Source organism: Mobula hypostoma, chromosome 18, assembly GCF_963921235.1.
Source record: "Mobula hypostoma chromosome 18, sMobHyp1.1, whole genome shotgun sequence".
NCBI lineage: Eukaryota > Metazoa > Chordata > Chondrichthyes > Myliobatiformes > Myliobatidae > Mobula > Mobula hypostoma.
In genome coordinates, this window is record NC_086114.1 from 49,835,014 (window position 1) to 49,907,102 (window position 72,089).

A 72,089-nucleotide genomic window follows, 5' to 3' on the forward strand; every position below is an offset into this window, starting at 1 on the left:
CTGAGGGTTACACAAGTATCGCTCGTGCTGGCAGCTCATTCCACTCTCTCATGACCCTCTGAGTGAAGAAGTTTCCTCTCATGTTCCCCTTAAACGTCTCACATTTCACCCTTAACCCATGACCTCTGGTTGTAGTCCCACCCAACCTCAGTGGAAAAAATGCAAACAACAGGAATTCTGCAGATGCTGGAAATTTAAGCAACACACATCAAAGTTGCTGGTGAACGCAGCAGGCCAAGCAGCATCTCTAGGAAGAGGTGCAGTCGACGTTTCAGGCTGAGACCCTTCGTCAGGACCACTGACTCAACCTGTGAGTTAACCTTTTGGGAATCCTAAGTGTCTTTGCACTTCTGATTTCTAATTTTTTTTCCCATTTAGAAAACAGTCTACACCTTTATTCCTTCCACCAGAGTCCATGAACATACACTTCCCTCCACTATATTCCAACTGCAAATTCTTTTCCCATTCTTCTAATCTGTCTAAGTCCTTCTGCAGACACCCCGCTTCCCCCACAATACCTGCCCTTCCACCTATATTTGTATTGTCTGCAAACTTGGTCACAAAGCCATCAATTCTGCCATCCAAATCAGAGGCAAAGCAGCAGTCCCAGCACTGACTGCTTCAAAACACCACTAGTCACTGGGCAATCAATCAGAAAAGGCCCCTTTATTCCAACTCTTTGTTTTCTGCCAGTCAGCCAATCTTTTATCTACACTAGTATCTTTCCTGCTATACTATGGGCCCTAAACTTGTTTAGCAGCCTTGCGTGCAGCATCTTGTCAAAGGCCTTCTGAAAATCCAAATAATGAACATCTACTGGCTCTCCTTTGTCTAAGCTGCCAGTCAACTAATCTTCTGTCCATGCTAACATCTTTCCTACAATATTCCAGGTACTTATGACTTAGCTACTGTTTTGGACCCAATCAAGAAGCTTAAATAAACTGACACAGGAGCAGGGGTTGGTAACACTGGTGTTCATAATCAGAGGATTTGACAGTGATTTAGGTGTGCAGATAACGTCACGTGTCTTGCCTTACAACACAGCCCTAATTCAGAGAGATAATGAAGAAGGTTTGACATAAAATGTTCTCAAAAACCATCAGTAGTATTGCAAAATATAGTTAGTCAAGTATTATAGTAGGGCCAAGAGGAAAGCACATACTGTTCCTTCTTTTTATTCTGCCTTTGGGACAGAACTTTGTGAGACAGTTTTCTTTTGTTCATTTATGAGACGTGTGAGTCACTAACAAGAATCAAGTATATTGACCATTACTACATCACTCAGAAAAAATGCACCTTGAGCAGCTGACTGAAGCTAGAAAATATTGGAGACACGTAGCAATTGGATCGACTTTCATATTGGGAGATTATAGTCAGTACAGATTGGTAATAACATCTCCTCCTCGCTGACAATCAACACAGGGATCCCTCAAGGATGCATGATTTTCCCAATTCTCTACTCTCTTTACATTTATGTCTGTGGCTAGATACAACTCAAAGACCATTTATAAATCCGCTGATGGACCCACTGTTGACGGCAGAATCCAAGAAGGCAACAAGGAAGTGTACAGGAGTGAGTTACGTCAGCCTGTTAGGTGGTGTTGCAATAACAACCTCATACTCAGTGTTAACAAGTCTAAGGAATTTATTGTGGACTTCAGAAAAGGGAGGTCGGAAGTTCGTATTGAGGGGTCAGTGGTGGAAAGGGAAAGCAACTTCAAGTTCCTGAGTTTCAACATCTCAGTGGGTCTATCCTGAGCTCAGTACAGTCATGAAGAAAGCAAACCAGTGGCTCTGCTTCATTAGAAGGTTGAGGAGATTGGGCATATCACCAAAGACTCTTGCAAACTCTGTAGATGTAAGATAGAGAGGATTCATCACTGCCTGGTATGGAGGTTCCAATGTTCTGAATCTCAAGAGGCTATAGAGCACTGCAGACTCAGCCAGTTACTTCACAGGCACAAGTCTCCCTGCCAAAGAAGACATCTTCAAGAAGTGGTGCCTTAAGAAGGCAGCATCCATCATTAAGGACCCTCAGCATCCATCATTAAGGACCCTCACCATCCAGGACATGCCCTCTTCTCATTACAACCAACAGGCAGCAGGTACAGGAGCCTGACGACCCACACTCAGCATTTAAAAACAGTTTCTTCCCCTCTGCCATCAGAGCTCATGGACACTACCTCATTATCCATCTTATGCACAATTTATTTATTCATAACCTGTCTTCACACAGTGCTGCTGCCACAAGACAAACTTCATGACAAAAGTCAGTGATAATAAACCTGATTCTGATTATGAATCATGTTGGGCAACACCACTGGACAGAGAAACAGTTAATATTTCAGGTTGAAAATCACTCTACACAGGAGAGGGCACAGGGTGTCGCCTGGGATGGAATGTTTCAGTTATGAAGAGAGACCATATGGGCTAGATGTATTTGCCTTGGAGCAGAGGAAGCTGAAGATAGTACCTAACAGAGCATTACAAAATTATGAGTGTAGTTAGTAAGAAACCTTTCCCATGCGAAAGATGCCTTAGACCAGAGGTCATAGCTTTAAGGTAATGCTCAGAGGAGATCTAAGTGAGACTTTTTTCACCCAGAGGGTTGTTGAAATTCGAAATGTACTGTCTAAAACTATGATGGAGAAAGCATCTAGACAAATCACAGAAAGCTCAGGACTAAATCTGGGTAAATGGGATTAGTATAGATAAGTGTTTGATCGTCGACATAGAAAAGAAGGATTTAGGGACTTGTTTCTGTGCTACATAACTCAATTACATTTTCTGTTTTCTATTTAGATTCCGAGCCTCTGCCATTGTTTTGATTATCATTCTTGAACAGAGGCCCATTTTGTGGTGAAGCCAGTGTCAGAGGCTCCAGAACTTTGACTCAACAATCACGTTATACTTGCAAACCTGGATGATATGTGTGACTTGAAATGGGGAGAAGTCCAATAACCTGTTAAGCTTGTCATATGTGATATTAAAACCTAGGGGCTGGAAGTTGCTGTCAAACCAGATTTGGCAAGTATACCTTTTGGCTATAAGTGAGGACTTTGTAACGCCAGCATTGCTGAAATAGTCTTTGTTGAGTTTGAATATGATGCCTAGATCAGTGTCAGGTGATGTAGTTTTAAAATTTATTATACCTATTTGGCACAACTGAGATGCCTGAAAGGAACACAAAAAAAAACAATGAAGAGGTAACCATATAGATAAGGATCTGGCATTACTTATAGATGAGATCATGCCTCTTTCTCACAAAATCCACAGTATGTCTCATTGCAAATAAATTCCTGCTGAGTTTATGAACCAAACCTGAATATCTGCCACTGTTCACCTACTTTCCCTGTCCACCTTAGACAACTTTATATCTATTCCATTATAATTGTTCTTACTTGAGTTGAAGACAGTGGTTTTCAATCTGTGACGTTCATCCTCAAACTGCATCTGGAATTCCTCCACACGCTATTACTTCCAAGTGAATTCTTAACCACAAGATCCCCTACTAATTTTTTCTTATTATTCATGACTAAATCAAAAATAGTCTGTTCCCAGATAGTTCCATAACATAACTACTCTTAGAAGAAATCCATGATGCGCTCCACAAATCCTTCATCTACGATTCCCTTGTCATTTTGGTTTGATCAATTAATATGAGGATAAAATTCTCCTTTGACAATAGCAGCTCCCTTCAAATGTGCTCTCGATATCTCCTGACTATAAAGAAGTTACATATTAAAGGCCTGTGGGCTACAGCTTTATAAACTCTGGTTAGATTGCACTCGGAGTATTGTGTTCAGTTCCAGTCACCTCATTATCAGAAGGATATGGAAGCATTAGAGAGAATGCAGAGGAGATCTTCCAGGATGCTGCCTGTATTAAAGAACACTTCATACTAGGAAAAATTCAGCTAGCTAAACGAGAGGCAACTTGGTAGAGCTGTATAAGATTATAAGAGACATAAACAGAGTGTACAGCCCTTTTTCCAAGGGTGGTAATGGCTAATACCAGAGGACATCCTGTTAAATTGAGCAGAGGAAGGTTTGGGAGAGATATTGGAAGTAGGTTTTTTTACATAGAGAGTGGCAAGTGTCTGGAATACACTGTCAGGAGTGGTGGTAGCTGCTGATGCATTAGAGACATTTAAGGGGCTCTTAGGTTGGCACATACACGAAAGGAAGTTGGAGAGTTATGGGAGGAGGGAAAGGTTAGATTGGAGGAGGTTAAAAGGTTGGTACAACATCATGGGCTGAAGGGCTGACGCTGAGCTATACTCTTCTATGTTCTATGTATTCCCCGTCATGTCTTCTTTCCCTTGCTATTTATAATCACAACCCAAACTAGTTCTACGTTACTATTCACTGTCTACATATTATGACTCAACACCACTCTGACACCTTCCTTGAATAGCAATACTCCCCTGTCTTCTTTCATTTTGGCTGTTCTTGTGGAGTAGAGTATGATCTGGAATACTGGGCACCCTGTAATATCCTCTGCAATAACCTCACTTTAAGTGCTATTGGATCATATTCATCTCTACAGAGTGACTTTGATATATGCAGGAATCTTCAGGTCCAAGACCACAGCTGACTGAAAGTGACCATGAAGTACAAAGGATGGTAAAGAAGGCAAACAGTGTATAGCACCGAGTATAAGAGTCAGGAAATCATGTTGCATCTATCTCAAACTTTGGTTAGGACACGCATGGAACATTGTAAACAATTCTGGCTTCCCAATCAGTGGAAGGACAAGGAGGCTTTGGAAAGGATACAGAAGAGATTCTACAGGATACAGCCTGGATTATATAGGAGCTATAAGGAGAATCAGAATTGGGTTTAATATCACTGGTATATTAAGTCAAATCAAGTCAAGTTTATTGTCATTGAACAATGTACATGTATATAACGTATATAACCATATAAGGTATATTGAAACAGGACAAAGTTTCTCTGAACCAGTGTGTAAAACACAGTAGTACACATAATACACAATAACTTATAAAGGTAAGGATAAAATCTACAGATGAATCACACATAAATAACAAATTAAAGTGCATTAATATTAAATATTTTAAGGTATGGAACAGATTAACCAGTGAAACTTTGAACAAAATGCAGCAGGGAGTTCAGAAGCCTAATAGCCTGGGAGAAGAAATTGTTTCTCATCCTGACCATTCTTGTTTTTAAGCACTCCTGCCTGATGTCAAAGTGGATGATGGATGGATGGGGAGATCCTTGATAATACGAAGGGCCCTGTGAATCAGGTATTAAAACTGGTAAGGAGAGTTTGGACAAACTTAGACTGTTTTCTCTGAAGGGTTCGAGCTGAAGGAAGACCTGATTGAAGTTTATAAGATTATGAGAGGCAGGGATAGGGTAGGTAGCTATTATCTTTTTTTCCAAGATAGAAATATCAGGTACTAGAGGGTATGCATTTTAAGGTAGAGGGGGGAAAGTATGCAGGAAAAATTCTTTTGCAAGGAGTGGTAGGTGCCTGGAGCAGCCTGCCAAGGGGAGTGGTGGAAGCAGATATGACAGAGGCATTTAAAATGCTGTTAGGCAGACACATGAGTATGCAGGGAATGGAGGGATATGGATCACGTACAGGCAGTAGAGAACTGATTTAATTCAGCATCGTGTTCAGTACAGACATTGTGGGCCAAATCATCTGTTCATGTGCTATACTGTTTTGTGTTTTAAATGTCACTCTTGGTTCTATCAACTTCATCTATTTCATTGCATATCCTTCATGTATCAGATCAGGATGCTCACATCTTGGGACTGTACTGTGGAGAGGGAGGAGTAGACAGGCACTGAAGAATCCATGAATATATCTTCACTCATCTCAACACTGAACATAACCTACGGACTCACATTCAAGGACTCTACAACTTAACAGTATGTTTTCGTATTATTTAATTAATTATTATTATTACTTGTTTCATTTTGTATTTGTCAGTCTAGTTTTTCATTGATTCTCTTGTACTTCTTTGTTCTACTGTGAACGCTTGCAAGAAAATGAATCTTTCAGTGGTATTTGGTGACATGTGCAGCATGTACTTTGATAATAACTTTAGACTGAACTTTGAACTTTGAGGAATGCATAATTGTCTCTCCTGTTTCCATGTTATACCTTATCGCCACGCTTATATTTTTGTGAAACTTGAGCGAAGCTGTTGACAGATGGTTCTTTAAGTTCTGCCAACGTGCTCCTCACACAGCTTGGCATAGCTGCAACACGCTCATTGGATTACAGAAACTGAATCATTGAATGTCTCCGGCACAGAAGAAGGCCTTTTAGACCATTGCATCTGTCCTGACTCTGTGTGGCGGTGGATATCCGTCATGTCAGATGATGACAGGAAACCTGTAGAAAGAGTTTTTAATGTGGAAAAGCTACTGCACTCGGGTAGTTCCATTCTCTTGAGCTCAGAAGTCCAGGTTCAGTGGTATGAACACTTGTCACAAATGGGGGTCTTCCTTGGTTGCAGTAGATGACCGTGACTTGCTCTGTGCTTTGTCATGCCCTTCGCTCTCTTGGAGCGTTGCAGTCTCCTTCCTGGCCATTGGATCTCACTGTAGGTCTCAACCACCCAGTCTGCTGGATCTGACTTTGCATGCTAGGACAAGAATGTCCCTATCTCACCAGGATGTGAAGGCCCCTATCCCACCGGGGTGTGATCCCTCAACTGGATTAGCACACATGTCAAAACAAGGAAACCAGCGTCTGGCCGCTGTCACATGCAAACAGCTACCGGGAGCCATAGGTGAGAGCTGAGTGTCTGGTGGGACTAAATGTGAGTGAGCTGCCCTGGAATGGACACATCAAGCCCTTTCCAAGATACCCAATACACTCTATGTGAAACTGTCTAACAAGATTCACTCTCCCACACTTGCCCCTAGCTCTGAAATTTGTTCCTTTCATTTGTCTACCCACCTCTCTCTGAATGCTGCAAATAAATCTGCAATTTAGATCCTAATCAAGTTACGTAAACAAAAACCTTTCTTTCATGTTTGGTATTTAGACATAGTATCACAGAGTGTTACGGCACTGACTGGCCCTTTGAGACCAGCACATCCACGTTGATGGTTTGCCCATCTGTACTATGCATTAAGGCCAGAACCATCTATACCATTCCTATTCAAGCACCTGTCTAAATTGTTCTTCAATGTACAGTCTATAATTCTGTACTCTTTAGAATTATTGAATGGTGATTTTTTTTTTGTTGCAATTCGCACCAACACTCAAATTCCTAATATACAGTACGTAAATGTACATGGTGAATAACATTGATCCTTGATGTGATTGTATGTGACTTCACTACCTCCTCTGGCAGTCCCTTCAAGATATCAACCACTCTGTGTGGAAAACATGCTCCTCAAATCCTCTTTAAATCTCCCACTTTTCATCTTAAACATATACCCTCTTGTTTTTAATACCCCTAATATGGGAATAACAATTCTGTCTATATACCCTATTTATACATTTATCAGGTAACCCCTTGCTCCGAGGAAAATAACAACCGCCTTTCCAATCACCCCCCATAACTAAAGTCCTCTAAACCAGGTAACATCATAGTGGATCTCCTGGGCAATCTCTCCAATGCAACTGTATCCTTGGTGATCAATGTTCAAACTCAATTTATTATCAAAGTACATAAATGCCATCATATAGAACTTCAAAAACCATTTCCTTGTGGACTTAATCAATCAGTCCATAATAGAATAATAACCATAATGGAATCACTCAAAGACCACACCAACTTGGGTGTTCAACTAGTGTGGAAAAGACAACAAACTCTCCAAATGCAAACAGAAAAGAAATAATAATAATCAATAAATGAGCAATAAGTATCGAGAACATGAGGTGAAGGGTCCTTGGAGCTGAATCCATAGGTTGTGGGAACATTCCAGTGATGGGTCGAATGAAGCTAAGTGAACCTATCCCCTCTGGTTCAAGAGCCTGATGGTTGAGGGGTAATAACTGTTCCTGAACCTGGTAGTGCGAGACCAGAGGCTCCTGTACTTTCTTCCTGATGGCAGCAATGAAAATAGGTCATGACCTGAGTGATGGGAGTTCCTGATGATGGATGCTGTTTTCACGCAACAATGCTCTGTGTAGACGTACTCAGTGGTGGGGAGGGCTTTAACCATGATGGACTTGTCATATCCACTACTTTTTGTAGGGCTTTCAGTTCAAGGGCATTGGTGTTTCCATACCAGGCTCTGTTACAACCACTCAATATACTCTCCACCGCACATCTATAGAATTTGTCAAAGTTTTAGGTGTCATACCAAATCTTCACCAATTCCTAAGGAAGTAAAGGTGTTACTGTGCTTTCTTCATAATTGCATTTATGTGCTGGGCCAAGGACATGTCCACTGAAATGCTAACACAAAGGAATTGAAAGTTGCTGAGCCTCTCCACCTCTGATCTCTGATCCCTCGGTGAGGACCTGCTCATGGACCTCTGGTTTTCTCCTCCAGCTCCTTGGTCTTGCTGACATTGGTTAAAAGGCTGATGTTGTGGCTCCACTCTGTAAATTTCAATCTCCCTCCTACATGCTGATACATCACCTTTGATTCGGCCTATGACAGAACTGCAGGAACAGACTAATCAGTGCTTGGTAAAGCTGCAATATATTTTGAATTTAATGCCCTGATCTATAAAGGTAAATATGTCATCTATCTTCTTCTCCACCCTATCTACCTGTGCGGGCACTTTCCAAGACCTATGGATTTGAAACCAAATCTCTCTGTTCATTTACATTCCTTAGTGTCCTACAATTTACTGTACATGTTCTACCCGTTTGGTTTCCTGATGGAGATCTCTTCGCACTTTCCAGCATTACATTCCATTTGCTGATGTTCCACCCAATGTTCCATCTAAGTTACAATATATCTTCCTCAAGCTCTAGCCCTTGATAATCTTCCTTGCTATCCACAACTCCACTAATTTTCATGTCATTTGCAAACATCATCCATCCTAAATTCATATCCAAGTCCACAGAAAACCATCCCACTACTACAGGGACTACAGGGGTTCCCAGCCTGGAATCCATGGACCCCTTACTTAATGGCAGTGGTCCATGACAAACAGAAGGGTGGCAACCATGCTCTAACATTACTCTCTGCCTCTTACCTTACCACCAATTGAGTTTTAAGTTCAATTAGCCAGTTGCCATCTATCTTATGTAGCTTAACCTTCTGGCATGTAGGACCTTCTCAAGTCCCTCACCAAAGTCCACATAGGCAATATCTATTGCCTTGCCTTCATCGATTTTCTTGGTTGTTTTGACCCTCCCCTTTGTACAACGTTCCTGATTCTCACTGGAACCATTCAATTCCTCTTTCCTCACAGCATTCACAATCCCAGTCTCAAGCCTCCTTTTGGTTAGCTCCTCATCTTTTCCCATGGTAGTAAATAGACTCGCATGCACATGAAAAATAGGGTGGAACCTAATCTCTAGGTATGCCCCCATTGGTTTGGAAATCAGTCAGCAGCTTCACTGGTTTTGCAGGGAAAAGTATTTTATTTTTCATGTCCTGCCTAAAATTCTAGGATAAAAAAATGAGTTTAGAATATTTTCCTTTCTTTTTCACATTAGAGTAAATAAAGAGCCACTATCAACAATGGATAGTTTCGAGATCCCAACAATTCTTTTGCGGTTATATTACCATTGCCAAAAAGAAAACTACATATAAATAAGACTCAAGTAAACTATGTAGAAATAGATTTATGTATTGCAATCTACCTGGCCAGAAATTTAAAAAGAAACAACTTAAATATATTTTAAAATTAGACAATTCAACACTCTTATCACTTTATAACCTTCTCAAATAAACTTGTTCTGTTAACATGAAGTTACAACACTGGTTTCAGCTAGTAACTTATCAGAAATGAAATATCAAAAACAATTCTTATCTTTTTTCTGTTTAATTCTCATGATGCTTTTGATGTGAACATGTTGGAGAACAAGCTATTGTAAGCTGCCGTTGGTTGGAATGAGAGTTCACCTCTCACTGTTGTGAGTTTCATTGAAAAAATATCAAGAACGAAGTGGAGGCCTTCTAAAATGGAGCAGACCCACCACACATTGTTGCAGCTTAGTAAATTGCCAAGGGGACAAGCTCTACCAGTACTGATGAACAATTATGAGTCTGCTTCTCTCTCCACAGATGCTGTCTGATTTGCTGGGTATTTCCATAATTTTCGATTCATAATTCAACTTCCTACATTTACCAATTTTGCTTCTGTTAGGGAAGCACTTCTACAGTTTGTGTTATATTGCAAAATCTAATTTGCTTACCATTACTAAGAAATTGTTATTTCTGCCCTGCCTGTTTTTCTGCATTAATTGCAAGTCATGACAGTTTTGGGTCTATGGGTCTGTGGTTTCCTGCATTCCTGTGTTGAGTAAACAACGTCAAGCTTCCAACATGGACTGACTGCTGAACTTCTTTTCTTATATAGGTGTGTGCCTGTTCTGAAAGCCAATTTTTGGTATTGTGACGAGAATACACATAGATCAAGATGTTAGCTGTCCTGTGCTGGCACCAGTGGGATCAGCAGTTGGTCTGCCACCTGTCTTCAGGAAAGAGAGAGATAAGGAAAACAATGGAGCAGCATTTGGAGATGTTAATGAAGGGACGGGAGAGAGTAACGGAAGGAGAGCTGTCAAGATCGGTTCCCCCTTTGAATCCTGAACTGTTTGAAGTGATGGACAGGCGATACCCCAGCAGGGGGATAAAAAGGGACAGGTTCGCTAAGGCAAGACACACACGACACCCCGAGACCCTGGAAGCGGTGCGTCTCCCACAAGTCGGTGGGAAGTTTTGGACGGCTGGTCGCGGAACAAGCCATAGACGCACAGGGTGGAAAGGCACGATCGGCGGGAACCTGGTGTGTGTCCGCCCTTGCCTGGGTGCCAGGTTCACCGCAGAGAAACGATCGTATCTTGAAACGGAGGGGTCACGGTCGGTGACCTCAGATGACATCACAAAGGACTCGCCCGAAAGCTGACTGCGAAGGCCTGTGTGGAAGCCGTTTGAATATTCATTCGTTTTGCTCTCTCTCTCCTTCCCCCCACACTGTCCATCTCCCACGGCAGCGATTACTGCGAACTGAACTGAACTAAATTGAACTGAACTTTGCGTCACTTTGAAACTGGTCATTTACCCCTAGACAACGATAGAGCTTGATTGATCCTGTTATCTTAATTCTGGGTACATGTGTGTTTATCATTGCTGAACTGTTGCATTTATTATCCTTTTGATTAGAGTACTGTGTTGCTTGTTTCTTTAATAAAACTTTCTTAGTTCTAGTAATCCAGACTCCAACTGAGTGATCCATTTCTGCTGGTTTGGCAACCCAGTTACGGGGTACGTAACAGTATCTACTTATCAAAAGCATCTTGTCTTCTTCACCAATCTATTTCCTTCCGTACGTTACCATCTCCAAACCAAAGCTTAGAGGGGCAAAGGTGAATAGATGCAAAATTGGTTGTGACAAAAAACAGAGGAGGATGGTGATGATATGATATTTTAAATGGGTTCTCCTTCAAGTCTATGACTGTTCCTGATATGCAGTATATCAAATACCTTCGTAAGTACATTTATATTTACTTTGCCTTTGATATGCACTCAGTGGCCACTGAGTGAATGTTTGTGGTCTTCTGCTGTCTTAGTCCATCCATTTGAAGGTTAGAAATTTCGTGCATTCGGTGATGCTCTTTCCCACACCACTGTTGTAACACATGGTTGTTTGAGTTACAATTGCCTTTCTGTCTGTCTGAACCAGTCTGGATATTCTCTTTTGACTTTCTCATTCACAAATTATTTTCACTCACTGGATGTTTTTTTTTGCATCGCTCTCAGTCAACTTCAGAGATGTTGTGCATGACAACCCCAGGAGATCTGCAGTTTCTGAGATACTCAAATCACCCCGCCTGTCACCAACAGTCATTCCACAGTCAGTCACTTAGATCAAATTTCTTCCCCATTCCGATGTTTGGTTTGAATAACAACAATGAACTTCTTGAACATGTCTGCATTGTTTTATGCATTGAATTGCTGCCACATGATCGGCTGATTAGATATTTACATTAATGGGTAGCTGTGCAGGTGTACCTAATAAAGTCGTCACTGGGTGTATATAATTAGCTTTATTTGGGTACCTAGACTCTATTTCTAATGTTTAAAAGTTGTACAACACTTGAAAATCGTAAACATCAAGGGAAATACATTTAGAAGACATAGCCTGACTAATAAAATGGGTAGAGAAATGAATTAGTCAGCTCTCCCCAAGCAGTAGGAGCAATTTAAAACTAGTTGTAATGCACTTTAGAAATGTCCAATAGGCAAAAAGGGATGACCAAATAGAAAACTCCTACCTCCTTTACTCATTGGTACTTGCAGAAAATGGTGTTCCCTTCCACTTGCCTCACAGGCAATGCCAGACTTGTTCTGTGCCTGGCCCAACTTGTAGGAATGTCTAATTTTCTGAGGGGAAACTATGAGCTCAGGGAAATAGCGCACATTTTGTTTTGTAACTTCAAACACTAAATTAATTCAAAGGAAGACCGGGAGTCTGGGAATGTGGCTGTAACTTTGTCTTTACTTTAAGTGAGGCACATGGTGGCGTATGCATTTCACATATTTATAAATATAACCCATAATGAATTATTTAAACAATCAAGGATGCTTAATCAAACAATGTATATACAAGATTACTCAAATACTAATGAAATATCAAATACACAGCTCTCCTTCCTGCATGGATATAAACTCCAACTTAATATAGTATTCATCTCAACTGCATACGCAATATATTAAATAATGCAACTACCATATACAGATATACACAGCATAGTAAATTCAAAATTGTGGAGGATTTCTGACTCTTGTGGAATAACGTCTTTCCTGACAAAGGGGATCCCTCTGCATGGCAGGTGAGACGTGGCTGTGAAAGCACTCCCAGGCTCTGGAGCCTCCTCCATAGTGGCTGCAGGAAGTGATTCTGAGATTGCAGGAAGTGATTCTGATTGTTTTAGCCACCTTCCTTCTTCTTCTTCTAGTTTTGTGCATCGTGATCTTGGGACGGTGCATTTAGTTCACTGGTGTATTCTCTTACTAATCCTTCTATTGCTCTCTTTATGATCTCTAGGCATACCCTCATTGTTTTGAAGTTCAGTCAGTAGCTTCATTGCTTTTGCAGCGAAAATACTTCATTTTTCATGTCCTGCTTAAAATTCCAGGATGAAAAACTGAGTTAACAATATTTTCCTATCTTTCTCACATGAAAGTAAATAAAAAAAAACACTATCAACAAAGAGTAACTGCAAGATACAAGCAATTCTTTTGTGGTTATGTTACCATTGCCGACAAAAACTACATATAAATAAGACTCAAGTAAACTACTTATAAATAGATCTATGTTTTGCAATCTACCTGGCCAGAGATTTAAAAAAATAACATATAAAGGCAACAGTCGATGTTTCAGGCCGAGACCCTTCGTCAGGACTAACTGAAGGAAGAGCTAGTAAGAGATTTGAAAGTGGGAGGGGGAGGGGGAGATCCAAAATGATAAGAGTCCTGTCTTCTCCTATCATTTTGGATCTCCCCCTCCCCCTCCCACTTTCAAATCTCTTACTAGCTCTTCCTTCAGTTAGTCCTGATGAAGGGTCTAGGCCCGAAACGTCGACTGTACCTCTTCCTAGAGATGCTGCCTGGCCTGCTGCGTTCACCAGCACCTTTGAAGTGTGTTGCTTGAATTTCCAGCATCTGCAGAATTCCTCATGTTTGCGTATATAAAGGCAACAATGCTTTTAAATATGTTATTAATTAAGCCATTCTGTGGTCTTAGCACTTTAAAATCTTTTCAAATAAACTCGTTCTGTTAGCATGAATTTACAACACTGGTTTCAGCTAGAAACTTGATATATCAAAAACAATTCTTATCTTTTTCCTGTTTAATTCTCATGATGCTTTTCATGTGATCATGTTGGAGAACAAGCTATTGTAAGCTGCCATTGGTTGGAATGAGGGTTCACCTCTCACTGTTGTGAGTTTCATTGAAAATATATCAAGAATGAAGTGGAAGCCTTCTAAAAGGGAGCAGACCCACCACACATTGTTGCAGCTCAGTAAATTGCCAAGGGGACAAGCTCTACCAGTACTGATGAACAATTATGAGACTGCTTCTCTCTCCACAGATGCTGTCTGACTTGCTGGATATTTCCAACATTTTTGATTCATTTGCAATTTTTACAGCTTCCCACATTTGCAAATTTTACTTCTGTGAGGGAAGCACTTCTGCAGTTTGTGTTACATTACCATATCTAATTTGTTTACCATTACCAATAACTTGTGATTCCCGCCCTTCCTGTTTTTCTGCATAAATTTCAAGTCATGACAGTTTTGGCACTATGGTTCTGTGGTTTTCTGCATTCCTGTATTGTGGAAGCAATGTGGAGCTTCCAATATGGATTGCTGAACTTTTTTTCTTAAATAGATGTGTGCATGCTTTGAAAGCCAGTTTTCTGTATCTACCTACTAAAAGCATATTGTCTATTTCACTAATCTGCTTCCTTCCCTATGTTGCCATCTTCCCCAGTGATTACTACTTCTCCAAACCAAAGCTCCAGGGCTTAGCCTTAGAGAAACAATGGAGAGTAGATGTAACATTGGTTGTAACAAAACCACTGAAGGGTGGTGATAAATATGTTATTTAAATGGGTTCTGCGTCAAGTCTATAACTGTTCCTGATGTATATTAATTAACTTAATTAGTACCTTTATACTTGATATTTTGATATTCTCTTATTAATCCTCTATTGCTCCCTTTATGCTGTGTTCTCTCCTCTTGGTTTCCTCATCCACAACATCATCTGACAAACCCGTTGTTTTTGTACGTATCTATATTGACTCCTTTGTTTTTGGCCTTCCATTCATCCAGCTGGGCTTTGGTCTTTGCATCTACTTTTACAAGCAGCTTTTTGTCTCCCATGAAGTTCGAGCAATAATCTTAATGCACACAGAGTAGATTCTGATTCTTTATACTCATAAAATCCAAATGCTTGCAACTTTCCTGAAGCTTCTTGAACTCTTTTCCAGCTTAAAACCAAGCCAAGTAACTTTTTGCAAGTTTGCAAGTAACTGCTTGATTAAAAATATCAGCTTTCTCAGATATATTGCCTACAAAAACTGTTGCAGTCGGACCACTGATTTCGTCATTTTCATGATTTCTCTGAGCAGCATGGCCCTTCCTTGGTCCAATATGCTTTTCAACCAAGGGCACAGAGGTTGGCACCAAAACCTGATTGTCCTCTGTTGGGCAATGGTTCATGGTGTTTTGCATGGAGTCAATGTACCACAATGCTGTTCCTTCTGTTTTTACCACATACAAGCTCAATGTGGCTTGTTAGTTGTTGCATTTCACTTTTTCTCCAGTATAAGTTCTTAGTTGCATATCTGCAGGCTTCAGTTTAGTATCTTTGAAATGCTGTTCAAACTTATTTTGTGGAATGATTGAAACCGCTGAGCTAGTGTCCAATTCCATTTTAATTAATTTGCCATCCACATTTGTTGTAAGCCATATTGCTTGTCCATTGTTAATTTTCACAGTTAATTTCAAGGGTACACAGTCCTGTCCACTCTCATCATTATCAGATTTCTTTTCATCAACAGCACTCTGATTAGTTCTCTTTTTGAAACTGCAACTTGAACTTTTATCTTTTTCTCTTCTCAGTGCAGTCCATTTATTTTTGTCTGCCGGACATGGTCTTTGTATGTGTCATACTTTGAACATTTTCTGCAAGTTTCGTCTATAAATCTGCACTTATTTGGTGTTTTGTGAGCCCCTGCCACAATAGTAACACAATTTGTTTGGCCAGACCTGTTTTTGTTTAGGTGATGCAATTTTGTTCACGCTCACTTTCATTCCTCACTGCAACTCAATTGCGTTTCTGTCTGTGGTTTCCATTGAAACAGCAATTTCCACTGTTCAGTTGAACGTAAGCTGTGTTTCAGTTAGGAACCAGTCTTGAATGCTTTCTTTTAAAATTCCACAAACTAAATGATCTCTTAGTGTACCATTAAGCCAGTTCCGAACTGACAAAGCTTCTTCAATTCAGCCATGTATGCTGAAATGGACTCCCCTTGCTTTTGATTCTGCTGATGAAACCTAACACATTCTGCATTCAATAATGGCTTTGCTTCTAAGTGTTCCTGTATCACTTCTACAATAGCAGCAAAGCTCATTTTTGATTGTTTGGTTAGCGCAATCAAACTTTGTAGCAAACTGTGTGCCTTTAAACCCAATGACCTTAGCAAAATTGGCACTCCCTACTCATTGGTATTTCACTTGCTTCAAAATTCATTTCCAATAGTTCAATATACATGAGCCAATTACCCATTCCATAATCAAACTCCTCATTCATTGAGATGTAGCCAGCCATTTCTGATGGGTTTTAATGACTATTATCTCACAGTACTCACTCTTAGAACCCTAAATTCTTCTGCTTATTGCCTTTTTAAAAAAAAATTCTATCATGTCTTCCTTTCCAAAGAACACGTGCTGTGCTGTTTCGATGTTGCTCCTGCTGAACTTTATTTTATTTCGAATGTCTTGCTGCACTTTAACAGGTCAGTAGCCGTGTCAGGTTTGTTTGAAAAATACCTCATCATTGATGTTACATTCTGTAATTTCAAAATGTTAAATTAATTCAAAGGAAGAGCAGGAGTCTGGGAATGTGGGTGTAATTTCATTTTTACTTTAAGCGAGGCGGTCACATATTACATGGCAGCGCGATGATGTATGCAATTCATGTTTTTATACATATAACTCATAATGAATTATTTGAATGAACAAGAATGCTTAATCAAATATATACACAAGATTATTCAAATATTTTGAAATATCAAATGTACAACACTGCAAATAGGGTTATACAATGACACTGAACTGAAGGAGGCAGTGGTGCACACCGTCCCACTGCTGGTCCTGGTATAACCTACACAATCAGTTCCATTCCCCTGTTAATTCCCTTCTGTCCTGCATTTTGTTTTCAAATACTTATCGATATGGAGCTCGTCCCAGAACAGTGTGAAGTTATTCAGATTGCAAGGGTGAATTTCAAAGCATGATAATTCTAGGTTGTGTGGAGGAACAGAGGAATCCTAGGTTCTACACCCATAGATCCCTCAAAATTACTGCACAAATTGATCAGGTGGTTATAAAAGTGTATGGTGCATTGGCTCATTTGTTCGGGGTTTGAGCTCAAGAGCCCAGAGTTAATGTTACAGCTCTGTAAAATGCTGGTTACGCCACTCTTGGAGTATTACTTTTAGTTCTGGTAACCTCATTATTGGAAGTATAAGAAAGCTTTAGGGAGGATGCAGAGGAGATTTACCAGGATGCTTCTTGGATTAAGGAGCATGTCTTAAGAAGATAGGCTGAGCAATCTAAGGCTTTTCTCTTTGGAGCAAAGGAGGTCAAAAAGCAATTTGATTGAGATGTACAAGATGATAAGAGGCACAGATCAAGTGGATAGCCTGAAACATTTTCTCTGGGTGGAAATGTCATAGTTTTAAGGTGATTTGAGGGAAGCATAGAGGGATGCTATCAGTAAGTCTTTGGAATGCACTGCCAGGGTGGTGGTAGAGGTAGATACTCTAAGGGCAGTTAAAAAATTTTAGATAGGTACCTGGATGACAAGCAAGGTTAGACTGATCTTAGAGAGGGTTAAAAGGTTGGCACAACATTGTGGATTGAAGGGTCTGTACTGTGCTGTAGTGTTCTGCAGCTGTGCAGGGCCCTGGTGAGACCACACCTGGAGTACTGTGTGCAGTTTTGGTCTCCAGATTTGAGGAAGGACATTCTTGCTATTGAGGGAGTGCAGCGTAGGTTCACAAGGTTAATTCCCAGGATGGCGGGACTGTCATATGTGGAAAGATTGGAGCGACTGGGCTTGTGTACTCTGGAATTTAGAAGGCTGAGAGGGGATCTTATTGAAACATATAAGATTATTAAGGGATTGCACACGCTGGAGGCAGGAAGCATGTTCCCGCTGATGGGTGAGTCCAGAACCAGAGGCCACAGTTTAAGAATAAGGGGTAGGCCATTTTGAAAGGAGTTGAGGAAAAACTTTTTCACCCAGAGAGTGGTGGATGTATGAAATGCTCTGCCCCAGAAGGCTGTGGAGGCCAAGTCTCTGGATGCTTTCAAGAAAGAGATGGATAGAGCTCTTAAAGATAGCGGAATCAAAGGTTATGGGGATAAGGCAGGAACTAGATACTGATTGTGGTTGATCAGCCATGATCACAGTGAATGGCGGTGCTGGCTCGAAGGGCCGAATGGCCTACTTCTGCACCTATTGTCTATTGTCTATTGTTCTATGTTTTATTTTTAAATCTCTTTTCAAATTTGGTTCTGACACCTCAGCTTCATTTGCAAATCACCTTGTGTTTACTTTTGCCTGATGATTCCTCCACTTTCTACTCTATTACTGCATAGAAATTACTCATGACTTTGGATACTTTGCTGTCAAATCTCCCTTCTGCTCAAAGAACAACCCCAGCTTCCACTGAGTGGCCTCGTCACAAAACTTCTTGGTAGGTATGAAGTGAAGTGGGATTGGGATGCTAAGAGCAGGGAGGGTCATAGGGTGGAGTTTAGGAACCAACCTTTGTCTTCTTGCTCTGTTTGTTTTATTGCTCATAGTCAAATTAGGGTTGTGGGCAATGCATGCAAAATGCCAGAGGCATCTACGGAGGAGAATAAACATTCAAAGTTTTGGGTTGGGATCCTTCATCAAGACCTGATGCTACCTGACTTGTGAGTTCCTCCAGCATTTTGTGGATGTTGTTTGATCAAGATTTCCAGCATCTGCATCTGCAGAATCTCTTGTTTCATATGAGGGATCATAAAAATGAGAAAGTCTGCAGGTGCTGGAAATCCAAAGCCGCACACACAAAATGCTGGAGGAACTCAGCAGGTTAGGCAGCATCTATGGAAATTAATAAATAGTCAATGTTTTGGGCTGAGACATTTCTTTTGATTCATGAATTTTTGATGCTCCAATCATCATGGTGAGTACAACAAGATTACTAGGTCCGTCCTCAGCCATTATTTCCTAATGTTTGATTCAGTCAGCATTGCTGATGTGAAACTCAAAGTTCAAAGTACATTTATTATCAAAAGATGCATGCAGTATACAATCCTGAGATTCATCATATGTATCTACTGAGTTTAACTAATCATGTGAGTACTTTATCTACAAACATCTTTTGTCTGGATGATCTGTGCAGGTGACCAGAATATTTCCAAATGACGGACTGGTGAATAATGACAGAGGTCCTTTCAACATTTTTCTGCCCTTACCCATATTTCAAGATGAGAAATGTGAGGTTAGAGAAAAAGGTCATTTCACAGATCACTGGTTAATATCGAGTACATTGACATCTCCAGCAGACCATTTAATAATCGAGGCTTGGGACAGAAGGGTGTGTAGGTGATTTATGCTTGAAGTTAGTAATACATGTAGGAATCTTGTTAATGGTTAAGCAGAGGATAGAGAGGTTCCTGAGAGAAAAATATACAGAGAGATCTGGAACATGGCAAGCACTGGGGCCAAGACCACTGATAGTACACTTTAACATTGTCTGAATATCTTGGTAGATTCCTATGATATGATTTCTTCAAAATTCTACACTTTGCATTAAATAATTCTAAACACCTCCACTCACTGGGGGTTATTTGGACCATGTAATATTGTTATGAAGTTAATGGCTGTAAACAGTAACTGAATTTCATTGTGTACTGCACATTATTGGAATGTAAGAAGCTAGAGTACGAGTGGATTCAACCCAATACATCACAGGTGCATCTCTCTGCACTATTGGTAACATCTACATAAGGTATTACCTCAAGATGGCAACATCCTTTATCAAAGAACCCCACTATCGAGGGCATGCCATCTTCTCACAGCTACAGCAGACAGGAAGCTTTGGACCCTGAAGTTCCACACCACCAGGCTGGGGAACAGCTACTTCCCTTCAACCATTTGGTTCCTGAACCACCAGACATATCTCTAATCACCACCTCAGTACAGCAACACTATAACAACTTGGATCACTTTGTACTACAATGGACTATTTGTCATTCGTTCTTTTAAAATTTGTGTGTAATTTATGTTTTCCTCATGAACGTTATACCTCTAATGCGGCTGCAAGTAAGTTTTTCTTTGCAACTGTGCGCACATATACTTGTGCAAATGGCAATAAACTCGACTTTGACTATTTACAATTGCTACCAAACAGAGATGAGTGGGAGGGCTGGTGGAGATATGCCTCGAGCAAAGAAGGTGTAAGACTGCAGGTTACCTTTCGGCAAAGGGTAGCACCTGCTTAGCCCTGTAATGTTGAAGCAGGTTGATGGTTCTCGCAAGTGAGACAGAAAGCACTCTCTGTGAATAGGTATATTAATCATTTATTTACAAGCAGAAAAAATTTGACCAAATATTCATGTTCCCCAAGTTACAGAAACTATAAAGGTGAATATTCAACAAACATACTTAGCTAAAAGCATGTGCAGAGCATTCTTTCCTAATGGTCATGTGCACCATTTGCCTTAAACTAAGGGAGGGAGACAGAACCTTCTACTCATGCTCTCTACATACCCAAGATATTTGAAACTGGACACCAAGCAGTTAACCAATGGGAAAAGTAGCTGCAGTTTCTAAACTAACTAATCACAATGGAAGCGATTTTCAACAATCAGAATAAGCAATGCCCCCACAGGACACTCCACCCTTGAAAGTTGCGAACAGGATGATACAGCCCCCAGGCTAGTTTGACTCTCGCAAACTCCCTAAATTACATATAAAACAGAAGAATACATACCCAATACTGTAAACTGAATAGTCATCTCCCAGTATACTACAATAGTCCAGCAACCTCCCTGTGCCCCAAAAGGCCATCAGCCCCACCCTGGAGTATAATAGTTAATGAGCTGGTCCCCCCACTTAATCTTATACACTGACTCTGAGATGTGATCAACCAGGTGAGTGATGTTATGTGACCTGTCAGGAATGTAAGTGCAGCATTCTTGACTAATAACAGTGCAAGTGCCACCTTCCTTTGTGAACAGGTAATCAAAATCAGTTCCTGGACCAGTCTGCCCATACCATGCTGAAAAAGGCTATCATTCAAAACATCTTTCCTTTGTATTAGCCCTCTTACCGACCTGCATAGGCAAGGTGCTCATCCAGGGCACTGGGATGGTATACATATGGCACCATACATCAAATGCACCACCCTGTGGAAACCATGGGTAGGCCTAGGAACAGCATATCCATTAAGTGCCCTCCTTCGTAACACCAACAGGCATAGAAACTACCATCCCAGGATACCATTCCTGCCCACACTTGCCATCCACCTTGCAGCTTGTACCTGTACTCAACATGCCACCTACACCAACACTCTGTCAGGTAGGGAAATCACTTCAAGAGTCAAGGTCTTCCAATTTAACAAATGGTACATAGGAAAATACCAGTCTTTAAGTATTTACTCCACCAGGGGTATTAAGGCTCAAGTCCCCTCAGGCTATTACCATATTCTGGGCTGAGGTTGGCTGGAATAGACTGCTCCCTCTCAGCTCCCCCAAAACAGAATGCTAAACCTAAGAAGTCAGGTGATTACCCCCTCAGTCTTTTTCTTTCAAAGGATCAATATCAGTGACATCCATTCCATGGAATAAGAAGTCCTGTGTACAAATTCAAATGCCATCCTAAGGATATATCACAGGATCTCCCACCATAAGTCAGTATTCACCACTTTGTCATTCTGTTACACAGGGAGGTCCAAATGCACCTGTTCCTGGTTATTCAGTAGATATTTAGAAAACACAAAAAAAAATAGAATTAATAGAATTAAAAATTAATCCAAATGCTCAATCCTCTCTGAAATGTGGGCATTTTATGTCTAGAATACAGTTGCCCAAGTTGCTACCAAATTTCCTATGGCCAGTACGAAAAGTGAGTCATCCCTAAAATCAATTGCATGAAGAAACAAGTAACAATGTAACAAAGTAAGACACAAGGAACATGTAACAGATTTTTTTTAAAAACAAGAAACAAAGTAACTGACTAAACAAACGCAAGAAAGGAAATAACAGGTTAGAACATGAAGCACAAAGTCCAAGCTGTACTCTTCTTTGAAAATTTCGTACCGAACTACAAAAACTTAAAATAGACACTGAATTCCTCACAGAGAAATAACACACTTCAGAGAACAACTGAGAAGAAAGAAGCAACTGGGTGGAACCCAACACATTCAGAGTCTCTTCAAGACAAATTCCTCACACATACACACACAAAGGCAATCTGACACATGTGGCCACACCTCATATTTCTCTACATTCAAATCATTTAAGCTCAATTTACAGGGAAGAAGGATGCAGGTCAAATGACCCCTTCCCTACAACAATGAGGCACAAATGTGCTGACCCACCCAATTCCCACTGCTGGCAAATGTTAGCCAATATCCTTTGCAGGGAACCCTGAGTGGAATGTGAGTAATCTGGCAGAGAACAACAGAAACCTTTATCTGCAGAGGACTTGAAGAATGACTCATCCTCCTCAATAGTCTCCCTTTCTAACTTCCCCATACAGAACTTCTTCCACATTGCTTTGAGGGTGGGGGTGGAAAACACATTTACCTGCTCCCCTGGAACCCCAGATTTTAGAAACACTTGAAACATTTCTTTACAGAACATGCAGGATCCCCCAGTCCCCGTCTGCTTATCTAACTTCTGTACCTGGCTATGTGCACCCTCTTCTACGTACTCTAAACTTTGGAATAATTGAATTGCTGTACTCATTGAATGACCAATGACTGGTACTATTAAGGACAGCACTACCCCTTTCATTGGAAAAAATTCAGCTGTAACCATGTGTCCGACCATGCCAGAAGTTAATTCTACGTTCTCTGGTGCGATACCACTATTGCAATATAATTCTATGATAAGAGCCCATTGGCATAAAACTTTAGTACCCTCCTCCACTGTGCTTCATTCTGCCTGGGGTTTTAAATTCCATTTAGTAAGGCTATGATACTTAAGTTTAACTGATAGTATTACCTGAACCTATAGTGATTTATTGTCGCAACACAAGGAATTCTGCAGATGCTGGAAATTCAAGCAACACACATCAAATTTGTTGGTGAACGCAGCAGGCCAGGCAGCATCTCTAGGAAGAGGTACAGTCGACATTTCGGGCCGAGACCCTTCATCAGGACTAACTGAAAGAAGAGCTAGTAAGAGATTAGAAAGTGGGAGGGGGAGGGGGCGATCCAAAATGATAGGAGAAGACAAGAGGGGGAGGGATGGAGCCAAGAGCTGGATGGTTGATTGGCAAAAGAGATATGAGAGGATCATGGGACAGGAGGCCCAGGGAGAAAGAAAAGGGGGAGGGGGGAAAACCCAGAGGATGGGCAAGGGGTATAGTGAGAGGGGCACACACTCAGGTTGGAGGAACAACACCTTATATTCCGTCTGGGTAGCCTCCAACCTGATGGCATGAACATTGATTTCTCAAACTTCCACTAATGTCCCACCTCCCCCTCGTACCCCATCCGTTATTTATTTATATGCACATATACTTTCACTCTCTCTCCTTTTTCTCCCTCTGTCTCTCTCACTGTAGAGAGAGAAACAGAGATAGTGCTTTGGGTTTAAGACCTTTTGTCAAGATAGTTAATTAGGTAAGGCCAACATCTCCATGTGTTCTGTGCCATTCAGATTGAAAGGTTTTAAGACTACCTTCAGATATCATTGAGTATGCCTATCTGTCTTCCTGTCTCTGCCTGGAGGACTCAGAACAAATTCTGGACCAGACTCTGGAATCTGGAGCAAACTCAAATGACTTGAGGTTCTCAGTGGGTCAGGCAACATCTGTTGGGGGAGCAGAATTGCCAGTACTATACGTTGAGACCCAGCATTGGGACTGAGGCTGCTGGTGTTGCTGATTATAATCCTCCAGCCACTGTCTCCATCGTTATCTTCCCCCACCCTCCTGTTCCTAGATCCATCTGACTTTTCATTTTGTCTGTTTCCACCCATCACCCACGGGCCACTGTCTCTCAATCTACCCCTCCTCCATCTTCCCATCATCCCTCACCAATCATCCACGTATCGCCAGCCAGCCCTTATCTCAGCACTCTCCCTCACCGACTTATACAGGTTATCTTTTCTTTCTGTCCTCAGTCCTGAGGCAAGATTTTGACTCAAAACATCAACAATTCCTTCATCTATGTCGATACTGCACAAGTCACCGAACTTGTTTTTGTTGAAACCACTTACCTATGTAAAAAAGACCAAATCTCATTTAGTGATTGGGTGTAGATAAAGTTCTTTTGCATCACACAACAAAATGTAATCTGGCAAATGAATCTTGAGTCAATACCTATACATTATCAGAGGATATAATAAGTGCTTAATTCTCTATTGTTATGGTTTACATTGTTCAACCTCAATGCGCTCTTTAATGATTTGATCTGTATGAACAGTATCTCAGTATATGTGACAATAACCAATTCCGATTCTGATTCCATTTCCAAAAGGGAAGAAGAACTTGCAATTAGTTGTTACCCTTCACACTCAGAGTATGTCAAAGCCTCTGTCAGTGATAATCCATATCCACAGAATGGTGCTAGGAAAAGGCCAGCAATATCAGGAAGGACCCCACCTACCATGATTATGGGCTGTTTGTCCCACTGCCATCAGGGAGGAGGCTACGGACCATCCACGCCTGGATCACCAGAATGGAAAACGGTTACTTTTCCAAAACAACATTTCGACTCGCTAAGCTTTCGCACCAAACCTCCCCACCATCACTACTGCGTCATCCCTATGCCGAAGATGCCGCGCCCCAGCGGCCTCAATGACTACAGACCGGTGGCATTGACCTCCCACATCATGAAGACCCTGGAGAGACTTGTTTTGGAGCTGCTCTGGCCTATGGTCAGGCCACACCTAGATCCCCTCCAGTTCGCCTACCAGCCCCGACTAGGAGTTGAGGATGCCATCGTCTACCTGCTGAACTGTGTCTACGCCCACCTGGACAAGCCAGCAAGCACTGTGACGGTCATGTTTTTTGACTTCTCCAGTGCGTTCAACACCATCCACCCTGCTCTGCTGGGGGAGAAGCTGACAGCGATGCAGGTGGATGCTTTCCTGGTATCATGGATTCTTGATTACCTGACTGGCAGACCACAGTACGTGTGCTTGCAACACTGTGTGTCTGACAGAGTGATCAGCAGCACTGGGGCTCCACAGGGGACTGTCTTGTCTCCCTTTCTCTTCACCATTTACACCTCGGACTTCAACTACTGCACAAAGTCTTGCCATCTTCAGAAGTTTTCGGATGACTCTTCCATAGTTGGATGCAGCAGCAAGGGAGATGAGGCTGAGTACAGGGCTACGGTAGGCCACTTTGTCACATGGTGTGAGCAGAATTATCTGCAGCTTAATGTGAAAAAGACTAAGGAGCTGGTGGTAGACCTGAGGAGAGCTAAGGTACCGGTGACCCCTGTTTCCAACCAGGGGGTCAGTGTGGACATGGTGGAGGATTACAAATACCTGGGGATATGAATTGACAATAAACTGGACTGGTCAAAGAACACTGTGGCTGGCTACAAGACGGGTCAGAGCCGTCTCTATTTCCTGAGGAGACTGAGGTCCTTTAACATCTGCCGGATGATGCTGAGGATGTTCTACGAGTCTGTGGTGGCCAGTGCTATCATGTTTGCTGTTGTGTGCTGGGGCAGCAGGCTGAGGGTAGCAGACACCAACAGAATTAATAAACTCATTCGTAAGGCCAGTGATGTTGTGGGGATGGAACTGGACTCTCTGACGGTGGTGTCTGAAAAGAGGATGCTGTCCAAGTTGCATGCCACCCTGAACAATGTCTCCCATCCACTACATAATGTACTGATTGGGCACAGGAGTACATTCAGCCAGAGACTCATTCCACCGAGATGCAACACAGAGCATCATAGAAAGTCATTCCTACCTGTGGTCATCAAACTTTACAACTCCGCCCTTGGAGGGTCAGACACCCTGAGCCAATAGGCTGGTCCTGGACTTATTTCCTGGCATAATTTACATACTACTATTTAACTATTTATGGTTTTACTACTATTTGTTATTTATGGTGCAACTGTAACGAAAACCAATTTCCCCCGGGATCAATAAAGTATGACTATGACTATGCATTACTTCCTGTCAGAGTCAGCTTATGTGCACTCATGTATCTCAGGTCACTTTCTGTACACAAAATCAGTTTATTTATATACGCTATGTTATATATTTATATTTATTTTGGTTTTTTATTGGGTGGCAGAGTGGGTAAAGTCTCTACTAAAGGAGATGTAAGGTGCCTTTTGCTTCCACTAGATGCAGGTCACCCTTGGGAAAGGTGTCGCACCTGTTTAGCCCCCCCCCCCACTGATCACAGTCACAGGAGGCCATGGGAGGAGGTGATGGATGGTCGTATGTCCTGAATTTGCGACACCTGATGTCAGGCAATCTCTGAACTCTGAAGAGTATTGTTAATAGCTGGGGTCACCCGTCTTGTAAAGTCATTGCCCAGAAGAAGGTGATGGCAAACCACTTCTGTAGAAAACTTTGCCAAGAACAATCATGGCCGTGGATAAGACCGTGACCATCCACATCATGCAACATGGCACATCATGATGATGATGACGTGCTTTTTTGCCACTGTCTTCTTAACCATATTGTGATTTTTCTTGTGCTGCATTCGATCCAGAGTAACAAATATTTCATTCTCAGTTATACTTCTGTACTGGAAATGACATTAAACAATCTTGAAGCTTGAATCTTGAATCTTTTTTGTGTGATTCCATAATAATGTGTGGAAGATAGGAACATGTAACATGGCTCTTCAACAGTTCACAACAGCTATGTCATAGCAGATTATACATAAAAAGGAGATGTTGCAGGTTGCAGCAGTGAGTTTGAGTTCCAAATCATTTCAAGTTCATTTTCTGGGTGCCTCAGAATTTAATTTCAGTTTTAAGTTAAAATCTGTTATCTGACTTTTACAGGTGACTCTGATCGGACACCAAGGTGGCTTTTTTTTTAAATTTAAATTCACTTTCTTCAGTTTATAAGAATATCTAGTCCAGGGTTCCCAAAATTGGGTCCATCAGATCCTTTGCTTAATGATATGGTCCATGGCATAAAAAAAGGTTGGGAACCTCTGATCTATTCACTCAAACATAGTTTAATTAAATGAGTGGTGCAGTGGCCATGTGGTCTTAAAAGGCTAAGGTGTGATCTTATAGATGTTTATAAAATCATAAGAAGAATAGATAAAGTTATTGGACACAGCTTTCTCCCCAAAACCAGAGGGTATAGATTAAAAGTGAGAGGGGAAAGATTTAAAGGGGGCCTGGGTTGGAGTGTACGTCGAGCAACTTTTGGAGGATTTCAGTGGTTGAAGCAAGTACAGTAACAATATTTGAAAGATGTGATATTTGGATGGTTAGATGGATTGGAAAGGTTTAGAGGGATGGGGAGCAAACACAGATAACTGGGGCTTTTTCAGTTAGGAAACTTGATCAGCATAGATGTGTTGGGTGGCTGGACTTGTTTTCCATGCTGAAAGATGCTGTTCTCATTACTACCATCAGGGGGGAGGCACAGGAGCTTGAAGACCCACACTCAATGACTCAGGAACACTTTCTTCCCCTCTGCCATTCACATTTCTGAATGGTCCATGAGCCCAAGTACACCGCCTCACTATTCCTCTTTTGCAATGGCTTTTTATTTATTTATTGTGACTTACAGTAATTTTCTCTCCTTGTCCTGCACTGCTGCTGCAAAACAACATTTCGTAACGTATGTCAATGGTAATAAAACTGGTTCTGATTCTGATTCTGTAAAGCTGTATGACAAAATGAATTTCAATAAATCAGCTCTTGTTGTGGTGCTTGAATTTCTGTGTCTTGATCTCCAGCCTTTGAATAACCAGACTAGTGACTGAACCATCGAGCCATCAAACCTCCCATAAAAGCATCGCCATGCTTCCGATGCCTCCATAGCATGCCCACAACTTACTAACCCTAACCTGCACGTCTTTGGAATGCCAAGGAAACCGGAGCTGCGGAGGAAACCCATGTGGTCTCGGGGGAGAACATACAAACTCCTTACAGGCGCGGTGTGAATTTTCACCCAAATGGGTGATCGCTGATTGCCATGGCATTATGCTAACCATTATGCTACCGTGCTGCCCCGGATTGTAGATAGGTAAGGCGTAGCAGCAGTTAGATGCAGGAACCTGGGTTCAATCCCCTGTCTGGTTCTGTGCGGGGTTACATCTTCTCCCTGTGACAGTGTTCATTTACTTCTAGTGTTACGTACCCCGTAACTGGGTTGCCAAACCAGCAGAAATGGAACGCTCATTGGAGTCTGCGATTACTAGGACTAATAAAGTTTTATTAAAGAAATAAGTAATACAGTACTCTAATCGTAAGGATATAAATGTAACAGGTTAGCAATGATAATACACACATATACACAGAACTAGGGTAATAGGAATCAACCAAGCTCTATCGCAGTCTAGGGGTAAAATGATCAGTCTTAAGTGAAGCAGGGATCAGTTGAGTTTAGTGCAGTTCAAAGTAGTCGCTGTTGTTGTACTGTTGGAGAGAGAGAGAGAGTGGGAGATGCAATTGGTTTCGGGCAGACCTTTTGATGTCTTCTAATCCCGCTGTGGTCACCGACAGTGACCCCTCCGTTCTGGATACGATCGTTCTTCTGCGGTGAACCCGGCACTCAGGCACGGGCGGACAGACACTCCAGGTTCCCACCGATCATACTTTTACACTCTGTGAGCCTCTGATCGGTTCCCGTGAACCAGTCCTCCAAACTCCTACCACCTTGTGGGGGCACACTGCTCTTTCCAGGATCTTGTGGTGTCTCTCGTGCCTTAGCAAACCTGCTACTTTTATCCCCCTGCTGGGGTATCGCCTGTCCATCAAACTTCAAACAGTTCAGGTTCAAAGCAACTGGTCTGTCAATATCTGAATTGTGTTTCCTTCCCGTTAATCTCTCTCTTCTCTCTCATTAGCATTTTGAATGCTTCTCTATTGTCTTCTGTTATCTCCCTCATTAGCATCATCCGTCTGGTAGCTCTGCTTGGCATCACACATGACACTAGCGACCTAGTTTCCTCCCATGTCACCAGGACATGCTAGCCAGTTAATTGGATAGCGCGGGTTAATAGCAAAAAGAATCAAAGTGGACTTAATGAACATGGTGTGATGAACTGGGGACCGAGGCTTAGTTTGGGCCTACTCCAGCTTCTCTGGTTTGAGATGTTGTTGGCTTGATTCTACAGTTTTGTCTGCAAGGTGTGCATGTTTTTTTCTGTCTCTCTTTCTCTATGCAGTGATTTTTGGTCTTTTTTTTATTGGGTTATTCGGGTTTCTTGCTTTATGGCTGCTTGTAAGCAGGCAAATTTCAAGCTATACATTTTTTGATAATAAATGTGCTTTGGAACTGAGATTCAACCGATGCAACACAGGCAGACTGCTGGAGGAACACAGTAGGTCACAGAGCAGCTGCGGGGAGCATAAGCGGTCAGAGTTTCAGGCCAAGAGGACGTAGGTCCTGATGAAGTGTCTCAGCTCAAAACGTCCACTATTTATTTTCCTCCATAGTTGCTGCCTGACCTGCTGAATTCCTCCATCATTTTACGTGGAATGACCCCTTTTGAGTTGTTATAAGAATTCTCCTAAAATAAGGATTTATTTAGGTCACATACTGCAACAAATCCTCGACCCCTCTTCTAATGTGCCGGAGTCACTGAATGAAAATCCACATAATAGGCTCGTCTATCCCTTTAGGTTGTTACTCAAGTCTGTTGACAACAAATAGATGGATGGTTTTAGGGTTAACTCACTAGGAAGAAATGCAAACAACATTGAAAAGCTAGCCTAATGTTCAATTAAAATTTCTGCACAATGGACATTCCTCCAGAACAGCCAAAGTTCTAAACAAGATATTTCATTATGTTCCCATGCCTGATTAAGACAATAACACCATTGTTCATTGACATACCTTTCCTCTTTCTCACAGCTCAAGATGTCAAAATATTGTCTAGACGCTGTTTTCTATGCTGGCATATCCTAGTGGAAGGAACATCCCATGTAGCCAACTGTTTATGAGATAAAACAGTTTAAGCAAACCTTGTAGGATATTTCAGTACTACGCAACTCCATTCCAATGGTGTTTCAAATAGGAGAGATTACCCACAGCTGTTCATAATATGAGTTTTAATCAATTAAACAAGATTATGCATATTTACCTGGGATTATCAGTGATAGAGCAATTTTAGCAATGGAATTCATCATTTGAAGGAAGAAGTTGTAGTGTTGGTGAGATTTCTTTTGCTGTCACAGACCAGTGTTAGTTAATTCAATTATTAATAGAGGGCATGTATCTAAGCGGAGGAAAAGTAAGTACAAAGGAGATAAGTGTGGAAGGGTTTTTACACAGATGGTGGTGGGGGCCTAGAATGCACTGCCAGGGGTGTTGGTAGAGACCAATAGAGTATTTAAAAGACTCTTAGATTTGGCGCATGAATTGGCACAGAGGCATTAGCAGTGATCTTTCAAAAGTCAGTAGATTCTGGCATGGTTCAGGAGGACTGGAAGATTGCAAATGTCACTCCGCTATTTAAGAAGGGGGCAAGGAAGCAAAAAGGAAGTTATAAACCTGTTAGCTTGACATCGGTGGTTGGGAAGTTGTTGGAGTCGATTGTCAAGGATGAGGTTACGGAGTACCTGGAGGCATATGACAAGATAGGCAGAACTCAGCATGGTTTCCTTAAAGGAAAATCCTGCCTGACAAACCTATCACAATTTTTTGAGGAAATTACAAGTAGGCTAGACAAGGGAGATGCTGTGGATGTTGTGTATTTGGATTTTCAGAAGGCCTTTGACAAGGTGCCACACATGAGGCTGCTTAACAAGATAAGAGCCCATGGAATTATGGGAAAGTTACATACGTGGATGCAGCGTTGGCTGATTGGCAGGAAACAGAGAGTGGGAATAAAGGGATCCTATTCTGGTTGGCTGCCGGTTACCAGTGGTGTTCCACAGGGGTTCGTGTTGGGGCCGCTTCTTTTTTCATTGTACATCAACGATTTGGATTATGGAATAGATGGCTTTGTGGCTAAATTTGCTGATGATACAAAGATAGGGGGAGGGGCCGGTAGTGCTGAGGAAACAGAGAGTCTGCAGAGAGGCTTGGATAGATTGGGAGAATGGGCAAAGAAGAGGCAAATGAAATACAATGTTAGAAAGTGTATGGTTATGCACTTTGGTAGAAGAAATAAACGGGCAGACTATTATTTAACTGGGGAGAGAATTCAAAGTTCTGAGATGCAACGGGACTTGGGAGTCCTTGTACAGGATACCCTTAAGGTTAACCTCCAGGTTGAGTCAGTGGTGAAGAAGGCGAATGCAATGTTGGCATTCATTTCTAGAGGAATAGAGTATAGGAGCAGGGATGTGGTGTTGAGGCTCTATAAGGTGCTGGTGAGACCTCACTTGGAGTACTGTGGGCAGTTTTGGTCTCCTTACTTAAGAAAGGATGTGCTGACGTTGGAGAGGGTTCAGAGAAGATTTACTAGAATAATTCCAGGAATGAGGGGGTTAACATATAAGGAACATTTGACCGCTCTTGGACTGTATTCCTTGGAGTTTAGAAGAATGAGGGGAGACCTCATAGAAACATTTTGAATGTTGAAAAGCATGGACAGAGTGGATGTGGCAAAGTTGTTTCCCATGATGGGGGAGTCTAGTACGAGAGGGCATGACTTAAGGATTGAAGGGCGCCCATTCAGAACAGAGATGTGAAGAAATTTTTTCAGCCAGAGGGTGGTGAATCTGTGGAATTTGTTGCCACGGGCGGCAGTGGAGGTCAAGTCATTGGGTGTATTTAAGGCAGAGATTGATAGGTATCTGAGTAGCCAGGGCATCAAAGGTTATGGTGAGAAGGCAGGGGAGTGGGACTAAATGGGAGATTAGATCAGCTGATGATAGAATGGCGGAGCAGACTCAATGGGCTGAATGGCCGACTTCTGCTCCTTTGTCTTATGGTCTTATGGTCTAATATGCAGAGAAGATATAGAGATTTGGTGACTAACTTTTGGTTAGGTCGTAATTAGATATATGGGGTGTCAGGGAGGGGTAGCACCTCTGGTGGGGGAACATGTCGCGTCCTTTTCAGGGCGGTTAGTCCACCTTTGGTCCCCACCTGGCACTCAGCTCTCACCTGTGGCTTCCCGTAGCTGTTTGCATGTGACAGTGGCCACACCCTGGGCAACGGCTTTGACAAGCCGGCTAAACCAGGTGAGGGTAGCCGACAGGTCTCAAACCCTCGGTGAGATAGGGAGCTGTCTATCCCAGCATGTGAAGACAGACTCCGGCGGATTGAGCAGACAAGACCAATGGAAGGTCCAACGGTCAAGAAGGCGGTCTCTGCAAGCGTCGTGGAACGTGTAGAGCAGGACAAGACACAGAAGATGTCCTGGTCATCCACTGCGCCTAGTCCCATCTCGACTCTGTCTTGCCACTGGATCCAGATGGGAATTGGGAAGAGAGAGTGAGGCTGACGCTGTGCAACTCTCCCTCACTTAAATCCAAATCACGCGCTAGTCTCTTTCTTTTCTTTTTAAATCTTTTTATTGAGTAAGTATACAAAAAAGGTAAGCCATATAAACATTAATACAATGTTAAAGTATAATAAAATTCCAAAAGATAACAATACCAAAAAGAAAATACTACAAACAATGTAATTTAAGCATAAGAAACCAAGATAACATAATAGTATACTAGATTTTATATATATCAATGGAAAAAAAAAGAAAAAAAAAACCCCAAAAAAAAAACCCACCGTGCAACTAACTAAAAGCAAAGCAAAGCAATGGGCTAACTTGAAACCAAACAGAGTTAAACTTAAAATCACGTCCTCAATCCCGACCTCCATTAAAACAGTGAAGAAAAAACAAGAAGGGTAAATATTACATTAAATGAAAATATCGAATAAAAGGTCCCCAAATCTGTTCAAATTTAAATGAAGAATCATAAAGGTTACTTCTAATTTTCTCCAGATTCAAACATAAAATCGTCTGAGAAAACCAAAAAAAGGTAGTTGGAGCATTAAGCTCTTTCCAATGTTGTAAAATACATCTTTTCGCCATTAAGCGCTAGTCTCGACACCATCATCATCATAATGGTGTTGAGGTCCTCATCGACAATGACAATGGATGAACAACAACAACAATTAGATAATCAGTCACTGTTTGTTTAGTTTGCAATTATGCAGGCTGTCGGAAAATTATCCCTCCTGTGTTTCATGATTTTGTTACTCGAGATTAAGTGTGGCTCAACCCTGCCATGCATTAGGGTTAGGTTGTAATTATGCGGGCAATGGGAAAATGAGCCCTCTCGCATTTCTTAGTCGTTACTGGAGATTCAGTGTAACGCAGCCCTGCCACTTGGACCTGGCCCACACCTTCGTTAACCAGGTCCAACACTTGCTTCTGTTGGGATCTACCTCCTCCTTACACAAATTTTAAGGTTTATGGTTATGAATGTGCTAAGATGATGGGGTTATTTCTTATGTTTGGTGTGGGGGGGGGGGAACGATGGATTGTAGCAAGTGAGTGCTCAGGTGTGGGGGTTTCTAAACAAGAGTTTGTCAAGGGTGTCTAGCCAAGGGTTTGTGAGGGTGTGCGGGCCTGGGTTAGCGATAGGGTTAGGTTGTAATTATGTGGGAAGATGCATCAGATTAATTAAGAGTCATTAGTTTAATTAGTTCAGTGTGGACGGCCCTGTCCTATGCAGTACTGCTCTATACCCAGTGGCCGCCCCAGTAGGAACCTCCTGTACCTAATAAAGTGATCATTGAGTGTATTTCTGTGCAATTGTGGTCTTCTGCATTTGTAGCCCATCCACTTCAAGGTTCGACACGTTGTACATTCAGAGATGTTCTTCTGCACACCGCTGTTGTAACAGGTGGTTATTTTAGTTACTGTCCTCTTCCTGTCAGCTTCAGCAAGTCTAACCATTCCTCTCTGACCTCTTTCATTAACAAGGTATTTATCGCCTACATAGCTGTCGTTCACTGGATGTTTTTGTTTGTCACACCACTCTCTGTAAACTCGAGACTGCTGTGTGTGAAATCCCAGGAGATCAGTTGCTTCTGAGATGCTCAAAACACCCCGTCTGGCACCTACAATCATCCCACAGTCAAAGTCACTTAGATGACATTTCCTTCCCATTCTCATGTTTGGTCTGAACAACTGAATTTCTAGACCATGACTAGATGCTTTTTGAACTGCTTCCACATGGTTGGTAGAGGATCAAAAGAGGCTACAGAAAGTTGTAAAATTAGTCAACTTCATCTTAGGTGCTAGCTTCTGTAGTATCCAAGCCGTCTTCAAGGAGTGGTGCCTCAGAAAGGGGGCATCCATCATTAAGGACCCCCATCACCCAGGAGATGCCCCCTTCTCATTGTTACCATCAGGAAGGAAGTACAGAAGCCTGAAGGTACACATTAAGCGATTTAGGAACAGCTTCTTCACCTCTGCCATCTATTTAATACACATACACACATACACACACACACACACACACACACACACACACACACACATATATATATATTTAGTGTAATTGATTTACTTATTTATATTTTTTCTATGTTATCATGAATTGCACTGTTCTGCTGCCACTGTTAACAAATTTCACGACATATGCCGATGATATTAAACCTGATTCTGATCAGATATTTGCATTAATGATCAGTTGCACAGGTGTACCTAATAAAGTGGCCACTGAGTGTATGTTATGCAATCAGAAATATGATCCAGTATTATTTTGAATGATTCCAATTATTTATTTCTTGAATTGTAAAACTTTTTTCCTTTCACCTTTTTGCAAATGCCATTAATCCATCCATTCTGTCATAGGCAGTTATTTCTTAAATAGTTCCAGGATTTCCAGTTTTACCAATCCAACAAGAAATCTACTCCAATTAGAGGAACCCATTACATGATGTCAGTGTCAAGTTAGGGGTAGCTCTGAATAAGTAGACTATGGATTTTAATTCCACCATGCAGACTGAACTAACACCATAGGTGCAGTATTGAGGAAGCTTTTCTTCGTAGGAGATGCCAGTCAGCTTCCATCTAAAGAACAGCATCCTCTCTCAGTGGAGTACAAAAGATCAGAAAGCTATTTCAAAGATGAGTGAAATGGGGATGAGTGAGAGAGCTTCTCGATATCCTGACTAATAATAAATATCTCATTTTGCATCACCAAAATCTCCCTGATTTTACATTGCAGTTTACAAGAATTTTTTTTAATGTAAATAGGTTATAGTATCACTTGGCAACAATAACTAACCCCTCAGGAATTTACACGTCTATAAAATTTATTATTTCCTTGCCCTGTGGCTGCCTTTTAAGATATTTTTGCATTTTTCACATAATTTCACATCCTATTTAATCATTCTTCAAATGATAATAATATCAACTTTTATGTATATTATCAGAGTAAGACACTCTGGTGCCTGATTAATATAGAATGAGATCAAATAACTAATACCTAGCCAGGGAAGACTCTCAGACAGCAGTTCAGGGCAGGTTTTAAAGTGTACTGTAAACAAAGAAAAGGGAGGGAATTCATGGACCAAGGAGTGGAAGGCTCGGTTGCCAATTCTAAAGTGGGGGAAGTCAAGGATGGGTTGGAACAAAGCTGCAGGAACACAGTGTCTCAGACTTCTGTAACTCTACACGCAGAAAGGATAACAACTTGTTACAGATCTCTGAAGAGCAACTCCCTCCTACTTAACCAGCCTTCTTGCATTCCCCCTGTGCTTTAGATTCCTTGTTCCCTCTCTATTCTGGACTCAAGTTCCAAAAGAAACCGAGAACTTTCAGGTTTAGTCCTGACTTTTCATTTTCTCTTAATATACAGTCTTTCCTCATTCACTTGAACTCTTCTATCTCTTTATCAAGGGCTTTTGGTGTTGATGGCGATACGGCCACCCAGTTTCAATCCTAACCTCTAGTGCTGTATCTGTGGAGTCTGCACGCTCTCCCTGTGACTGCTTGGGCCTTCTTCAGGACCTTGAATTCCTCCCACACCCCAAAGAATTCTTGGTAGGCAGATTAACCACTGTGAATTATTCCTTTTGTACTGTGTATAAGTGGAAAAAGAATGAAAGGGAAATAGGGAGGAACTAAGTTCCATTGCTGTGAAGTGCAAGGTGGTCACAGCAGTCAAAGTGTTGCTATATTGAGATAGTGATTAGGACTGTGTTGGCTGGTTCAAGAAGGGAAGTAGTTGTTCTTCAATCTGGTGGTGTGAGGCCTCAGGCTTCTGTGCCTCCGGCCTGATGGTAGCTTTGAGAAGTTCACATGGCTCAGAAGATGGAGATCTTTGATGATGGACGTTGCCGCCTTGAGACTGTTCCTCCTCTAGGTACTAACAGTGGTGGGAAAGGACGTGGCCATGAAGTATTGGCTGAGTCCACCACTCTCTGCCACTTCTTACATTTCTGTACATTTGAATTGCCTTACCACCAAAATGCAACAAGTCAGGACACCTTCAACAGCACATCTATAGAAGTTTGTTAGAGCATTCAGTGACCTGCTGAACCTCCTTAACCTTCTAAAAAAGTAAAAGTACTGGTGCACCAATCCTGTGATTACATCTATGTTCTGGGTCCAGGACAGGACATCTATATTAATGCCAAGGAGTATAAAGCTGCTAACCTTCTCCACTGCTGATCACTCAATGTGGAGTGGAGTGTCACATCATCTCCCTGCTTCCTCTTCCTGACCTCTCTGTGCCTTGGAAACAATGAGTGTGGCTTTGATTTCTAACCTTAGCAGGGAGTTGTGGAACCAGCCATGATTTCCCTTAGTGGCAGCGAAGGGCGGAGATGCCTTTTGGAACACTCCTGCACTATTGTTTATGGGGAAAACTTTCTTGCTATCTGCCTTATCTACATCCCTTATTATTTAGCATGCTTCAGTCAGGTCATACCACAGCCATCTCCATTCCCAGGAAAACAAATCCAAGCTGTTCAGTCTCTCCTCATTACTGAAACATTTCATCCCAGGCAACATCCTGGTGGATCTCATCTTCACCCTCCCTAACGCAACCTCACCTTTCCTACAGTGTGTGGCAACCACAACTGCATACAATATTCCAGCTGTGGCCCAACCAATGTGACTGCAATTCGTCTGTGTCATAGCACGCATGGTAATTTTCTATTAATAGTAAGCAAATACCTTATCTTCATGCAGAAGAAGGTCATTCAGACCCCCAAGGAATCAATCCCTAAGTTCCTATTTCCCCTCTGCTTAATTTCCTGTACCCTAAAAGATTAATCTGTCATGCAAATGTCAATAAACTCCCTTTTTATGAGAGGAGAAAGCTCAGTGGTTTTTCTAGCGCTGATGCAGACATGGGGATTGCAACATGGAGAAATGCACCCAGTGGCCACTTGAGTAGGTGTACCTGTGCACTGGCTCATTAATGCAAATATCTAATCAGCTAACTATGTGCAGCAACTCAATGCATATAAGCATGCTGACGTGGTCAAGAGGTTCAGTTGTTGTTCAGACCAAACATCAGAATGGGGAAGAAATGTGATCTACGTGACTTTGACCATGGAAGGAGGATTGAGGAGAGGAATGGTTCAAGCTGTCAGGAAGGTGAAAATGACTCAAATCAGCACACATTACAATGGTGTTGTCCAGAAGATCACTTCTGAATGCACAACCTTGAAGTGGATAGGCTACAGCAGTAGAAGACCACAAACATAGACACAGTGGCCACTTTATTAGTGCAAGAAGCACCTGACAAAGCTGCCAGTGAGTGTTTTAAGAAGAGGGAATATAAGGATTTGTGGTTGCACAAGGGAATTCAGATGGGTGCATTACACAATAGATCAGAACATCTTGTATTTATCTGTGAGCCACGTAAATTTTTTTTTTCCCCACCACTTTATTACATTGTGCAATTTATTCCTTGTTGCCAAGGCAAATTTTTGATTGTGCAATGATAATTGGAACATCAACCCCTGGCATTAAGGAGCTGTGGAAGGAATGCTTGGCTGTTTGTGCTGTGTTAGTAGCATGGCAGGATGTGATATAGGGGGTTGGGGAGGGAGGTCAGTGGCTGCGATATTGGGTGGTGTTGTGAAAAAGTGGCTTTTACATGTGGTTGCAGAATGATGCACTGACAAAACTTTTGAGGGTCTGTTGCTGAGCAAAGTCTTTGCAGAGTAGAACCTATCAGGAGCATTCTGAATAAGCACACTGCAATGTGGTTCCTCATTTGTCTTCATGCCCAAAGTTGTCCCTTGATTTGGATGTGGGAACTGAGCATATCATTTCCAAGTCAGTTAATGACATAAAGCTGTAAAAAGCTTGCAAACAAGCTCCAATATGGCTTAGACAGATCGAGTGAGGTGCCAAATTCATGGCAGATACAGTTGGAACACAGAACAGTCTGTGGTGAAGGTGTCAGACATGAAATAAAACTATGTTGTTCTGCATTGTAAGTAGAGCAGAGGCATTGAGACGTGAGGTTCCAAAAAGATAAAGACAGATTATTCACTGAATAGGGTGGCAGGGTGGAGATACGTCTCTAGAAAGGAGGTGTAAGGAACTCCTTCCCTCCACTAGCCTGCAGGTTACCCTTGGCCAAGGTGTAGCACCAGCTTAGCCCATGATCGGGGTCGTTTGAAGCCATGATGGTGGATGGTCGCATGAGCAGCTGGTGCATTTCACAAGTCCTAGTTATGTGACCACGGACGCCAGGTAGACAATCTCTGAAGAGTATTGATATGGGTGGGGTCACCCATCTTGTAAAGGCACTGCCCAGAAGAAGGCAAAGGCAAACCACTTCTGTAGGATTTGCCAAGAACAATCATGGCCATAGACTGTGATTGCCCATGTCATATGACACATCACATAATGATGATGGTGAATCCCTGAATGTGATGGGTTGAGAGAAGGAGGGTGCATGCAGATCTGATTGTCCCCGAAAACAATTGCTCATGCACAGCGAGCAATTGGCAAGTTAAGTGCTCAGTGCACCAGAGTTTAAGTACAGGAGAAATGAGGTCTCATTGCAGCTATAGAGGGTCCTGGTCAGGCCTCATGCAGAGTTATGAGTGGTGTTTTTGGCCTCATATTTGATCGAACATGCGCAATAAAGGTTTACTAGGCAGATTTCTAGATTGGTAGAACTGATATATAAGGTGAAATTGGATTGATCGACCCTGCATTCATCAGAGGTTTGAAAAATGAAAGGGATTCTCATGGAAACCTAACCACTTAGTCAGAAAGCCATCAAAAACTAAAGCACAGAAACAAGCTCTTTGGCATGTCTAATCCATGTCAAACTATTATTCTGTCTAGTTCCATCGACCTGCATCCAGGCCATAGCCCTCCCATTCGTGTCCCTATCGAAATTTTGCATAAATGTTGAAGTAGAACCCATATCCACCACCTCCACTGACAGCTTGTTTCACACTCTCACCATGCTCTGATTGGAGAAGTTCCCCCTCAACCTTTCACCCTTAACCCATGACAACTAGCTCTATTATCACCCAATCTCAATGGAAAAATTCTGCTTGCATTTTTCCTATCTATATCCCTCATAATGTTCTACACTTCTATCAAGTCTTCCCTCATTCTCCTAAGCTCTGGGGAATAAAGACCATAAGACATTGGGGCAATAGGCCATTCAGCCCATTGAATCTGCTCTGCCATTCCACCACTGCTGATTTATTATCCCTCTCAGCCTCATTCTCTCGCCTTCTCCCCATAACCTTTGACACCCTTACTAATCAAGAACCTATCAACCTCTGTTTTAAATATACCTAATGACTTGGCCTCCACAGCCAGCTATGCCAATAAATTCCACACATTCACCTCCCTCTGGCTAAAGGAATTTCTGTTTAACTCTGTGCCAAATGGACACTCCTCCTTTCTGAGGGTGTGCCCTCTTCACCTAGACTCCAGCACTATAAGAAACACCATCTCTCCATCTACTCTATCTGGGCATTTCAGTATTTGATAGGTTTCAATGAGATCCCTCCCCTCATCCTTCTAAACTCCAGTGACTACAGGCCCAGAGCCATAAAATGCTCCCGATACATTAACCCTTTCATTATCAGAATCATTCTCATGATACTCCTCTGAACCCTCTTCAACGCCGCCATATGTTTTCTCAGATCAGAGGCCCAATACTGCTGGCAATACTCCAAGTGTGGTCTGATAAATGACTTAAAAGGCTCAGCGTTGTTATGTTACTTCTATTTAAACATTCCGTGGGTTAACAACAGAGAATCATATTCTGGAAGAATTAAAGAACTTTTATTTACAGAAATAAACAAATACATCTTAACCCTGCCCACATGCTGAGACATTCTGGCAAACCCCACGCATGCTCAGTGCTCTCCAATCAGATACTGGCAATTCATTGCACGTGATATCACCACATATTCCCTTCCTTAAAAAGAAAAAATAAAGAACAAGATTAATCTAAACAAATACATAATTCACAAGCCTCTATCAGTCTCTCTGTGGGTTTACTTGTTACTATTTACATGTTTTGTCTCGTCTGCATCCTTTAACTGAATCTCTGAAGAATCACATCTTCTTTTCCTTAAAAAGAAAAAACAAATAACAACATTAACCAATAAACAAATCTATATCAGCTAACTGAAACTCTGAAGTTGGCTCTTGGCTATCTGTGCCATGACTCTTCTCGTGCTTTGTCTCTTTCTTCTTCTTGTCTGCTTTAAGCTTTTCTTCATGTATCTCAACTGAACTTTTTGGTATACTCTCACATGTCTCCTGGTTAGAATCTGGAACTTCAGGTAAGCAGTTCACGATATCCTCCTCAGCAATCTGCTTCCCTGCTTCTATTTGGACTGTATTTTTCCTAATTCCTTCCACTTCCATTTGTAATGAAATACAAATCTTCTTTTCTTCATCTAATTCATTCATTAACTGTGTAATCTCTTTTTTATGCTGAGACTTCATCATTTCAATAAAACTTCTCAATTCCATTACTTGTGCTTTCACTTCTTGCTTATACTGTGCCCACTGTGAGTGTTCTTGCTATAGACGGTGATTAGACTGAATCTCATATTCTCTCAGCGTCTCTTTCATTTTCGCTTGCATTGAAGCAACCTCTTCCTGCTTTTTTAAATCATTAATTGCCTCCCATTTGGTCGTCTCAGACACTGCAGCAACTGCTTTTATAGTCTCTATGTCAGCATTTTCATAAATCGCATCTATATAAAATTCCTCACGTTCATCTTCAATCACTGCATTTACTTGTTTTATTTCTTTTTCCTTCTTTCTACTTCTACAACAGTGTGAAAAATGATTAATCTTACCACAGTTATAGCAAAGTTTGCCATATGTGAAACACTAATTTGGACTGTGCTCCCGCGCACAGCGATCACATTACTTTTTTTTTCAAATGCTGACTTGCTCTCCATTGGTTTTGTCAACGTATTATTATATTTCTTGATATATTTGCGCTTTTTTACAGCGTTTACATTGTAGTTTTCAAGAAAAAAGCTCTTCAGCCTGCGACTTTACGGTCTCAGAAGCCTTGCAGATCGCGAAAGCTTGTTCAAAATTTAAATCTTGTTCACGCAAAAGCCTTTCTCTCGGAGCATTATCTCGAATGCCACAAACCAGTCTATCTTTAATAAGAGATTCTGTGAGCAATCCAAACTCACACGTTCTACCATGCTTTCTTAACTCTGTAACATACTGATCAATTTTTTTCAGCGGCCTTCTGCGACATGTGAAGAACTTACATCGTTCATACGTTAAATTACACCTAGGTATACAAAGTACTTCAAATCTGTCCATTATCGACTTTAAATTGAAATTATCTCCATCTTCAAAGACAAAATTAATATTACCTCCACTGTGTCACATGGATTACATGGAGCAGGATTGCCGCTTTGACTTTGTCTGCTTTTCTATCAGCTCCAATGGCTGATAAGTATATCTCAAACTGTTGCTTGAATATCCTCCAATTCTCAGCTACATTCCCAGTCAGCTGCAATTTTTGTGGGGGTTGTAAACCTTCCATGTTTTACCGATTACCGTTCAAACTTTTTTCTATTTTTTTCGATTATCTCCGCTTCTCAATTCTCCAGTATTATTCATCCAAAAGCACTTCTGACACCATGTTATCTTACTTCTATTTAAACATTCCATGGGTTAACAACAAAGAATCATATTCTGGAAGACTTAAAGAACTTTTATTTACAGAAATAAACAAACACATCTTAACCCCGCCACATGCTGATACATTCTGGAAAACCCCACGCATGCTCAGTGCTGTCCAGACAGGTACTGGCACATCATTGCACATGATATCACCACAAGCATTATATCCTTGCTTTTGTATTCTAGTCCTCTTGAAATAAATGCTCACATTGCATTGGCCTTCCTTACCACCCAATCAACCTTTAGGAATTTTTGAATTTTCTCCTCATTTAGAAAATAGTGTACACCTTTATTCCTTCGAACAAAGTTGCATCACCATACATTTCCCAACACTATAGTCCATCTGCCCCACTTTTATACTCATTCTCCCAATCTGTCTAAGTCCTTCTGCAGACTTCCTGTTTCTACAACATTACCTGCCCCTCTACCTATCTTTGCTTCAAAGGTAAGAACTTCATATAAAGCCCTAACCTATTCAATCTTTCCCTCTAACTCAGCCCTCAAGTCCCAGTAACATCCTTGTAAATTTTCTCTGCACTCTTTCAATCATATTGATAAATATTGATACATAAAGAGAGGTAAGTGCCCCTAATCTGTCAGCCTCAACCACCAGCCCAACAATGGAATGCATTGTTTGGTGAAGTAGTTGAGGCTGATACATTAAAAGCATTTAAGGAAGTCATAGATAGGCACATGGATGAATGGAAGGTTATGGGCTATGAAGGAGGGAAGAGTTAGATTGATTATGGAGTAGGTTCAAATGTTGGCACAACATTGTGGACCAAAGATTCTGTACTATGCTGTACTGTTCTGTGTTCTGTTCCTACTTTTCCACGTCCTATGTTTCTATGGACATCAAATGACAATTGGTGGCTTGCTGGCCATCTTATTCTCTTGATACCCAACATCCCCAGCACTGCGATTCTAGTCACACCCAGGGTGCTGAAATCTTTGCTGATACACCATGGTAGAACGTGCTTTCTGTACAGTGAAAAGCTGGGAGTGCTGAGACTTAACTGTATTTGCAGAGATCAGTAACGTGCTGCAGGTTATACTACAGCTAAATAGCCACACATATTATCAATTCTGAATATCACGTCTCAGAAATGATGTTTTGTAGATTCAGATTAGCTTATTGTCATAGGCACTAGGATATAATGATATCCTTTCTTGCTGAGTAAACAGTATACCTGATAATGATAAAAATAAACATAAGTACAGTAATAAGCACAAAACAACAGGAAGCAGTGCAACCTGAGGTAGGGCAGACCAATATCTTTGACCACAAGTTCATCCGGTAGCGGTTCAGCATGAAACGTTCTGTAGACACTCCAGGAGAAGGACTCGGTGGATATTGTGGGGTCGTCCCTTCAGCAGACAACCCAGACCATCTGGCAGAAAGCCTCATTTCCAGATCTCACCAACAAGTACTAAGATCTTGTTTAGCTGCATGGGTCTTGTCAATATTTTTACAATAAATATTGTAAATATTTTTTATGGATGAAGTTTTTCTTAGTTAATAAAAAAAATATGCTAAAGCAATGATAACAGAAAAGGTAAAACTAATGGTCCGATAATATGGCAGCACCACCAGGAAGGGGATGTGAAAGAGGTGATTGGTTCAGAAGTCTGGTAGCAGAGGGGTAGAAGCTGGTCTAGAGTCTTGTCATGTAAGCTTTCAGAAGGTAGAAGAGAGAAAAGGAAATAGGCCAAGGCAGCTTACTTCCTTGAGGGTTCTTTTAGCCTTCTTGAAGCAGCACATGTGAAGATACAGTCATCCACTATTTTACAATTACACATTATTGTATAGCCAATATTTCGAAGAAAGAGTGGGCCAGTAGAGAGACAGCACTGAGAGAGGCCAGCCTATCCACTGGCAAGGGGTGGAAGGTGTTATGATATGCACCCAAACCTGCCAGCTTCCTGAATTTCGATGCTCTAACTCTCTGGAGTACAGATAGCTGGCTCTGCTCCTTTAAGGATTCAGGACCATCCCGCTAATTGGCTGCCATGTTTTGGCACCAGAATTTCAGTATTTAAGGAGCACAAGAATGGAGGTTCAGTGCTCAATCATAACCTCAACTTGGGTTATCACCTAGCATCTTGTTTAATGCTCAGTTCTCATTTTAGTCATAATCAAGGACACAACCCACCCAACCAACACACTTTTCGTCTCTCTTCCCTCCAGGAGAAGGCTCAGGAGCTTGAAGACTCGTACGGCCAGATTTGGGAATAGCTTCTTTCCAACTGTGATAAGACTACTGAACGGATCCTGACCGGGATCTGGGCCGGACCCTCCAAATATCCGGACTTGCATCTCGTTTTTTTTTGCACTACCTTACTTTCCCTTTTCTATTCTCTATTTATGATTTATAATTTAAATTTTTAATATTTACTATCGATTTGTAATCCAGGAAGTGGGAAGCGCAGAATCAAATATCGCTATGATGATTGTACATTCTAGTATCAATTGTTTGGCGACAATAAAGTATAAAGTCTCATGCTGTATCTTACCCTAGCCTCACATACTCCAGCACTTGGGTCCTAACCATCCTTGTCAAGGTCTCTCATCACAATGCGATTGAGCCAACATGGACGCAGAATGGTATCAGAGTCTTTTGTCCATAGTGGCCAGCCACAGTGAGAGAATTTCTAAACAGAGCCTGGAGATACTCGACCTCCAGTTTGCTGTGTGTCAACTTTCCAAGGGTGGAAGGCAGAGTCACTCAGGTGAGGCTGTCGATCACTCAGCGGAACCAATACCCCTTCCAACCTTGGTGAGATTCAACGGTCACCTGGGTTCTTGCCACGGTTTCCTCACTCAATGCTCATTGGTGTTCGAACTCCAGCCATCCCATTTCCCTTTGGAACACAGAAAAGTGGTCGTCATGATCTCTTTTCTGACCGGGAGTCCCCTTCCTTGCCTGGGCCACCACACACTGGGAGTGAATGTCAGACATCGTGCGGATTTGGAGGAACTCATTGCCACCATGAGGAAAGTGTTCCATTATCCCAGTGGAACAAGCCAAGCCTTGGACTGTCCGATGAAGATGCGTCAGGGCAGTCAGTAGGCGGCCAACTACGCAATTGAGTTCCGGACTTTATCCCAAGAGAGTGGCTGGAAAAGGGAAGCCTTAGCAACTCTATACCGCCAAAGACTATAGGACAAACTAAAGGATGCCCTTGCCTTGGGAGAGCCAGCAGGACTCTTAGAGGTCCTGATTGACCAGTCCATCTACCTCGATAATGGTCTGGAGGAGTAAAAGTGGGACTACATCAAGAGGTCAAGGAGGGCTAGCCTGAGGCCAGCCACAACCCATCGCTGCTTCCACTCCTGATCTCAGACCATGACCAGCTTGTCTCCTGCTCAAGATTCTGTTGAACCCATGCAGAGTGGTTACACGAGGCTCTCTGCTGATGACAGGTTCCTGCGTCGGAGTCAAGATTGCTGCTATTACTGCGGGGAGACAGGTCACCAGTGAGCCAAATGCTTGAAGCTGCAGCCATCGGGAAAACTGCTAAGACCATCCAGTGTCAGGAGGATGGTGACAGTAGCAGCCACCATTCCCAACACTTCGGACTCTGGCGTCATGCTGAATTGTTGATCAGTTTTCGAAGTCTTGCAAATTTTTTGCTTTCGACAAGCTACCATCTGAGGTGGAGATGACCGAGATTGTTCTACACCAATTCTTCAGGATCAATGGATTCCCAGAGGACTATGTCACAGATCATGGTCCACAATGCACATCACAATTCTGGAGGGCATTCTGTAAGCTGACTGGGGCAACAACAAGTCTTTCCTCTGGGTTTTATCCACAGTCCAATGGCCAGACAGAGTGGAACTAAGATTTGGAACAAACTCTAAGATGCATGGCCTTCAATCTTGGCTGATTTTTATTCTTAACTCACTTTCTCCACTTTTTCCCCATGGCCCTTTGTCAGGTTAAAGCAAATAAACCACATTTATTTTATGGCAAAGGTTGAACATAAAAAGAGTATGAGTAATTAACTTGTTAACTGCAATACCTAAACTGATTTGAAAAATAATAACCTGCTCAAGACTCCTTAGAGACTACTTCACAATCCCTTGTCAACAATGTAATGTCTGTCCCTAAGGAAAATGAAAGTCTAAGCAGAGTTTATTGTCATATTATGCACAAAAGTACATGCATGCACAGGTGCGATGAGAAGTTACTTGCAGAAGCTTCATAGGAACATAATATCAAATAAACAGCAAGTTAAGCATAATTTATACACAATTTTTACAAGAACAAGCACAATCAAAAAAAAAGTCAATTTTAGTGTAAAGTGGTCAGTGTTACCATACTGACGTAGTGACTAGGGTTGTGTAGGTTAGTTCATGTACAGAATGGTTGAAAGAAATTAGTGGTTCTTGAAGTTGGTGATGTGAGATTGCAGGCTTCTGCACTCCCTTCCTGATGGTAGCTTTGAGATGGTGGCATGGCCCAGGTGGTGGGAATCTTTGAAGGGATATTGCCTTCTTGAGGTAGTCCCTCCACTATATACTTCTGATGGTAGTGAGGGATATGCCTGTGATGTATCTGACATCAGGGAAGTATTAGCATAGAAATATATGAATACAAATGGTTGATGGTTGTTGCCCTCCATACCAGCAAAAGCCACCGTGCTTTATGGGAACACAAGCACACAAGAAAATAGGGGCAAGAATAGGCCATTTGACCTTTTAAAGCTACCCCATGATTCAATACGATCATGGACGATCTAGGTTCCACTGCCATAACCCTTGAATTCTCAATCCTGCAAATATTTATTCATCTACCTCTTAAGGACCGGCTCTCCAGTGATCTGGTCTCCAACACCATCAGCAGCAGAGAAATTCAGAGATTCATTACCCTCTGATAGAAGTGATTTCTCAACACTTTACTTTTAAATGACCAGTCCTTTATTTTGACACTATGCCCTCATGTTCTAGTTTTTGACCCTCTCACTAGTGAAAACATCCCAACATCTAATCTGTCAAGCCATTTTAAGATTTTATATGTTTTATATTTTAGATGTATGGACACACCTCATTCATTTAAACTCTAAAGAATACAGAACCGAAGTACCTCACCTTTCTTGACCAGACAACCCTCAATATTAGCTTTGTGAATCCTCTTTGTTCACATCCAACGCTACTGTATTCATTTTTTGGGTAAGGTAACCAGATCTGCCCAGCATTCCAATCGGTGTTTGGTCACCAGCACCCTTTACAACTGCATCAAAATCTCCCTTCATAATAAAGTCCAAATTGCCATTTTCCTTCGTAAGTACTTGTTTGATTTGCCTTCTAACACAGAAACACCTAGATTCCTCTGAATTTCAATCATTTGAAGTCTTTCTCCATTTAGATAATAATTTGCCTTTAATGCCACTGTTTTGGCCCTTGGTGATGACCACTTTGGCTGTTCTCAATGTGGATCACCTTTGTAGACCTCTGCACCTAGCAGACTTGGACTGAAAAAACCTACTGAAGAACAAAGCTCATATTCCAGCTATATTTGTATGCTGTGATGTAACATTTGCAACAAGGAAAATTGTTCCCAAGATCAGCTGGATTGTAGAGAAAAAATAGTTCGAGAAAAATTAGGTTGAATGAAGAAGGAAAATGGTTTCAACTATCTGTTTTACAGAAATAAGGAATGTACAGTATAATAGACACAACAATTAGCTTGATTGTATCTTTTGCCCAAACAGAAGAGGATTATTGCAAGATACTCTCACATTCTTTTACTGTGAATGTCATTGGTAAAGAAAATAAACTGAGATCTATCCTAGTTGCTGTGCTGGGAGCCTGTTGTGTACAATTTAATGAGCAACCCGCTGAGCCTAAAGAAATTAAGGAAATGATGCATTTGTTAGAGAATCACGTTAACTCAAAATCTGGCTTCTTTCAATTTCAAAACTACATTTTACGGTTCTAACATTTTTCTGTCATTCATTCTTTGGGGTTTTTTCTCTGTTTCGTGGATGTCTGTGAAGAGTAAGGATTTCAGGTTATATACTGTATACATTCTCTGATAGTAAATTGAACCACTGAAATGTATTCATATTAGAATCACAATATACATACACTCAGAATCAAACATCAGAATGGAGAAGCAATGTGATCGCTGTGGCTTTGACCGTGGAATGATTGTTAGTGCCAGACGGGGTGGTTGTAGTATCTCAGAAACTGCGGATCTCCTGGGATATTCATGCATGACAGTCCCTAGGTTTAAGTGAATAGTGGGGGAAAAAAACAAAAAAACAAAAAAACAAAAAAAACATCCAGTTAGCAGGTGAATTTCCTTGAAGAGAATGACCAGAATCAAGTTGACAGGAAGGCAACAGTAACCCAAATAACCACACATTACAACAGTGGTGTGCTGAAGAGAACTCTGAAACACACATCTGGTCTTGAACTGGATAGGCTACTTTGATTATTGTGTTTTCACTTCCATGTGATTTTCCAGACCAATCTGCTCCTCCATCTCCTGTTTGGAAGCCTGAAATCCACCCCCACCAGAGCCACCTCTTTTTTTTTGCTTCAGGACTTATTTCAAGAACCTTCTCAGGCAAAGCCCTCACTGAGCACAGTTACAAAGAGTGCTGACACAAGAAAGTAGCATCAATCATCAAGGACCCCCAGCATCCAGGTCATACTCTCTAACTACCACTACTAGTGGGCAGGAGGTACGGGAGCCTTAGGTCCCACACCACCCGGTTCAGGAACAGATAACAAAATTTAGCCTTCAGGCTCTTCAATTACCATGGATATCTTCACTTCCCTCAACACTGAACTGTCTCTTCAACCTATAGACTTACTTTCAGGACCTCTATTACTCATGTTCTCAGTATTGTTTATTTACATTTTTAATTTATTATTTGCACAATTTGTTTTCTATTGGCTGTTCGTCAGTCCTTGTTTATGTATAGTTTTCATAAATTCTGTTATATTTCTTTGTCAGTAAATGTCTGCAAGAAAATGGATCTCAAGGTAGTATGTGGTGACCTATACAAACATTGAAAATTAATTTACTTTGATTTTTGACATTTCTCGTATATCCTTCCTCTCTCCTAATGGCACTAATGGACTTCTTGATTAATACTGCAATCCAACCTCTTATTTTACATTCTGCCTGTCACACCTGAAGATTCTGTATCGCAAGCTGGTGACAGGTCTTGCCGATCTTTCAGCCAAGTCTCTGTGATAGCAACCCATCATGGACCTTCATTACCATCTGTCCATGCACAATCATATAACCTGCAGAATTATTGCACGTGGCTCTTCCTTGTGCCTTGCACAAGACACAGTTCACCGAAGTAGTATAGCAGCTATCTTATGTATTTAGATTTATTGTGTATTTACTATACTATTACTATTATTATTATTGTTATTATTATTATTATTATTATTACTATTATGTACTTTATTATTTCTGGGGATTCTTTTTGAGCTGCATTGGATCCAGAGTAACAATTATTTCTTTCTCCTTACACTTGTGTGCAAGAAATGACATTAAACAATCTTGAGGGATACTGCAGTGGACTGGATCTCAAACAATGAAGAGACCAAGTACAAGAAGGATATAATTTGTATTATTTAAGAGGACGCCCATTAGCGCTAATTGTGGGATCCTAGTTTTGAAAACATTACATCTTGCAGTGTCACGCAATCAAGCCACCAATGTTCTGTTGGAATTCTTAAGAATATACCTTGGTTACTGTCTCTACATTGGAGCCTGTCTTTTCTATCTCTTCCATTCCAACAATGCTAAGCACATCATGACACTGAGTCTGTCTCATGGGTGAGTTACTCTTTATTACTCTGTGACCTCTCAGCTAGTCAAAAGATTCTATTTAAAGGAGAGCAGGAGGCCCAATTGACATTCACCTCTCAATCAACCTCACCCAGATTCTTTGGTCATCATGTTATCTCAAAAGCATGAAAAAATGTAATTCTATTCTAACACTACGTTTTTAACCAAGGAAAATATTCAGCCCCAAGTCTTTTCATATACATAGCTAAAACATGTTCAATATTCTCAAACAAGTGCTGCATTCCCAGCTCGCTCTGGACTACAGACACCATGCCAAGCCTTGCCCTGTGTAAGCAAAGACAAGATTGAGTTCACTGATCTCAAAAGAAGCCAGAATTTGGAGTCTATTTTGCTCCATACTTCACTGGACTGCTCAGAAGCAATTCCCATTCAAAGGCAGGGTAATTAAATTCCAAGACTTGTAATTCCTTGCCAATGAAGGAATTCATTATCAGAGCCACTCCTCAAAAAGCAGAAAGTTCTCAATCATTAACTGACAACTGGCATTAATGCTAATAGAAACAATCTCTCTTTCTCAAAACATTCAGCTTTATCATGACGCTATATAATCTTGATGTTAAAATTTTCTTCTCTTGATCCTTAAGGAGATGTTTGAACATGATTTGTAGCTCAGTAAGACACAAATTCAGATCATCAAGTAATAAGATTAAGCCTTATTGTAGAGACTGCAGCATATTAACCAGTGTTGCTGAGGAAACACCACTCATTCTGTGGTTCTTCGTCTTACATTGTATACAACTTCCAATCAAGGACCTTAAAATGAGAATATCCACAGAATGGGAAATCTTCCATTTTAGTAAAATTTTCTCTATTAGAAGTCTTATAATCTTTCATTGGTAACATTGCAGTTAAGGTTAGACAGCATTTTATAACAACAGTCCTTAAAGTTAAAAGTAAATTTATTATCAAAGTACATTAATATCACCATATACAACTCAGAGATTCACTTTCTTGTGGGCCTGCATAATAAGTCTATAGAATAATAATCATAACAGAATCAATGAAAAACCATCCAACTTGAGTGCAGATGACAAGAAACTGCAAATACAAAATGAAAAAAATAATAATAATATAAGCAGTAAATATAAAGAACATGAGATGAAGAGTCCTTGAAAGTCAGTCCATTGGTTGTGGGAAAATTTCAATGTTTAAATGAAGTTGGGTGAAGTTCTCCCTTTTGGTTTAAGAGCCTGATTGTTGAGGAGTAATAACTGTTCCTGACCCTGACGGTTGGCGTGTACAAGTTGCACTGAAGGGCCTGTTTCCATGCTGTGTACAGATCAACTGAGCAACCTGCTGGCAATAGCTAAAAACCACTCCAATCTTCCTAAATGGGAGGTGTACTGAAGTGGTAAAATGGCTGGTAGTTACTGTTAAAGCAAAGCTTCCTTAGGAAAGACAAACTATGTGACTTTGCCGAGCTTGAGCTCCAAGGATTTTTAACTTTGCACAAGAGGCATTGGGAGGTCAAGAATGAGTTTGTGTCTCTTACCTTCATCTCACATTAACACTCTGTCCCATTCCGATTCTGTCTCCAGTCTCCCATATCGCAACCATGAAAGGTTGTGCAAGAGCAGCTTATCTTCTGATTGGGCACTACATAGCCTTCCGTGCTTTATACTGAGTTCAAGAATTTGATATGATTACCATTGTGACACTTTTATTTCAGTTTCCCAGCATTCATTCCCAATTACTTTTTGTATTTTAAGGTAATTGTTCAGAAATGAGACCACCTCTGAGCTTTTGCTATTTTGAACTATCATGTCTTTGTCAGTTAATTACTCCTGTCTTCAATCCCACCACAGAACTAAACGTAGGTTTAAGGTGGGATGGGAGAGATTTAGCAGAAACTTCAAGGGAACTTTTTCAGCCAGAGAGTCTTTATATGGAATGGGCTGTTAGGGGAAATGTTCAATGTAGATACATTAAGAACATTCAAAAGGCATTTATTTGGACAGATACAGGAATAGGAATAATTATAGATAGGATCAGAATCAAATTTAATATCACTGGGATATGTCATGAAATCTGTTGTTTTGTGGAAACAGTACATAAATTACCGTGCTTTTTTTGTAATTGCATCAATATTTTGGGCCCCAGATAGATCTTTAGAGTTGTAGACAACCAGGAACTTGAAACTATTCACCATTTCCACTGCTGATTCCTTGCTGAGAACTGGTGTGTGTTCCTTTGATGCCCCCCTCCTGAAGTCTACAATCAATTCCTTGGTCTTACTAATGTAGGGCACAAGGTGGCTGTTGCAACACCACTCAACCAGCTGATCTATCTTCCTCCTGTATGCCTCCCTGTCACCATCTGAAATTTTGCCAACAATAGTTTGTGCCTAGGAGTTGCACAGTGGGTTTAGCACATATCCTTGAGATGCACCAGTGTTGATTGTCAGCAAGGAGCAAGGAGGAGATGTTATTTCCCATCCACACACTATAGTTTCCAGGCGAGAAAGTCAAGGATCCAGATGCAAAGGGAGGAACAGAGGCCCAGATTTTGGAACTTGTTGATTAGAACTGAGGGTATGAGGGTGTTGAACGCTGACATGTAATCAATACCAGCAGCTTGACGTAGGTATTACTGTTATCCAGGTGATCCAAGGTCGAATGGAGAGCCAGTGAGATTGCACCTGCTGTAGACGTATAGTTAAATTGCAGCAGGTCCAGATCCTTGCTAAGACAGGAGTTGTTTCGAGCTATGCCCAAATTTTCAAAGCACTTCATCGCAGTAGATGTAAATGCAAATGGGCAATAGTCGTTGAGAGAGCTCACTCTGCTCTTCTTGGGCACTGTTATGATCGTTCACCCTTTTGAAGCAGGAGCAAAACCTTAGCTGCAGCAGTGAGAGACTGAAGATGTCCTTGAACACTCCTGTGGTTAGCAGAGGTTTCCAGAGCCCTACCAGGAACACTCTTGACAACTTGCAAGGGTTCACCCTGTTGGAAGATGTTCTGTCATCAGCTTCTGAGAGGGGGATCGCAGGGTCACGAGGTGCTGCAGAGATTTGCACATGTGTAGTTCTATTCTCCATTTCAAAGCGTGAATAAAAGATGTTGAGCTTCGATAGGTGGTAATGCTAACACAGCAATCACCTATCGAAGCTTAATTGCTTTACAGCATTAGCAATCACTGATCAGGCTTCAATTTCCACTGCTATCTGTGAGAGATTTGTACATTCTCCCATGACTGTAAGGGTGTCCTCCAGGTTCTTCTGTTCCTTCCCACATTCCAAGGACTTACGGTTAGGGTTAGTGAGTTGCCGGCATGTGACGTTGGAACCAGAAGCATGGAGACACCTGCGGACGGTGCCCTGCGCAACCTTCGGACTGTGTTGGCCGTTGACGCAAAACGACGCATCTCACTGTATGCTTCGATGTACATGGGACACATAAAGCTAAGCTTTTTTTTTATCTTTGATAGGTTTAGAGCAGGGGTTCTCAGCCTGGGGTCCATGGACCCTTTGGTTAATGGTAGAAGTCCATGGACCCTTTGGTTAATGGTGGGGGTCCATGGCATAAAAAAGATTAGGAACCCCCTGGTTTAAAGGGATATGGGTCAAATGTGGGCAAATGGGACTAGGTTAGATAGGAACGGTGATTGACACAGACCAGTTTGACTGAAGGGCCTGTTTCCAGGCTGTATGATGCTGACTTCAAACCGAGCTGATGTTGTGTTCTCTCTTGCCCACCCAACGTGCTGAGCATCTTATTAGTAATTAGTGATTGGTTTATTATTGTCACATGCACTGAGATACAGTCAAGTACTTTGTTTTGCATACCATCCATACCGATCACTCCAAACAAGTCAAGTCAAGTCAAGTCACTTTTTATTGTCATTTCAACCGTAACTGCTGGTACAGAACATAGTAAAAATGAGACAACATTTTCCAGGACCATGGTGCTACATGAAACAGTACAAGAACTACACTGAACTACATAAGAAAAAACACAAAAACTACACTAGACTACAGACCTATCCAGGACCGCATAAAGTGCACAAAACGGTGCAGGTACTACAATAAATAATAAACAAGACAATAGGCACAGTAGAGGGCAGTAGGTTGGTGTCAGTCCAGGCTCTGGGTATTGAGGAGTCTGATAGCTTGGGGGAAGAGACTGTTACATAGTCTGGTCGTGAGGGCCCAAATACTTCGGTGCCTTTTGCCAGATGGCAGGAGGGAGAAGAGTTTATATGAGGGGTGCGTGGGGTCCTTCATAATGCTGTTTGCTTTATGGATGCAGCATGTGGTCTGTGATGGCGGTAAGAGAGACCACGATGATCTTCTCAGCTGACATCACTATCAGCTGCAGGGTCTTGCGATTCAAGATGATGCCATCTCCGAACCAGGCCATGATGCAGCTGCTCAGGATGCTCTCAATACAACCTCTGTAGAATGTGGTGAGGATGGTGGGTGGGAAATGGACTTTTCTCAGCCTTCGCAGAAAGTAGAGACGCTGCTGGGCTTTCTTTGCTATGGAGCTGGTGTTGAGGGACCAGGTGAGATTCTCCGCTAGGTGAACACCAAGAAATTTGGTGCTCTTAACGATCTCTACGGAGGAGTCATCGATGTTCAGTGGAGAGTGGTTGCTCGATGTCCTCCTGAAGTCAACAACCATCTCTTTTGTTTTGTTCACATTCAGAGACAGGTTGTTGGCTCTGCACCAGTCTGTTAGCCGCTGCACCTCCTCTCTGTATGCTGACTCATCGTTCTTGCTGATGAGACCCACCACGGTCGTGTCATTGGAGAACTTGATGATGTGGTTCAAGCTGTGTGTTGCAGCACAGTCGTGGGTCAGCAGAGTGAACAGCAGTGGACTGAGCACACAGCCCTGGGGAGGCCCCTGTGCTCAGTGTGATGGTGGTGGAGATGCTGTTTCTAATCCAGACTGACTGAGGTCTCCCAGTCAGGAAGTCTAGGATCCAGTTGCAGAGGGAGGTGTTCAGGCCCAGTAGGCTCAGCTTTCCAATCAGTTTCTGAGGAATGATTGTATCGAATGCTGAACTGAAGTCTATGAACAGCATTCAAACATAGGTGTCTTTTTTGTCCAGGTGGGTTAAGGCCAGGTGGAGGGTGATGGCAATGGCGTCGTCTGTTGAACGGTTGGGATGGTACGCAAACTGCAGGGGGTACAGTGAGGGGGGCAGCAGGGTCTTGATGTGCTTCATGGCGAGCCGCTCAAAACACTTCATGATGATGGATGTGAGTGCAACGGGACAATAATCATTGAGGCAGGACACTGAAGACTTCTTCGGCATGGGGACGATGGTGGCAGCCTTGAAGCATGTAGGAACGACAGCGCTGCTCAGGTAGATGTTGAAGATGTCAGTGAGAATACCTGCTAGCTGGTCTGCACATCCTCTAAGCACTCTGCCAGGAATATTGTCTGGTCCAGCAGCTTTCCGTGGGTTGACCCTGCGCAGGGTTCTCCTCACATCGGCCACGGTAAGACACAGCACCTGGTCATTTGGAGGAGGGGTGGCCTTCCTCGCCGCCACATCACTATCTGACTCAAACCGAGCGTAGAAGTTGTTCAACGCATCTGGGAGGAAGGCATCACCCGCACAGTCAGGTGATGTTGTCATGTAGTTGGTGATGTCCTGAATGCTCTTCCACATGCGCCATGTGACTCCGCTGTCCTGGAAATGGCTGTGGATTCGCTGGGCGTGTGCACACTTTGCCTCAAACATCGAAGTAGTACAAGGAAAAAAGCAGTAACACAATGTGGAATACAGTGTTACAGATATAGAGAAATTGTACAGAGGCTCATACAGAAAGGAAACAGTCCTATTGTCCCATCTGGCCCACACTGACCATCAACCAGCCGTTTACATTCATCCTACATTGATAATATTGCTTATTCCCTTACATTCTCAGCAGTTCCACCATCCCACCCCCAGATTTTGTCACTCTCCTACACACTAGGGGCAATTTACCGCTGTCAATAACTTACCAATCTACCACATGTTTTTGGGACATGGAAGTAAACCAGACCACCCAACAGAAATCCATCTTAAAATCTGTTTTTTTCTCTGACTCTTCCCAATGCTTCTGAAAGGTCTTCAACATAAAACATTAGCTTTGTTTTTCTTGGCACACTTGATTCAGACAAGAACTGAGGAAATTGATCTTTTTTGTATCAATGTAAGACAAGACTCTACTAAGAGATTTAATCACATCCCTGCCGTCCCCCTCACACAACTCATAGACTGCTGACACTTGCTATGAATAGAAGGACCTAAAACTGATCTTTTTAAAAATTAATTCTATTGTTACAAGTTCCTCCCCCTTACATTCATGACAGAAAGCATGTCAATGTGATGTTAAAAATACAGTACTACATCAAAAGAAAACACTTTATTCCAAAGGTCACGAAGAGACTGCATAGCAAGATGCAATTATTTCTTAGAAATGTGAAATGAAAAGAGAGAATCCAAAGGATTCGTGTGACATCTTGTGTAAAATATTTTAGAACCATAGCAAGATACAGCACATAAACAGGACCTTCAATCATTGAGTCCACATCAACCATCAACCCTAATCCTACCCAATTTATCCTTTCTACATTCCCATCAGCCCATCTCCACCACACCCCCTCTTTCCCTTATTGGACTCTTGAATGGACCCTCCTGTATGATAAACATCAACTCTTAACCTCACAATTTACATCATCATGGACCATGTGCCTTTTTGTCTACCTGCACTGCACTTTTTCTGTAATTAACTGTAACATTCTGTTACTGGTTTCCCTTATCATCATGATATGCCATGTCATATTGGTATGGGTGACCTCATGGTCTTATCCATGACCATGAGTGTTCTTGGCAAAATCTTTCTACAGAAGTGGTTTGCCAGCAATGTTCCCTCTAATTTGTAATGACCAGTGTGCACAAAAATCTTGTGCTGTGCAATTTTTTATCCAGTGAAAGCAACATGTGTGCACTGGATTTTATGTATTCATTTTAGCAGCTAGCAAAACGCTGTCAAGAGGAATTTTGATCTCCTCTGGGTTTGATTGTTTTCGCTGTCTTTCATCTGCACTCATACATATTAGGCTTATAGTGGATAATAAAGGATTTTTTTGCCAGAGTTTTTGCACACCATCCATATGTAATTTGCTTGCTAAATAACGCTTTAAAAAGCCTTTCCGCTTTAAATGAACTAGCAGTCCTTTTGTGTTTCATGCCCTTTGCTTCTTTGGAATCCGACATAGTGAATCAATAAAAACAGTATAAATAAGTCAGTTCTAAAATCTGCAAGCAAATCAACACAAACTCTATGTTGTCAACACCATCTGCATCAAAAACCGGAAAAGGAAATGTGATTGTGTACAATCATGAAATATACTTAAAATGCCAAAGTGGTAAAGGGTGACAACCTTTTGTGCACGAATAGCAAAAGATATGTGGGTGTGCACATGCACACCCTAGAGGGAACATTGTCATGGTGTTGTTCGACCAAGGGGTCAGTGCTCTTTTTTACAAATAAATCCTGGTCACTGTCTCTTTATTGGAGTCTGTCTTTCCTCCGCACTTGGGTTTCAATAGTGCCAGTTCAGGTCATGTCAACAGAAGAGTGGAAAGAGATGGGGTGATGGGGCCAGTGGGATAAGTGGAAAAAAAAGGAGCAGAGGGAGTTTATACTGGAAGTTAGAGATATTGACATCAGTTTGGAGACTACTAAGGTGGAATATGAGGTTCTGTTCTCAATCTGTCAATCAGATACCCATTCCTCATTCCGGTTCCCTCCTTTCCTTTATTCCATGGTCCACTGTGCTTTCCTATCCATCTTTCATCTATCATCTCCCAGCTTCTTAAAGCAGTCCCACTTCTCTCCTCCCTCATCTGCCTACCATAACCCTTACTTGGATCTGCCTATTGCCTCCCTTTCTTTGTCCCTACCTGTTCACACTGCTACCTCCCTTCTTCCTTTCCCGTTCTGATGAAGGGTCTTGACCCAAAATGTTGGCTGTCCATTTTCCTGCATACGTGTTGCCTGACCTGCTGATGTCCTCAATCATTTTGTGTTTTGCAAGGAAATCACTGGCATCTGGGCAATTGAGATCCTGTTTGGAGAACGTGTTTGAATTATTAGACCTGAGAGAAGTTTATAAAGTTATGACAGGCATAAATAGAGTAGAGAGTCAGAATCGTTTCTTTCCCAGGATGAAGATGCCAAATGCTAGAGGGCATAGCATAAAGGTGAGACGGGAAAGTTTAAATGAAAGTCTGGGCTATTTTTTTTGCACAGAGTGGTACGTGCCTGGAGTGGACTACCAGTGTAGTGTACTTAATAGTTCAGGAATATAATAACAACCAGGGATGGTGGTAAAAGTAGATATGATAGTGGCATTCAAGAAGCTTTTAGACAGTACATAAATATGCAGGGAATGGAGGGATATGGATCATGTGTAGACAGAAGGTTTTAGTTTAATTTAGTATCATAGTCAGCACAGACATGGTGGGGTGAAGGGTCTGTTCCTGTCCTCTACTGGTTTGTTCTGTGTTCTATTGCAGAATCAGAATCAGATTTATTGTCACTGACACGCAGTATGTCATGAGATGCGTTGTTTTGAGGCAGCAGTACAGAGGAAGACACACAAAAAAAATGACTAACCAGAAAATCTGCAGGGGCAGCAAATCCAAGCAACACACACAAAATGCTAAAGGAACACAGCAGGCCGGGCAGCATCTAGGCCCAAAACGTCGACTGCACTCTTTCCCTAGATGCTGCCTGGCCTGGCTGAGCTCCTCCAGCATTTTGCATGTGTGGCACAGAAAGTGACTCTAAGTTACAATAAAAATAAGCAAATCGTGCTAGAAGGAATAGTGAGGTAGTCTTCCTGGGTTCATGGGCCTTTCAGAAATCATATAGAGGAGGTAGGTAGATGAGGGAGGGGAGGAGTAGGAATGCTGAGTGTGGGTATTCAGGCTCCTATACCTTCAGCTCAATAGTAGTAATGAGAAGTGAGGAGATTACAAGTAGGATAGATAAAGGGGATGCAGTGGATGTTGTATATTTGGACTTTCAGAAAGCCTTTGACAAGGTGCCACACATGAGGCTGCTTACCAAGTTAAGAGCCCATGGTATTACAGGAAAGTTATTAACATGGTTAGAGCATTGGCTGATTGGTAGGAGGCAGTGAGTAGGAATAAAATGATCCTTTTCTGGTTGGCTGTCAGTGACCAGTGGTGTTCCGCAAGGGTCGGTGTTGGGACCACTTCCTTTTATGCTGAATATCTATGATTTAGCTAATGGAATAGATTGCTTTGCTGCCAAGTTTGCAGATCATATGAAGATTGGTGGAGGGGCAGGTAATGTTGAGGAAACAGGTAGGACGCAGAAGCAGTTAGACAGATTAGGAGAATGGGCAAGAAAGTGGCAAATGAAGTACAATGTTGGAAAATGCATGGTCATGCACTTTGCTAGTAGAAATAAATGTGCGGACTATTTTTTAAACAGGGAGAAAATCCTGGAATCTGAGATGCAGAGAGATTTGGGAGTCCTTGTGCAGAACACTCTGAAGGTAACCTTGCAGGTTGAGTCGGTGGTGAGGAAGGCAAATGCCATGTTAGCATTCATTTCAAAGGGTCTAGAAAACAGGAGCAAGGATGTGATGCTGAGGTTTTATGAGGCACTGGTGAGGTCTCTACTTGAGCATTGTGAATAGTTTTGGGCCCCTCATCTTAGAAAAGATGTGCTGGCATTGGAGAGGGTCCACAGGATGATTCCAGGAATGATATATCATACGAGGAACGTTTGATGGCTCTGGGTCTGTACTCATTAGAATTCAGAAGAATGAGGGGTGATCTCATTGAAATCTTTCAAATGTTGAAAGACCTAGACAGAGTAGATGTGGAAAGGATGTTTCCCATGGTGTGAGAGTCTAGGACAAGAGGGCACAGCCTCAGGATAGAGGAGCGCCCTTTCAAAACAGAGATGCAGAGAAATTTCTTTAGCTAAAGGGTGGTGAATTTGTGGAATTTGTTGCTGCATTCAGCTGTGGAGGCCAGGTCATTTCTGTCTTTAAGGCAGAGATTGATAGGTTCTTGATTGGACACAGCATCAAAGGTTATGGGGAGAAGGCCGGGAACTGACGCTGAGGAGGAGACAGAAAAAAGGATCAGCCATGATTGGATGGCCGAGCAGACTCGATGGGCCAGATAGCATAATTCTGCTCCTATGTCTTATGGTCTAAATGAACATGTCCCAGGTGGTGAGGGTCCATAATGATGGAAGCAGGCTTCTTGAGGCACTGAATTTTGGAGATGTTGTCCATGGCTTGTGCCCATGATGGAGCTGGCTGAGTTAACAACCCTCTGAAGCTTCTTTTGATCCTATGCATAGGAGACCCCATACCGGGTGGTAATGCAACTGAACAGAATTCTCTCCATGGTACATAAGACCATAAGATATAGGCCAGAAGTAGGCCATTTGGCCCATCGAGTCTGGTCCGCCCTTGAATCATGGGCTGATCCAATTCTTCCAGTCATCCCCACTCCCCTGCTTTCACCCCATATCCTTTGATGCCCTGGCTAATCAAGAACCTATCTATCTCTGCCTTAAATATACCCAATGTCTTGGCCTCCACAGTCGCTTGTGGCAACAAATTCCACAGATTTACCACCCTCTGATAAAATAATTTCTCCATACCTTAGTTCTAAAAGGACTTCCTTCAATCCTAAAGTTGTGCCCTCTTGTCCTAAATCCCCTACCATGGGAAATAACTTTGCCATATCTAATCTGTTCAGGCCTTTTAACATTCGGAATGTTTCTATGAGATCCCCCCTCATTCTCCTGAACTCCAGGGAATACAGCTCAAGAGCTACCAGACGTTCCTCATATGGTAACTCTTTCATTCCTAGAATCATTCTCATGAATCTTCTCTGAACCCTCTCCAATGTCAGCATAACCAAGGAGCCCAAAACTGCACACAATGCTGTGTCTTATAGAGCCTCAGCATCACATCCCTGCTCTTATATTCTGTACCTCTAGAAATGAACACCAACATTGCATTCGCCTTCTTCACAACCGACTCAACCTGGTAGTTAACCTTTAGGGTATCTTGCACAAGGACTCCCAAGTCCTTTTAGATAGATAGATATACTTTATTAATCCCGAGGGAAATTTGATTTCGTTACAGCTGCACCAACCAAGAATAGAGTGTAAATATAGCAATACAAAAAACCCCAACAATCAAACAACAAAATGCAAACTATGCCAGATGGAAAATAAGTCCAGGACCAGTCTATTGGCTCAGGGTATCTGACCCTTCGCGGGAGGAGCTGCACGTTCGATGGCCACAGGCAGGAACGACCTCCCGTGCGGCCAAGTGTTGTATCACAGTGGAATGTGGCCGAAGTCCAACAGTAAAAAGTTCAATATCCAGTCTTCAAACACGTTCCTCGATCGTAATATACCCCGGATTGCACCATCCGTTGTTAGCCAGAACAGTAAGCACCCAACTCCTCTACACTTACCGCTCTCAGTGCACTTCCGGTCAGCCTGAACGGTATTACCCACCGAACTCCTCTTCTCCATAAGTCTCTGTTGTCTCGACCCAGTCCTCTTTCCTTGGCTTTGTGATCCCCCTCTGTGTGTTTTCCTCTGGATTTCAGCAGGGGTGTCCACCGCTCTGTTAGCTAAGCCGGCCGGGATTTGCTGGTCCGCGGAATACACAATGCGACCTTGCTTCTGTCCCGCGTGTCGGGATGTAACCATTTCCAGCGCTAAAGAAAACCCAAATAAAACTCTCTCTACCAGCATGTTAGAGAGGGTGCAGCTACGACGTGTTACCGTGAGAAAAAAAATACAAAAAATAACGTAAATTAAAAAGTAAGAAGAAGAAAGTAAAAGAATAGATCGGAACGGCTGTACCAGGCTGCATGCACAACCGATGCATGCGTACTTTGCATCTCTGCATTTTGAATTCTCTCCCCATCTGAATAATAGTCTGTCCATTTATTTCTTCCACCAAAGTGCATGACCATATACTTTCCAATATTTGCCACTTCTTTGCCCATTCCCCTAAACTATATAAGTCTCTCTGCAGGCTCCCTGTTTCCTCAACACTACCCACTCCTCCACCTATCTTTGTATCATTAGTAAATTTAGCCTCAAATCCATTAATACCGTAGTCCAAAGCATTGACATACATCGTAAAAAGCAGCAGTCCCAACACTAACCCCTGTGGAACTCCACTGGTAACTGGCAGCCAGCCAGAATAGGATCCCTTTATTCCCACTCTCTGTTTCCTGCCGAACAGCCAATGCTCCACCCACACTAGTAACTTCCCTGTAATTCCATGGGCTCTTATCTTGCTAAGCAGCCTCATGTGCAACATCTGCTGTAATTTGCTAGAGTCTTCAGTGACATAATAAATCTCCTCAAACTCCTAATGAAGTGTAGCCACTGCCATGCCTTCTTCATGATTTGCATCAATATGTTGGGCCCAGGATTGATCCTCTGTCAATGTTCAGGAACTTGAAGCTGCTCCCCCTCTCCATTGCTGACCTCTCAATGAGAATTGTTATGTGTTCTCCTTACTTCCATTTCCTGAAGTCCACAATCAATTCCTTTGTTGTACTGACATACAGCGAGATTGTTGTGGCACCACTCAACCAGCCAATGGATCTCACTCCTGCATGCCTCCCTGTCACCATCTTTGGCCTCTTTTTCCCCTTTTGCCTGGTTATCTCTTACCATGATTGAAATTGCAGGGATCTGAAACTGATCATATGGGTGATAGCATGTTGATTTTAACAGATCCTAGTAAAAGACTGACAAACACTTAAGATACTTTGAATATGTCTGAATGTTTAGCTTATCCTTTTTCTCATGGAGTAAGCAACCCAAATTGTTACCGCTGACTTGCGGAACACAACCATAGGTGCTGCCTGACCTGCTGAGTTCCTCCAGAAACTTGTGTGTGTTGCTCAAGATTTTCGGCATCAGCAGAATCCCCTGTGTTTGATTTGCTGCTTTCCTGCAAATACTCTTCGAGGTATGCAGAGTCTGAAGTAGTTTAAATTTTCTCTTGACAGGAATCCTCTCATCGCTCCCCTTCTGAGATTTCTGGTTCTCCCCCCTCCCACCTTCTTGTTCCGGCTTCTTTCGCCTTTCCTTCCAGTCCTGATGAAGGGTCTTGAGCCGGAATGCCATCTCTTTATTCCCCACCATCGATGCTGCCAGCTTGCTGAGTTCCTCCAGCATTCTGTGTGTGTTGCTCAAGATTTCCAGTATGCCTTGAGTCTAAATAGTTTATGGTTTAGCCAAATAATAAATTTCTACGCACAGAATTTCACCGCTTTTATCTTGCTCTATTTGTATTTTCTCTCTCTTTTTCTTTAAATTTCCTTGCTAATCCATAACTTCCTCAAATGCATCACTACAGCAACTCTGACCTTTGCCACATCTTTCACTCCTCCATCCTTCCCACAACTTAAAATTAGTTTGTTTTTCCAATTCTGGTAAAGAGCCTTTGACCTGAAGAATTGATTCTGTTACTTGTCCAACAAGTGCCATTTCTGTGCTTCCAGCATTCTCTGTTTGTGTTTCTGAGTTCCAGCATTTGCTGCTGATTTATTGTTTTTCTTACATCATACTTAGAAGATGCCATGTCTACATATGGGTATAATTATTACTAATCAAATATTCTTCAAGTTATTAGTGTGTTCATTCAGCCGTCCTCAATCCTATATCCACCCGACCATCAGTGGCAACTTGATTAGGTACACCTGCTCACTAAAGTAATTATCTAATCAGCCAATCATGTAGCAGCAATTTCATGCATAAACACATGCAGAAATGGTCAAGTAGTTCAGTTGTTGTGCAGGCCGCACATCGGAATGAGAAGAAATGTGATCTAAGAGACTTTGACCGTGGAATGATTGTTGGCACAAGATGGACTGGTTTGAATATCCTAGCAAGTGCAGATTTCCTGGGATTTCCACACACAACAATCTTTAGAGCAAGGCTCCCAACCACTTTAATGCCATGGACCACTACCATTAACCAAGGGGTCTGTAAACCCCAGGTTGGAATCCTCACTCTAGAATTTATAGAGAACGGTATGGAAACCAAAAAGTGAGTGACAGTTCTATGGTGAAAAATGCCTTCTTAATGAGAGAGGTCGGAGAAGAATGGCTGGGCTGGTTCAAGCTGACAGGAAGGTAACAGTAACACAAATAACCATGCATTACAACAACGGCATGCAGAAGAGCATCTCCGAAAGCACAAGTTAAACCTTGAAATGGATGGGCTGCAGCAACTGAAGACCATGGACATTCACTCATTTGCCACAGGAGGAATGAAATAAAGCGGTCACAGAGTTTATGTCTTCTAACTACAGTCAATGGGTTGTGAGTAATGACCACCATTGCTGTTACTGTTTTAGTAAACAATGAGCCAGATAATGCTTCATGCTTTTGATTGCTCAAGTTCGCTTGAACAAATGTTGCAAGATTTTCTTGATAATGTAATTCTTTGCTTTGCTAGCATATTAACAGCAGTAACACACTTTAAATGCTTTGTTTTTAGCTTAATGGGATTTATGTGATTTACGTAATCTTAATATCCGTATAATCTGCAGATTTCCAAATTTCAGATGTTTTTGGAAAGGACACACCCATATGGAATTGCAAGTAATGAGGATTTAAATGAGTTTGAATCGGAATCAGAAACGGGTTTAAGATTGTTGGCATATGTTGTGACATTTGTTGTTTTACAGCAGCAGTACAGTGCCAAACAATAAGAAATATACATACAATATACAAGAAAAATAAATTTAAATATGCAGTGACAAAAGAGAACAAAAAATAGTAATGAGGTGGTTTCTTCATTGGTTCATTGCCCGTTCAAAAATCTGATGATAGAGAGGAAGAAGTTGTTTCTAAAATGTTGAGTGTGTCCCTTCAGGCCCCTGTACCTCCTCCCTGATGGTAACCATGAGAAGATGGCATGTCCTGGTTGATTTGGGTCCTCAATGATGGAGGCCACTTTTTTGACCACTGCCTTTTGAAGATGAGCTCAGTGCTCGTGCCCATAATGGAACTGGCTGAGTTTCCAACTTCCTGCAGCTTTCTCCAGTCCTGTGCAGTGACACCTCAATATCAAACGGTGATGCAACCAGTTAGAATGTTCTCCGTGCTGAGAATGTTGGCTTGGAAGTGGATACAGACATTGGTTTGCTTATCCTGTTGTGGATGGTTTCACAGAGACCAGGTTAATGCTACCCTTCTGGTGCTCTGAAGTGCCCATTGTACAAACTTTGTACATCGTCCGTGTCTCTGAATGTAAAGAAGGGCAAGGATCACTATTACTCAGAAGACCACAGGTTTTGTGCTGGGTTTAACAGTTTGTTGTCTTTTGCACATTGTTATTCTTTGTTTCTTTCAAATTTTTCTTTGACTCTGTTGCTTTTCTTTGTTCTACCGTAAATGCCTGCAAGCAAGTAAATCTCTGGCTAGTACACGGTGATGTATCCATATTCTATTAATAAATTTACTTGGAACTTTGGTAGCTGTGAAGCCAATGTTGAATCCAATTTACTCCCTATCCTCAATGCCAAGTAACTGAACCTTCTTGACCAGCCTCTCGTGCAGGACTTTGTTAAAGACCACGATAAAGTTGAGGTCATTCGAATCAAATTTCGAGAAAGGAGTCCAAAACCTGGCAAATTTACAAATGACAAGGAACAAGTGTTCTCATTCAGATAAACAAAGCTATTACGGTGTTCTTGATTATTAGCTTTACTTGTGTAAAGGACTGCTGCAAGCAGATAATCAAATGCAAGAACTTCTGTGGAACATACCCATTGAATCTCCTTCCTGGCATGGACAATCTCTCTTTAAGAGCTACCATCTGTATAACATCAGCAGATGGGAGTCAGGTTATCACGAGCCAGGCACACAGATATCACCACTGGAAACTGCTGACTCATATTTAACAAGAGTGAAACAGCACTACACTAAGCAGTCTAGTTGGCTTAGGATTTCATCCGTTAACCTGAGTACTGATGAAACTTCGAGGCATAAATAGTCCCTTGAAAAGGTAAGTGCAAACAACCAGAGTAGTTCAAAGGATTAACAGTTTGGTTGTCCTAAAGTACCTTCCAGAGATATGGAACTGCTGACTATGACACAAATTCAATTCCTTCATGGACCCTGTAAATTTAATGAAGTTTGGAATAAAAACCTATATTAATTACTAGAAAACGTAACTCTACCCATAAGGTTTGCTGATGTCCTTTATGGAAGGAGAATGCCTGCTCTGTTCTAACTGAGGCTCCAGACCTAGGATCTGATAAAATGGCACAGCAAACTATGCAATCTAGGAATGGACAGGTCTCAGCCTTGCTGGTGAAGCCCACGTCTGTAAACAAATGAAAGTGAAAAAACCCTAACAACAGATACTTGATTTTTGGTTTCCATGGAGTCCAAGAGCCAAGGATTTATGTTAAGGCAAGAGTCAGTGTTGTCGTGTGGCCAAGTGGTTAAGGTGTTGGTCTAGTAATCTGAAGGTCACCAGTTCAATTCAAATCAGGTCACTTTTTATTGTCATTTCAACCATAACTGCTGGTACAGAACATAGTAAAAATAAGAAAATGTTTTCCAGGACCATGGTGCTACATGAAACAATACAAAAACTACACTGAACTACTTAAGAAAAAACACAAAAACTACACTAGACTACAGACATATCTAGGACTGCATAAAGTGCACAAAACAGTGCAGGCATTACAATAAATAATAATAAATAACAAACGAGACAGTAGGCACAGTAGAGGGTCTAGTAGGTTGGTGTCAAGCCAGGCTCTGGGTATTGAGGAGTCTGATGGCTTGGGGAAAGAAACTGTTACGTAGTCTGGTCGTAAAGCCCAAATGCTTCGGTGCCTTTTCCCAGATGGCAGGAGGGAGAAGAGTTTATATGAGGGTGCGTGGGGTCCTTCATAATGCTGTTTGCTTTACGGATGCAGCGTGTAGTGTAAGTGTCTGTGACGGCAGGAAGAGAGACCCCGATGATCTTCTCAGCTGACCTCACTATCCACTGCAGGGTCTTGTGATCCGAGATGGTACAATTTCCAAACCAGGCCAAGATGCAGCTGCTCAGGATGCTCTCAATACAACCTCTGTAGAATGTGGTGAGGATGGGGGAGGGGGGTGGTGGGAGATGGACTTTTCTCAGCCTTCACAGAAAGTAGAGACACTGCTGGGCTTTCTTTGCTATGGAGCTGGAGTTGATGGACCAGGTGAGATTCTCCGCCCGGTGAACACCAAGAAATTTGGTGCTCTTAACGATCCCTACGGAGGAGTCGTCGATGTTCAGCGGAGAGTGGTCGCCCCGTGTCCTCCTGAAGTCAATAACTATCTCTTTTGTTTTGCTTATATTCAGAGATACGTTGTTGGCTCTGCACCAGTCCGTTAGCCTCAGCTGAGGCAGTGTGTTGTGTCCTTGAGCAAGGCACTTAACCACACATTGCTCTGTGACGACACCAGTGCCAAACTATATCGGCCCTAGTGCCCTTCCCTTGGACAACATCAGTGGCGTGGAGAGGGGAGACTTGCAGCGTGGGCTGGTCTTCCATACAACCTTGCCCAGGTCGACGCCCTGGAAACCTTCCAAGGCGCAAATCCATGGTCTCACGAGACTAACGGATGCCTATATAATTATAAAGGCAAGAGTCAGGAGGCTAAGAGGGGATCTGAGGAAATTTTGTTTCACCCAAAAAGTGGTTGTAGTATGAAACTACCAGTCTCAGGGGGCAGTGGAGACAGGTACTCTCACCACATTTATAATGGCATGAAGATTGGAGTTGTTGTGGGTTGTCATAGAAGGTTGTCATAGGTTACAGGACATCTTTTTAATGTGGTTGGAGGAGAGTGTTTGGAGATGTCAGAGGTAGGTTTTTTTCCCTGACAGGATGCAGAGCCGGGCTAAAATTGCAGATGGAGTTCAATCTGGAAAAGTAAGAAGTAATAGTTTTGGAAATTCTAAAATAAAGATGGAGGACCAGGCTAATGGCAGGATTCTTAATGGTGTGGAGGAACAGAGGGATCTTCGGGTGTAATTCCATGAATTCCTCAAAGTTGTTGTGCAAGTTGCTTGGGCTGTTAAGAGCATATGGTGTGTTGGCGTTCATTAGTCAGGGGAATAAGTTCAAGAACTTTGGGGTAATGTTGCTGCTCTATAAAACTCTGGTTAGACTGCACTTGGAATACTGCATTCATTTCTGGCCTCCTCATTTTAGGAAGCATCTGGAAGCTTTAGAGAAAGTACAGAGGAAAGTTACCAGGATGCAGTCTAGATTTGAGAACATGTCTTTTGGGGAAAGATAGAACCAGCTGGGGCTTTTCTCTTTGGGATGAAGGAGGATGAGAAGTGATTTGATAGAGGTGCATAAGATGATAAGAAGCGTAACACAGCCAGCCCCTTTTTCCCAGAGTGTCAATGGCTAATATGAGAGGACATCCTTTTAATGTGATTGAAGAGTGTAGGGGGATGTCAGAGGTAGATTTTTGTACAGAAAATGAGAAGTACATGGAACTCGCCGTCAGGTGGTGATAGAAACACATACATTAAGGACATTTAAGAGTTTCTCAGATGGGCAGAAGAAAGAAAATGGAGGGCTATGTGGGAGCAAAGTGTTAGATTAGGTGAAGCACCTTCAATAACTCCAAAAGACTGAAGTTGGGTAAAATACTGAAAGGCTTTTATTCACTGTACAATACGACCTCCATGGTGAGTGCCTGCCCCCGGACTGAGGGGGAGGGGCAAGGCGAAACACCTTTATTCAGGAACCTGTGGGAGGAGCCACAGGGGCAGTCAGCAGAGTGGCCTGTCCAGACAGGTAACCCAGTTACAACATATATATGGTTTACCACATTCTCCCCTCCTTTTTTAAAAAAAGAGTCCCACGGGGTGAAGTGACTGACAATATTTAAAACAAGTATACTTACAGGTCAAGTCTATCAGGCGGTCGAGTCCGTCGCTGTGACCTACGTAGCACCGGTGATGATTGCACCGGCGATGGTGGTTGTGCTGGCTCCGGCCTGACTTGAGGTGCCAGCACGTTAGGCGTTGTTAATCCCCCGCGCGTGTGCGTCGCGCCCGTTATGGGAGTGTTGTGTGGTGTCTGTGTAGGGATTGGAGTGCGCGGTGTCTCGTGGGTACGTACATCAGTGGATACGGGGTTAATAGTCACCATGGAGTGTTCAGGGTAGGGGCCCGGTGCTCCTGCGGGTGCCAGGTCGCGGATGGAGACCGTATCTTCCGCCCATCAGGTAAAACCACATAGGCATATTGAGGGTTCGCATGAAGTAAGTGAACCCTCTCGACCATCGGGGAATATTTATTGCTCCTCGCAAGTTTCCGGAGCAGCACTGGCCCCGGGAACGTCAGCCAAGATGGTAGGGTGGTCCCAGTGGTCAACTTTCTGGGAAAAGAAAAGAGCCGCTCATGAGGGGTGGCATTGGTGGCTGTGCATAACAGGGAGCGGATGGAGTTGAGTGCCTCGGGAAGGACCTCCTGCCAGCGGGAGACCGGCAGTCCCTTTGACCTGAGGGCTAAGAGTGTGGCTTTCCACACCGTGGCATTCTCCTTTTCCACATGTCCATTCCCCCGGGGATTATAACTTGTGATCCTACTAGTTGCAATACCCCAAGCCAGCAGGTATTGGCACAGCTCGTCACTCATAAACGAGGACCCTCTGTCACTGTGGATTTAGCATGGGTATCCGAACAGAGTGAAGAGCTTGCACAGGGCTTTTATAACTGACATGGTAGTGGTGTCAGGACAGGGGGTGGCGAAGGGGAACCGCGAGTACTTGTCGATAACGTTAAGAAAGTACACATTGCGGTCGATGGAGGGAAGGGGGCCCTTAAAGTCAACACTCAGTCGCTCAAAGGGGCGGGTGGGCTTGATGAGTTGTGCCTTTTCGGGTCGGTAGAAGTGCGGTTTGCACTCTGCGCAGACTTGGCAGTCCCTGGTCATCATCCTGATCTCCTCAAGGGAGTAAGGCAGGGTCCGGGCTTTCATGAAGTGGAAAAGCCGGGTGACCCCCGGGTGGCAATGATCTACGTGTAGGGCGTATAGCCATTCGATCTGCGTGCTGGCGCACGTTCTCCGGGATAGGGTATCGGAGGGCTCGTTGAGCTTCCCAGGCCTGTACATGATGTCATAGTTGCAGGTGGAGAGTTCGATTCTCCACCTCAGAATTTTACCATTTTTGATTTTGCCCCGCTGCTGATTATTAGACATGAATGCGACTGACCGCTGGTCAGTTAGCAGGGTGAACCTTTTGCAGGTAAGATAGTGCCTCCAGTGCCTAATAGCTTCCACAATGGCCTGGACCTCTCTCTCCACTGTGGAGTGCCGAATTTCAGGGCCTTGAAGGGTACGGGAGAAGAACGCCACTGGTCTTCCTGCCTGGTTGAGGGTAGCAGCCAGCGCGAAGTCAGAGGCGTCCCTCGCTACTTGGAAGGGAATGGACTTATCCACCGCATGCATTGCTGCTTTGGCAATGTTCCCTTTTATGCGGCCGAAGGCCGCACAGGCCTCGGCTGAGGAAGGGGAATGTGGTGGACTTGACCAGGGGGTGGGCCTTGTCTGCGTAGTTGGAGTCCCACTGGGCGTAATATGAAAAGAAGCCCAGGCACCTTTTGAGGGCTCTGAGGGTGTTGGGAAGAGGGAGTTCCAACAGGGGGCGCATACGGTCGGGGTCAGGGCCAATGACTCCATTCTCCACGACACACCCAAGGACAGCAAGTCAGGTGGTCCCGAACACACACTTGTCCTTGTTATAGGTGAGATTGAAAGCTTTGGCCGCTTGGAGAAATTTTTGGAGGTTGTTGTCGTGATCCTGCCAGTCGTGAGCGCAGATGGTGATGTTATCCAGATATGGGAACGTGGCCTTCAGTTGGCACTGGTCCACCATCCGGTCCATCGCCCTCTGGAAGACAGATACACCATTCGTGACACCGAAGGGGACACACAGGAATTGATAAAGCCTGCCGTCCGCCTCGAAGGCAGTGTAAGGGCGGTCCTCCCAGCGGATGGGGAGCTGATGGTAAGCGGATTTTAGATCTGTGGTCGAGTACACCTTGTACTGTGCTATCTGATTGACCATATCCGCGATGCGGGGTAGAGGGTACACGTCGAGCTGCGCGAACCTATTGATGGTCTGGCTATAGTCCACGACCATCCTATTTTTCTCCCTGTTCCGAACAACGACCACCTGGGCCCTCCAAGGACTTGTGCTTGCCTCAATGACCCCCTCCCTGAGCAGCCGCTGCATCTCCCACTTAATGAAAGCTCTGTCCCCCGCGCTGTACCTCCTGCTTTTAGTTGCCATAGGTTTACAGCCGGGGGTCAGGTTGGCAAACAGCGGTGGGGGAGGGATCGAGGGTGGAGAGGCCGCAAGTTGCGTCGGTAGTGCGGCAGTTGGCATGGTGTTGGGTGGGATGTGCGCGTCGGTGTGTGGGGGTGGTCAGTAGTAGGGTATGTGACGTATTCCTACAAAACTGGGGATTTACGACAGTAATTGGTGGGAGGGGCCCATCATACTTCATTGTCACGCTTTTCAGGTGGCTCTGGAAGTCGAGCCCCAAAAGCACAGGGGCACACAGTTGATGCAAGACCAGTAACGTAAAGTCTCAATATTCTGTGCCCTGCAACACTAGTGTCGTTACACAACCCCCCCGGATGTCTGTTGTATGCGACCCAGAGGCCATGGTGACTCTCTGACTTACCGGCCGTATCATGAGTCCACAATGCTGCACCGTGTCCGGGTGTATAAAACTCTCCGTGCTGTCCGTGTCAAACAGGCAGCTTGTCCTGCGCCCCTCGACCAGGAGGTCCATC